Consider the following 69,311-nt stretch of genomic DNA (forward strand, 5'->3'; position numbering starts at 1 on the left):
CTCATCGTTGATGTTTCTATCTCTCTCCCTCTCCCTTCCTCTCTGAAATTAATAAAAATATATTAAAGAAAAACAACACCAGAAGAATCTCTCTCCCTCTCCTCTCCTCTCCTCTCCTCTCCTCTCCTCTCCTCTCCTCTCCTCTCCTCTCCTCTCCTCTCCTCTCCTCTCCTCTCCTCTTTCTCCAGCAATGGAGCCTGAGTCAGCTTCCCCTTCCTGCTCTGTACCTGCATAGTTCTGCCCCAGAGACAATTCTGTTCCTGAATCCTACACAAAGCTGCCTCCTCTTCCTCCTCCAGACCCCTACTGCCCTATACTTGCCCGTCATTGTCTTGTCATTGCCAAGGTGTTTCTACCACCAGTCTGCAGGTTTCTGAAAGGCAGGTGTTGACTGTCAGTCATCCCAACCCGGGCAAAGGGTACTGAGCTGTGATGGCATCGGTGAGGCAACGCTGGCCATGACCAGCAGATGGCAGCAGTTATCAATATCTGGGATCCAGTGGGCAAGGGGTTGTTGCCTCACCCGCCCAGCCTGTGCAATAGAAACAGAGGGGACTTGGGAGCTTTAAATGCCCAGCCATTCTCACAGTGCCCCTCTATGGGAACACTGCTCATTGCAGCGTGCAGGTGTTTACCATTCATTCCACAATACACTGTCTGTGCCAGCCTTGGAAGCAATGAGAACAAGACCCGGCTCCTTTCCTTCATCTAATGAGGGACAGGCACCCAGGACAGTAAGTGCTATGATAGCACTAAGTGCTGTTCTCCCCCTGGCCACCAATTCAAACGCCCTGCCTCTGTGAAGTGGTCCCTCACCCCAGGAAGCTGGCTTGCTCTGGGGACCCAAGGCATCTTGTGTAGCAGTGCCTATTTCAGCCCCTGCCATGTTCTGGCTCCTCTGTCTCTGCCCATCCCTCATGTGTGAGGGAGTATTCCACTTCCACCTTTAGCCCTTGTTTCTTCTTACACACACACACACACACACACACACACACACACACCCTGGACTGTGGCTCACAACTTCCATCTCTACACAAAACAGACCATTCCTGCCTCCCACGGCTCCAGCCGGTGTTCCGCACCAATCCTCATCTATCTACATGTCTTCCTGGATGTCGGGCTACACATCCTGGCCTGAAGTCTTCCCCTTCCCTGGATCTGTTCCTCTTCCAAGCACCAGTTCTGCTCTCGTCTGCACAGAGTCACCAGGGCCTGTTGCCTCTAGTTCATAATATCTGTCATGGTTTCCATGCTTTACAACAGACATACTCTTTTAATTATTGAAATAAACTATAGTAATATTAGATAAATTCTTGAGTGCCTTTGACACTTTTCTGCAGTCCAACAGGCCCTGCTTTTATTCAGATCACGGTCTCTGGTCTCCCTCCTGGATAGCACAGCAGCCTGCTACAGCCAGCTGTCTGTCCTCCATGCTGCTACAAAGGGGCCTCTTCCCTGCCTTTGAGAAACTTCCACGCTAGCCACTGCCAGCCTGGACCTCTCCCATGAATTCTAGACTCTCATAGGCAATGGCCTACTTGCCCTCCCCATTGGGAAGTCTAATGTCAAATTTTAATAGGTCCAAACCCCAAATCCTGATTTACCTCCATCTTCAACCTGCTCCTCCTCGAGTTCTTTCTCCACCTTTGCAAATGCAACACCATCTTTCCAGGTGTTCAGGTCAAAACCCTTGACTCTGCCAAAACCAGTTTGGCTCAGTGGATAGAGCGTCGGCCTGCGGACTCAAGGGTCCCAGGTTCAATTCCGGTCAAGGGCATGTACCTTGGTTGAGGGCACATCCCCGGTGGGGGGTGTGCAGGAGGCAGCTGATTGATGTTTCTCTCTCATCAATGTTTCTAACTCTCTATCCCTCTCTCTTCCTCTCTGTAAAAATTCAATAAAATATATATATTAAAAAAAAACCTTGACTCCAAGCCCGGCTGGCATGGCTCAGTGGTTGAGCATCGACCTATGAACCAGGAGGTCACAGTTCAATTCCAGGTCACATGTCCAGGTTGCAGGCTCAATCCCCAGTAGGGGGTGTGCAGGAGGCAGTTGATCAATGATTCTCTTTCATCATTGATGTTTCTCTCTCTCTCCCTCTCCCTTCCTCTCTGAAATCAATAAAAATATATTTAAAAAACAACAACCCTTGACTCCAGTCATCCTTGAGTCCTCTCTTCCTCTGTGGCTCTACCTTTAAAATGTATCCAGAACATGACCACGTCTCACCATTACCACTGTCATCACCTTTGTCCTAACCACCTGAGATATTGCAACCACTTCCTAAATGATGTCTCTACGTCCTTCGTGTCTCCTTCAGTCTATTGTCCACTCAGCAGTCAGAGTAATCCTGTTAAAGCCAAGATGGATCATGTCCTTCCTCTGCTCAAAACCCTCCTGTGGCTCCCATTCCAGTGAGAGACTAAAAGCCAAAGGACACTATCACTTACAAGGCCCCTCCCTCAATTCTCTGACGTGAGCTCAGAGGAGCGTGTCCTCACCACAATGCTCCAACCATCCTTGCCTTCTTGCTTTTTCTCCAGCATGCTCCCCTCTCATGGTCATTGCACGTAATGTTCCTTCTGCCCAGAATGCTTTCTCCCAGAGATATGCATGGCTCCCTCCCTCACCTCTTTCAGATATTTATTTACTCAAATACCACCCTCTCAGGCCTCCTGGACCATCTCATTTAAATTGGAATTCCCACCTTGCCCTGGCCAGGTAGCTCAGTTGGTTAGAGCATAGTCCCCATACGTATGACAATATTGCAGGGTCTGATCCCTGGTCAGGTCACATACAAAAAACAACCAATGGATGCATAAATAAGTGGAACACCTGCCTGAGGCTAAAGCAAACAGTATTAGCATAAAAGTGCAAAAGAGACATTGGAAGACCAATGGACTTTGATATTCAGCAGTGCTGAATATCAGCATAAGTTTGCTCCTGCTGTGATTGCGATGGCTCCAGGCGATTTCCTGACCTGATCTTCTCCATAGTATATTACCATTGTTATATATGTTACTTAGTCATTTATTTTCGTTTATCATCTCTTTCCTCTACTAGATTGTGGACTCTATGAGGACAAGGACTGTTGTCTGTCTTGTTTTCTGCCACATCTCCAACATCTAGAACAATCGGCACATAGTAAATGCTCACTTAGTACCTTTTTATTAAAGGAATGAATGTCTGACTCTTGATTGCCTTCTCCTTGTCTGCAGGATACAATTTAACATTCAAGGCCTCCCTCACTCACCTCTTACCCACACTGACTCTTATACCTACCCCAGTGTCTGGGCACACTCCTTCCTCTACCCAGGAAGCCTGTGCCCCACTCCCCAGCCCACCTTCACCCCCGCTGCAATCCCACTCCTCCCACACCAGCTCAGACATCACCACCTCTGGAAAACCACCCTGGATCTCTCACATATTGAAGCCATGTCAGTCTCTCCCACCACACTAGGGGCACCTTACCTGCAGAAGAGTGGCCCCAGAGCATGGTTTCCAAGGTAACATTTGATGAATGAATAAATGATTGCATGAGAATAAGACATATCAGAAAGGCAGAGTTTAAGTTGAAGGGCACATGTTCATTCTTTATTCATTTTCCATGTTATCATTGAATACATTTCAGTGAGTGATGCTTGGCTTGACACCTGGGCTCTCCGAGGGCAGGAGCTGTCTCCCCTTCTTGCCCTCTCCCCACATGGCCAGACATGACTCTGGGGTGCACCTGTAATTATGCTGCAAATAGGAAAGCGCTCTGAAGCCAGGAAGCACCTGCCCTGCCATTTGTTCCCTGTAATCCTGATCACATCCCTCTAGCAGCTGAGTCCTGGTTTTGCCTCTGTCTCATGGGTACCGCCAAAAAAAGGGTGGGGCACCACCAATGCTTGTTCTGTGGGACGTTCAAGGTCTGGACAACTGGAAGGGGTGTGGCCGTCTCTCACGCCAGGCCACATCTGAGCTACTTTTGGGCCAGATTTTCCAGAGATGGCTGGAACCGTGTCTTTAGCCTGTCTGCCAGCTAGCTAACCTGTACCCACAGTCTGGGACAAGTGCCAGATCCTGACACGTTGGGCCGCAGGGGGCTGGCCCGGCTCCAGAGCAACACCTTGGCAGCCCTGGGAAAGGGAAGGGGGTATGCTTGGCTTGAGGTCAAGAGGGTATGGGCCAGGGCACAGAGGGGACAGCTGGTGTGTGTGTGTGTGTGTGTGTGTGTGTGTGTGTGTGTGTGTGTGTGTGTGTGACTGCAGTCTCAACAAGATGCTGGCAGAGACCAGAAAAGGAGCATCTGCTCTGACTAGCGCCCCCCAACCCCCCACCATACACACACAGTATTGTTGAGATCTTCCCATTAGTGCCACAGGGACCTGGGTCCCAGCTTCTATATAGGAAAGAGGATCTCAGGCTTGGGGCTGGGGCTCAAGGTTGGGGATACAGGGGTGGGGGAAAGTGAGGGAGTATAACTTAGATCTCCCTTCCCCAAAGATAGAAGGGTTCCTGTATCCTGCTGGGAGTGGAAACTAAAGGAAAGGGGATGGTCATCCAGCATCAGACCCGTGCACTGAGAAATTCTGGGGAAAGAGGGGGTCAGAGCCTGAGTCTATGTGAGAGGATGAGGAAAAAAGTGAAGGGCAGGGGCTCGGAGGCTGGAACTCTGGAGGAGGTTTTTTGGAGGGGTTGCTGGAGGGTCCGAGCAATGAAATCAAGGGAGTGGGGGGTTCCAAGCTCCAGCAAATCCCAAGGGATGGGAGGGACTGTGGAGGTAAAGATCTATGAGGGTCCAGAACGAGGCTGAGAGGCTGAGTCAAAAGAGGGTTGGGACGAGGGAGGGTTGGGACAAGGGAGGGAGCAGCGGCTGTGGGGCCTGATCCGGGCAGGAATTGCGCATCATGAACGCTGGAAGACGAGGTCCCAGGGCCAGGACCCAACAAAGGACCCAGTCAGGGGTGTGGACAAGGAGCTGCGCTTCTAGATCCTGAGCTGGGCTGAGACCTGGCGGGGCGGGGCGCACGCTGGGCGGGGCCGGGCTGGGGGCTGGGCCGGGGTCCCGGGGGCCGGGGCGGGGCCGGGCTGGTGCTGCGCAGCCGCAGGGCGGCCGCCGCGCATGCGGGGCTCTCTAGGCTGCAGCCGGCGCCGCAGCCACTCCCGGGAGCATGAAGGACCGAACCCAGGAGCTCCGCACGGTGAGTCCGGCCCCCGCGCGCCGCCGCTCGCCGCTCGTCTGCGCGGGGCCGCTCCTCGCCCGGCTCCGGTGGTCACCGGGCAGCAGCCCCTGCGCCCTCGACCTGGACCGGAGAGAGCGTGGTGGAGCCGGGAACCCCGGCCCCCCAACGGATCCCACCCCTCCGACCCACTCGGGGTCACGGCCGGCGTGAGCTCGGTCCCGCTGGCCCGCGGGCTGGAGGCTGGAGTCCAGGGTCCTAGATAAACTTTTGGGCGCCTCCTGGTTTGGGGTGGTGGTCGGAGGGGTAGTCATCGGATGTGGAAGGCAGGACAGAAGCCTGACCTCTCGCCCGGCCCGCGGGCAAGTCCGGGCTCTGCCCCCGCACGGTGCCTGGCTGCCGGCCCCCCGGTCCCCGCTCCGGTGTAGACACACGCCTGCACCGCGGCGGGAAGGGGCGCGGAGTGGCCCACCGCCTCGGGCCCCGCTCCGGGCTGTGCTGTGGGACCGGCGGTCGGGTGGGGCCGGGCTCGGTGACGGACTCTACTCGCGGGCCTCCTCGCCTCCCCCATCACCTCCCAGCACCTCCCAGCACCTCCCTTCACCTCCCTTCACCTGTAGCTCCCATCACTTGTGGCTCCCCACCCGTTCGTGATTGGGATCAGACCCGCCCCCGGTCCACCTTCATGGCTTCGGGGCAGCCCGCCACAACATTTCCAGACCCTTCCGGGGTTCTCTGGTCAGATTCAGACCTGAACCTGTTTTCCACCTGTGTCTCAGAAACCCTCGGGGTGTGTCTCCCGGGGCGGGGTTTAGGGGGAGTCGTGGGGTGCGCCAAGGTTCTGAGTTAGAGCCCACCCTCTCCCAGACCTAATAGCGACCCCTGCCGCCTGCTCCTCTACAACCCCGCTCCCTCCCCAGGCTTCTGCCTTTCAGCTAGAGGTTTGCGCCTCTGCCCTTAGGGATGGCAAGACCGCAGGACTGGGGGGGGGGGGGGGGGGGGGGAGAGGGGGGAGCGGGGGGGGGGGAAGTGAAGGAAAATGAAGCCTGCCTGTAGCCCTAGACCAAGTTGAGTTGTGTCTGGTCCCCTGTCTGACAGCCCTGCTGCTAGGCCCTGTCCACTGTCCTCTGGGGGAGCCTTAGTTCAGTGGCTCTCCAGAACCCCACTCCTGCTGCCCACCTTGAAACCAGAGACCTAGGTGCCCTCATATGGAAAGTTTCAAGTGTCCTTTGGGTTTGTCCTCACTGCCCAGAGGTTCCCTGTGTGTGTTTGTGCCTGGGTCTCCCCTCTATACTAGTCCCCCAGGCAGCCTGGGACTGGGACCTGTACATTCCTGCCTTCATTTCCCCCTTGCTCTGGCTGCCAGCCCCCTGCCCTACCAATTCCTGGCTGAGTGCCCAGCCCCCAGGGTAAACCCCAGGAGGTTTCAAAGGAAGAAGATGGTCCCTCATGTCCTGTGTGTTGTCTAAACACTTCCCTGCCAGCCCATGCGGTTGCCCTTACGTTTCCTGTGCTGCGTAGAGTCAGGAAGAGTGATCTTTGCATTGAATGGTCTTATGATGCTTCTGCTGATGTTTGGGCGCCTGGTGGGTCAGATAAGAGTACACGTGGCCACCAATGGTCAGAGGGAACACGGTCCTCCACATTTGATAGGACCTCTGGTTCATCAGCCTTTATCCCCTCTGCTGAAGGGGAAACTGAGGCACAGGAGATCAGGTGGCTTACCTCATAGGTCAAGAGGGATGGTAGGAAGGGGCTTTGCCTAGTCTTGAAGACAGGCAGACTTAGGCCTGGTTGGGACTGGGTGACCCCCAGGAGAGCTTGAGTTGTAGAGAGCTCAAGCCCAGGTCTGTGTCTCTGTGACCCCTCTCCTTCCCCACCCCACAGTAGCCCAGGTGGGCCCTTCAATGGTAAGACCTGGTTTCTCTGTGAATCAACTGAGGCTTCCTCTACCAACCCCAGCCCTCCGGTATTCTGAGCCCGCGGATGCTGCCATGCTTATGCTGGGAGGCGTGCCCATTAGGGGTTTCTAGCAGCCTTGATGGGGTGCTGGCAGGAAGCCACAATGGTGGAGTGGAACAGTTGGGGGCTGCCATTCCCACAAGTTTCCCTTTGAGCCTCAAGGTCCCATCTATGAAGTGGAGATAGGAAAACCTAGAACCCAGATTCTTAGGGCAAGAGGAGTGGCTCCTCAAGTCCCCTGAGCCTGACTCCATATTTGGGGGAGACTTGCAGGGGTCAGAATTGTCAGATCAGAATCCCCAGGAACCACGAGGCCAGTGCTTCCCATCCAGGCGTTCCCCAGCTGCTCCAGTGCGTTGGACAGAGGTGGTACTTGGGATAACAACTTCCACCCCCTCAGCCCTTCTTCCTCCCACTCCCCCACTCAATGCCACCACATTTGGAAGGAAGGCCTGCAAAGGGAGCTTGTTTATAAACGTCACACTTCATAAAGGAGCTGGCACGTTTCCTTGGCACTCTGCAGGCCAGGTTCGGCCCTCCAGCCTTCTCCGGTCTCCTCCTCTCATACGGAAAGTGAAGGGATCTTCAGGGTCAGTGTGAGGGCTCAACACCGTAGGCAGCCCTCAGAGAGCAGAAGGGCAACCGGAGGCTTAAAAGGGGCAAACACAAGCCCAGAGTCCTACAGCCTGGGGGACTTTTGAGGCAAAGGTGTCTCAGGCAGCCCTGCCTGGCATGCAGCTGCCTCCTTTCCCCAATTCGGAAGTCTCCCTGGTTTCCTTTCTGAGAACTTCTTGGAGCCGATCCATCCCTCCCTGGACCCAAACACTGTTTATCTACATGCTGGGCTGTGTGGGACACAAGGGACCTGCTGTAGGAGCCGGAGAACAGAGGGAGGAGGGAGAGTTGGGCTGGCAGACCTGGGAAGAAACCTTCATGGAAGAAGAGGACTTGGGATGACTCAGGAGGAGGAGTTTGGTTTGAATGGGGGGAGAAAGGTGGCCCCAAAGGAGGGACCAGACAGTGAGGAAACGCAGAGGTGGGAATGCCCATCCAAGAGAGAATGGTGGGTCGTCATGACACCTGGTCTGGAGTGGGCCCAGCCCACTGGAGCAGCTGGGAAGCCCTGGATGGGAAGCCCAGTGTCCCCCTTTGCCCACCAGTTTCCCTTTTCTCTCTCACTGGTGGGAAGAGACTGGGGGTCCTAGAGCAACAACAGGCAGGTTTGTACAGGCCCAGGGGAACGTCTCCCTCCCTCTCTCCAATTACCTCCTTGGGGTTTCCCAAAAGAAGCAATGTATTTGAGCACATTTTCATCTGGGATGCAGCTGAGATGTTCTTTTTTTAAAAAAATATATTTTATTGATTTTTTACAGAGGAAGAGAGAGGGATAGAGAGTTAGAAACATCGATGAGAGAGAAACATCAAATCAGCTGCCTCTTGCACACCCCCCACTGGGGATGTGCCCGCAACCAAGGTACATGCCCTTGACCAGAATCGAACCTGGGACCCTTGAGTCCGCAGGCCGACACTCTATCCACTGAGCCAAACCGGTCTCAGCTGAGATGTTCTTTAGGGACTATCTAGTCCATCCTCATATCTTACAAATGGGAAAACAGTTCCAGAAAGGGCCAGGGGTTTACCCAAGGTCACACAGTATCTAAGGGCAGAGCCCAGCCCCTGTCCATTGCCTGAAACTGCCTGAGCTCCTCTAAGGCCCCGTTAAGAGAAGGGATCTGATAGAGGAGGGATTACACAGGATGGGGAGAGGGCCCAGGGATCAGACTGGAGAGCCCTCTTTCCTGGAGACTCAGCTTGGCCTCTCACACAGGGGACTGGGCTCTGGACCTCTCTCCTGTAGTGATCCTGACTTTGATTAGTCATTAAAAGGAAGAAGGGGAAAAAATAGCCGTGAGGCAGACAACAGCAACTCCTACTCAGTAGGAATGAATCAACCCTGCCGGCTGGCCTGCCGCCATCCCTGGGGACTGGCCTGCAGGCGCCTCTTGGAGGAATCAAAGGCTTGTTTCCTGGAATCCTGGAGCCTCTGCCAGGTGAGACCACCGGGGCTGCCTGGCCTCCACTAGGGGAAGCTTAGGGCGTCCTGCCAGTGGTTCCAGCGGTGTCTTCTCATGCTGTGATGGGGGCAGTGCCCGCTCCCACCCCGCCCGGTATTTATTCCTGGTTGCTCAGGCTGGAGGTGGTGAGGCTGGAGCTGAGACAGCCACCTGTCAGAAAGGAGTGAGACCAGACCGACAGTTCTCAATCCTGAGTGGCCTCCCCAGCCCCAGCCCCACCCCCATAAATTCTGACCTGAACTCTCTGGGGTAGGACCCTGAAAGTTGTTGTTTTTTCAAATCCCGCCGAGGGATGCTGGTGCTGGACCAGGGTTCAGAACCACTGAAAGATGAACAGAAAGCACCAGGACAAATCGGATGTTAGTTGGATGTGAGAGGAGGAGGAAGTGTAGATGTTTCCCAGTTTCTGACTTGAGGAGCCTTTGGGAACAGGAGTTCTAAGCCGCGAGTTTCAGAGGAGGAAGTTTGGGAGAAAGGCGGAGCCTAGTGTTGGGCAGGTGGCAGGCTGGATGCCCACATGATGTCTGGGTGGGTTGATCCCGAGGACGTTTGAACCTTCAGGCTTGTAATTGCCCCATGGCTCTAGCTGCCAGTTCCATGCAGAAACCTCCCAAGTCCCCCGTCCCAACCCAGCCCTCTTTGCAGAGCTGTGGCTGCCACTCAGAGAGGGTTGGTGGATTCCCAAGGGAGTTGAGGCCCTGATCATCCAACAAATATCTAGATACCCACTTTATGTATGTGTATGGTATTCACTCTGGTCAGCCCGGGACACTAGGAAGATGGCGTGCCAGCCTAGTTCCTAGTTCCTTTTGGTCACGAGTATGTGTCTGTATTGGGGGCAGGGAGGTAGGGGTGCTGGCATCCTACATCCTTGTCATTTATTCAATGTCCAGTGAGACCTGATGAAGGGTCTGCGTTAATCTGGAGGACATTTCTAAGAAAGGTGCTACAGGGCTCTGGCCCAGATGTGGATGAGGTTGCAGGGGGCAACAGACTCACAAACCACATGGATCAGAACAAATGGAGAAATGAAATAAAAAAGTTCCTTTACTTGAGGCCTTTCTTGGCAGGAAGTGCTATAGGATCACTTATGTGATCTATGGCTGCATTAACAGAGGTAGAATATGTAGAAAGAGGGAGGGGATGGGCTAGTACTTGGACACTGCTCAGACCACAATCAGCATAGGTTCAGTTTGCATCCTGTACTACAGGGGAAGACAGAGGTCAGACTGAACAAGTCAGGGGCAGGAGCTACAATTTAGGGCCCCTGAGAAAGACCTGAAGGGGAGAGAGTGGTGAACTTGAGGGGAAAAACCCAAGTAGAATATGGATGCTGCCTTCAGATTTCTGGCAGGGTCAGCTGAGGGAGAGGGCACCAAAAAGTTCTTTATGGCCTGGGTCCAAAACACAGGAAAGGGAAGGACTTCCTAACAATTGGGGCTGCCCAAGATGGGCAGAGCTGCCTGGGGCAGCTTATGCGCTCACCATCACAGGAAGTGTGCAAGCTGAGGCTGGAAGCTGGGGCTACAGGGACTTTTCAGATCCCTTAAGGCCTGATAGTCTGTGGCTCTGGCTCCAGTAGGAATGTGAATAGGGTATGGGGAACCAGAGGAGCAAGATACTCACCGAAGGGAGCTGGGAAGGCTTCTGGAAGGAGGTGGCATCTAAGGATGAGGAGAATGTCAGGGTCATGGAATCAGCATCCCAGGCAGAGGGAACTGCATGGGAAAGCAGGGAGGACACAGGGTGGATTGTAGAGGTAGGGAGCTTGTTATAGGTGGCGTGTGCTGGGGTCAGATTTCAGTGAGGTGAAGAGGAGGGTGAGGGTGAGGGTGAAAAGTCCTAAGGAAGTAGGACTTAGTAAGGAAGGGTCCCCTTGGAGCCCCGTTTGGTTTGACCAAAGCTGCAAGGTCAGGCTTTAAACCTTCCAGTTTGTCTTTGGGTTCAATCTGAATGCCCCAACCTGGATGCCCCAGTCAGACCCTAGCCCAGGGTGTGCCATTCCCCAGCCCTACCCTCACAGACGGAGAGCCTAGAGGAGGGCTCTCCTGCCAGCCTCCTTTTGTTGGGGGAACTACCCAAGTCCAGCCTTCAGTCTCCTGGGGAGGCTGTGGAGGTAGCAGGTCAGACTGGCTGGACATCTGAAGAAGATATGAGACCCGGAGAGGGGCACGAGACCAATTCCTAGGGGTCTCGGGCAATGACTCCCATCTCTAGTGACTCAGGTGCCCTTGTCTTTAGCTCTAGCTGGTCACTGCTCTTCCTGGGAAGGGAGCTGGAAAATTCTCCTTCTGCCTCTTTGAGTCCATCCCTGTCCTTCTTTGGGCACCAGAAGAACAGAGAGGGCAGGGCGCTGAATGGCTGGACTCCTAGGGTCACTTGCCAACCTGGCAAGCTGCCCAGGAAGGGGAACTGGGCTCTTCCAGGCTGCACTCTGCCTCAGTTTTCCTAGGGACTGCTCCTCTGGCTCAACTCCTGGGGGTGGGGTGGGGTGGGGGGGCCTGAAAGTGTGGAAATGGCTCCTAGGTTCCCTGTGTCTATGGGTGGGCTTGGTGGGGGAAGGGGGGCCACCTGGTAGCAGCTGCAGGCACTTGTGTGAGCCAGGATTTATTTTAGCTGCTGGGGGAGGAGGTGTGATCTCTTGATGAGAGGGGCCCCTCCAAGCTGTCTCCATAAATCGCCTCGCCAAGCCCCATTTTGGTGGGTAGTGGGACCCCGAGAGCTCCAAGGGCACAGCCCTTCACAACATGCTGCACTTCCCCATCCTTCCTCAGCCCGCCCGCCCTGCAGGCAGGTGTCTCTGTCCCCATTTTGTAGAGAAGAGATAGACCCACAGGGTAAGTCCCTCTGTTTCCCTATCCCTTGACCTCTGCCTGCCTCTATCCTGGGCCCTGATGTAAGAGTGTGGAGGTGAGGGCCAGTGCCTAGCCAGCTAGTGCCTCCTCCCCTTGGGGCACTGAGAAATGAAGAGGCGTGACAGAGCCTGAGAACCCCAGTCCCATGGGTGACAGTCCTGCCCTGGGTATCCTGGCCTTGGCTGTGGAGAGTGGGCTGACCATGGCCGAGTCAAGGTATGGGGTGGACAGTAATGAGTGTGGCCAGAATGCTGGGAAGTCACAGGTATAATTATCCCCACCCCGTGATGAGGGTGGCTTTTGTACATCTGCTCCTAAGGCTAGCCCCAGCCAAGTAACATGACTGGCCTCTTGTACCTGTTGGACCCAGCTCTGGTCAAGGTCCCATGTCAAGACTGATCAGGAGAGAAAGGATCCTGAGAGGACCGAGTGGGTAAAGCAGCATGGCAGAGCCCCGTACAAAGGAGTCTCTCTCAGGCTTGTCTGGGGTGCTGTGGGGGTGGCCTCGTGTGGGTCTGAACCATCCAGCCTTTTGGGAGGGAGGCGATGACATGCCCAGGCCTGGAACAGCCCAGGCCTCCCCTTCCAGAGCCCTTGGGGGAAAGAGAGCTTGGAACCTTCTAGCCAGAAGAGTAGACAGCGCTGGCTTCCAGGTGGTCTGTCTCAGGCAAGGATTTATTTTAGCTGCTGGGGGAAGAGGTGTGATCTCTTGATGAGAGGGGCCCCTCCACGCTGTCTCCATAAATCTCCTAGCCAAGCCCCACTTGGGGCCAGTTGGGGCTCCGTGGCCTGGAGACCAATCCCTGAGGTTTTCTTGCCCAGCTGATGGCAGGGCCTCCTGAGCAGCACCCTAGAGTGAGGGAGGTTCTGGGAGGACCCCAGTCCTGTGGGGAAGGGGAGGCAGCTGGGCAGGAGGAGTCCCTGGCCTGGAGGTGGAGACTTGGCCCTGTTTCCAACGTGACAGGCAAGGCCCCTCTCCTCATGCTGGGTCACCAGGGATCTGTCAGGTCTCCCCGGGCTGGAGCTGAGGGCACAGCCAGGGCTTATCCTTGCCAAGAGGGCAGAGGGGCATGGTTGGGCCCTGGACCTACAACCTGCAAGCCTGCTATACATGGATGTCAGGCAGTTTGGGTCCCAGGTCCAGTGGTCTCACTACAGGTATGCTCCTGTGTACCCACCCCCGTGCAGGCCAAGGACAGCGATGATGACGATGATGTCACTGTCACTGTGGACCGAGACCGCTTCATGGATGAGTTCTTCGAACAGGTGGGAGCCAGCACACCAGTCTCTCCCCATACACTGGCAGGCCTTGGGTGACCACATCTCAACTCGGAGCCAGGCCTTGCACTTACACACCTGATCCTGGCTCAGCAGCCCTTGGCACCAATTAATGAACCTATTTTGAGAGTGAATAGACTGAAGCTCAGAGGGGAGCAAAGTTTAGGATTGGACCACTCCTCCTCACCCCAATCTAGAAGGAACTTGGAGCAGCCAGCCCCTAAGGTGCCTGGCCCTAAGCCTGACTTCTGGCCCCGCTCTGGACAAGCCCTAGGCCCAAGAGGCCCCGTCTGTGGATTTTCTCCTGACCACCTGGCTTTGATCTACAGGTAGAGGAGATCCGAGGCTTCATTGACAAGATCTCCGAGAATGTGGAGGAGGTGAAGCGGAAGCACAGTGCCATCCTGGCCTCCCCCAACCCTGATGAGAGTGAGTGTATAGGTGTGAGGGGTGGGTTTCAGGCCCCGTAGGCCTCTCCAGGAAGGTGCTGCTGCCTGGCCAGGTTTGGGAGGGCTCTGTGAGAACCTCAGGAAACAGCTGTCCCAGGCCCAGGATGGAGGGAGGCAGGGGTCAGTGCCTAGTTTTCTACGCTGGACCCAGGTCTCCCACAAAGACTTGTGTGGTGGGAGGGGTGGCCCTCCTGAGACCTGGGTGGGTCAGGCAGCCAGCCTGCCCTCCCTGGGTAAACTGGCTTTTTTTCTAAGGCCCTGGGCTGGCTGCAGTCCTGGGTCCGGGAGGAAGGCAAGGAGGGGGAGCTTACCCTCATGAATAGGAGGCCTCTCAGCCTCGCCCCTCCCTTTTCCTTGCCTCCCTGGGGAGCAGATGGCAGCTCTGAAGCAGCAACGCTGTAGGAGGGCAAGCTGGCCAAGCAGGCAGAGCTTCCGGAAAGAGCTGGCAGCCTTGACATCTGGCCATTGGTACCCTGGAGCCAGGCATTCTCAGGACTCCAGGAAGTCACTTCTGTCCCTCTGCACAGGGAGCCTGTGTGTGTGTGCATTCTGCTCTGTCCCCAGACAGGTCCCCCTGACCCAGCTGTCACTATCTGTTGAGGTGTTGATTACTGCACTATATGTGCCAGGCTGACAACATGCAGGCCGGAGAGGCCCTTCCCCGGAGGGAGCGCTCCCTCGGCCCCCGGGGCAGTGACAGGGGCCAGGCACACAGCCTGCCACCAGGCACTTGGGCTTGCTTTCAGTTTCATCCCCAGCACCGCCTCCCTGTTCAGGTCCCCTCACCACAGACACCCTGTTACCCAGAAAAAAATCTCTTCGTAGCCCCCAAGTGTGCTTGAACCCAAGGCCAATGCCACATCAACCAAACACAGTGCCAAGCCCTTGGAAAGAAAAATAAGTGAACTGGGAGCCTGGTGACTGTCCCAGAAAGGGGTACCAAGGAGAGGGGAACCACCCAAAACAGGGCATATCTCCAGTGCAGTCCCCTCTCCCCAGAGGCTGGTCTGGGACAGCAGCATGTGACATGGTTTGTCTATGTCCCCGTGTGTATGTGGGTCAGTATGTGTCAGTGGTGGGTCACTGCTGGTGAGAAGGGGGCTGATTATGGGGCAGGAACTATAAATAGCTGGAGATTTGGCCTCTCACCTGCTGGAAGGTGGGGTGCCCAGGTGGGGTGATGAGCTGCCTAGCTCCTTCCCGGCCTCCCTTGTGCTCTTCAGCATTTCTCCCCATGTCGGTCGGCAGCAACCAGTTCAGAATTGTCACCTGTGAGCTGAGCAGTCAGGAGGTCGCTGACGTGGGCTGAGTAAAGTGAAGGGTTCTAAGGCAAAGGCGAGGAGAGTGGAGGAGGAGTCACGAGAAAAGATAGGGGTGAGTGGGGGGGCGCTTTCCTGGGCTGAGGCTGGCTCTGCCTCCTCTGGGAGCTGCTATCTGGACTGGGCTATTTTGGGTCTGAGCTAAAAAGGCTGAGACGTTAGAGCAGCTGGTAACCAAGTTTTCCTTTGTTCAAGGGAGAGACTCCCTCCTCCGCTCCTTAAAGCCCCCCACTCCACCTCACTCCTATTCCACTTGGGAGTGGCCTCACCTGACCCTCCACTGTAAACGCCCCTCCCTAACCCCCTATAGAAGAAGCCCCAGCCCTGGAGGCAAGCAGAGGGTAGATGGAAAAGTTGCAGCCAGGAGCTCAGTTATGGTTTCTCTGGGACTAGAGGCTGCCCTGAGGCTGGGGTGCTGTCAGGACCCATTGTTCCACCCAGCAGCCATCTTGTCCCCCTTTTGCCACCAACACCTCGCAGGGAATGAGAGGCAAGTTGGGCACCCTCCTGGCTTCCACCAGTTTTAGGGGGATGATTCCATTTGGAACAAGGGCCAGAAACACCAGCTACCGACCTTCTTCAACTTCACCCTCTCATAGGCCCTGCTGCCTGCTACCTCCGGAGCCAACTATGCTCCAGGGGGCCCACCTCTTTGAAGCTCTACCCCACCCAGGCCAGGTGCCTCCTGCCCCTATCCACCCCCTGGCACTCAGCAGTTGGCCTCCACTGAGCTCAGCACCTGGGGAGGGGCGCTTTGTGAATAGAACAAGGTTTGTCCCGCTCAGGATGCTTGATGTAGGGGCTGGCTTCTGCCTCCCTGGTCCCTGGCCCGTCAGCCCTCTGGCTGGATGCTTGCCCCCTAGCCACCAGGTAATGCCAGGTGAGTTCACACCCCCCACTTCGACTCAGGCAAGTATCAAGTAAGTGCTCCCCAGTGCCAACTCCAGCATCACCAGCTGCTCCACGATTATTTCTGCCTTAAATTTAGACCCATCTGTTATCTGCAGGGGGTGGGGGAGCCAGTGAAAGAAGAAGGGAGGCTCCTTGGAAAGCAGCATGAGAGGGGGTGAGGCTGCAGCTGGTGTGGTCCTGGCCCATGATTGGAGGGGCAGGCAGAACCTTAGTCAAGGAAGAAGGAAGACCCAGGTCTGTCCAGAGCCCCCTCCACGGGCCCCTTGAGTAGGAGGCTGGGCCTGAACATTGGCATGGGGGAACCCAGGGTGTCTACCCCCACCCTTCTACCTCCCCAGAGACGAAGGAGGAGCTGGAGGAACTCATGTCCGACATAAAGAAGACAGCAAACAAAGTGCGCTCCAAGTTGAAGAGTGAGTCTGGGCTCCAGCCTTGTCTAAGGTGGGGGGCATTCCAAGCCTGCTTCCTCCACGCAGCCCATGGGGTTTCATCAACTGTGAGGGGGTACATTGGGTCTTGCTTTCCTTTATGAGGCTACTATCATGTGCCACTCACTCAACAGCTATCTTGTTGGCCTGATTGTGCCAGGCTCTGGGCTGGCCCTTGGCTTCGTCCAGGAAGTGCTCCACTCTGGGCCTTGTCCCCCACTTCACCTAAAGAGGATTAGAGGAGTAGCTAGCACTGCCTAGTTCCACACAGAGCCTCCATGTGGTTGTATGAGCATAGAAGTGCATGCCTGGAATGCACAGGCCCAGGGACTGTGTACCCTGCAGGGGGCGACCACCTGACCCTTTCCACTCGGGACATGGCCCCATGTTGGGTGTACAGCCTTCCTGAGCAGGAGAGAGACAGCATGGGCCTGCGCACTGGGCCTAACATATAGTAGGTGCTCACACTGAGAGGAGTGTGAGTGCATATGTGCACACACCTACACATGCATCATGCCTAGAAGGGTCCTGGCTGGCTCCTCCTCCATTGATGCCTGGCCCTCCTTTTTCCTCTGGTTCCCATGTGATCCCATTTACGGGCCACACAAGTCCGCCCAGGGGAGTTCCTAAGCCAGATCCTCAGTGTGTGGGTTGGGGGGTCAGTGGTGAATGGGGCAGATTATGGCTCAGCAGCCATCTGTTCCTCCAGGCATCGAGCAGAGCATCGAGCAGGAGGAAGGCCTGAACCGCTCATCTGCTGACCTGAGGATCCGGAAGACACAGGTGGGGGCTGGACCTCTTGAGTGGGCAGCTGGCCTCTGAGACTCTTGGGCCATGTGGGGCTGGGCCTGACACCTGTACCCCTATCTCGGACCCCTAGCACTCCACGTTGTCCCGGAAGTTTGTGGAAGTCATGTCTGAGTACAATGCGACACAGTGTGACTACAGGGAGCGGTGCAAAGGCCGGATACAGAGGCAGCTGGAGATCAGTAAGCGGAGGGGGTGGGGCTAGGGCTGAGAGGTGGGGCCAAGACTGAGGTGCAGAGCAAGGCTGCTCCTGAACTCCCTGGGTTGGGCTGCACTCATTGTGACCCCTGCTTGCAGCTGGCCGTACCACGACCAGTGACGAACTAGAGGACATGCTGGAGAGTGGGAATCCGGCCATCTTTGCCTCTGGGGTAAGTGTGGACCCCACCCTTCCCACAGGGACTCCTCCTTACCAGGACCCTGGAGTGCTTGGTATGGGCAGTATTTGGACATAGCCACTTTGTGAGACAGTTTTTAGAGAAAGACAAGCCCCAGGGAGGGGCAGAGACAGGTCGAGGTCATATAAATGTTGGTGGCAAAGGTCTGGTTCCTCTCAGTTGGATCCACTTCCGTGCTCCCCTGACCATTTCACACCAGCTTGGGCCTCCTTCCACCATCCTCGGGACCTTTTTTCCCTCTCGGAGGACACGGTGCCTGTAGCCATCTCTAAGTTCAGGTGAAGCTCGGTTCTCTGCTGAGCAGAGGACTTCCTGAAGGAATTAGTTACAAGTGAGGAGTTTCGGAGTTTGGGTTTTAGGAGAAAGTGGGGGACAGCTACATTCAGTGCAGGAGGAACAGGAGGAAAGGGAACAGGAGAAAGGCAGTTTAAGGTCTAGGTCTATGGGGCAGTCATCTTGGGCTCTATACAACACTGGTGATAAGAACTATCACTTAGCAGTTACTATGCACAAGCACAGGTAGGGAGTGTTAATAGCCCCATGGTACAGGTCGGAAATAGGGTCTCATAACAGCTAGTAAGAGCTGAGTAGAAAGTGGGGAGAGGGCTAAAGCCTCAGACACTCCTTCCAGAACATTCTGCACAGGCCACTGCCCATCCTAGCTGCCTTTGTAGTTGGCTTCCTGCTGTTCTGGTCCCCATTCCCACCCCCTTTTGCAAGTGCCTGGGTTCCAGCTCACTGCTCCCATCCCTAGATCATCATGGACTCCAGCATCTCGAAGCAGGCCCTGAGTGAGATTGAGACACGGCACAGTGAGATCATTAAATTGGAGAACAGCATCCGTGAGCTGCACGACATGTTCATGGACATGGCCATGCTTGTGGAGAGCCAGGTGAGGGCCTGGGGCCCCACTGCCCTGCCCCCCAGCCCATGGCAGCACCCAGGTCTGCCCTAACCCCCACCCTTTCTGCCCAACACGCTGCCCTGCCTGGGAGGGACCGAATCTTCAGGTAACTAGCCACCTGCTATTGAAAATGCCTACAGGGCCTCCCTCACCTAAAGGCCCCTCTCTGCATGGCTCTGCTTGGCCCTCCAGGATCCCAAGCCCTGCATGGCACTACCCACCTTTCCCTGTCTTATCCACCAGCTGTGTGTCACGTAGGCACTGTGTATGAGCTGGAGATACAGCCGTGACCAGGACGCTGAGGCCTGCTTCCTGGAGCTGATGTTTGTGGGATGGAGGGAGCATAAGTAAATGACAACCGGAATATTCTCCATTGTGCCAAGTACTCAGATGTTAGAAGGCAGCGTGGTGATAGAGCAGTGGTTCTCAAACTTTTAAAGTGCCCACGAATCACTTGGAGGGCTTGTTTTCTTGTTTCTGTGTCAATCTCCATTCCCAGAGATTAGTAGGTCTGGGTAAGAGCCTGTCAATTTGCATTTCTAACAAGCTCAAGGGTGATGCTGATGCTGCTAGTCTAAAGGTCACACTTGGAATACCATTTTGATAGGGAAGCCACTTTGGATGGGCTGCCTAGAGAAGGCCTCTCTGAGGAGGTGGTGTTTGAGCTCTGGAGCATCCCAGAGGAAGAAGAGCTGGCCCAGGCAGAGGGACCGGCAACACCATGGTCCTGCCATATTTGAGGAGCGAAAGGAGGTCCATGCAGCTGGAGGACAGGGGCAGCTGGAGATGAACTAGACAGGGGGGCCTTGGCAGGTGAAGTCTCTTCTAGATTGGCAGGTCGTATGTATGGGAGTGTGTGACCTGAGTCAGGAAGCAGGGAGGTCATGAGGATGCTGCTGCTGCCATCCCAGTGAGAAATTATGGTGACATGGATGCCTGTGGAAGCGATGGACTTGGAGAGCTTTCAGTTGTCAGCATGCTGTTGCTGGGAATTTGGAGCAGTGTCATGGTTGGAGTGGCCTCTGCCTACTGCATGGGACCAGATTGCAGTGCCCAAGAGAGCTATGGGGCTGGGTGGGGGCGAGGGAGTGCCTTAAAGGTTGAAGACCAAATACAGAGCTGGACGAAACCGTCAGGGAGGGAATGGGGGGCCTCACTGGTCACCTGTGATCTGTGGCCACAGTCAGGCCCACCTGCACCAGGCACTAGGGTTAGGGCCCCAGTTGAGTGTTCTTTGCATGTCCCCATGCCCTTGGCTGAGACTGCATGGCCAGTTCCCTCCCTAGGATGGCTACTCTGCAGGGAGAGGCCAGAGCTACCAGGGGTGCCTGGGCTGCAGGACACAGGTGAGAAGCTGTACCCCATCCTCCTCACACTCCTTTTCTCTCTCTAATCTCAGGGCACTTTCCTAAAGTCCTGCCTCAAGCCCCCTTCTGACCCTGAGGGCGGCTCTCTGGAGCTTGGGTGCCCCTGGCCCTGCAGGGGGAGATGATTGACAGGATCGAGTACAACGTGGAGCAGTCGGTGGACTACGTGGAGAGGGCCGTGTCTGACACCAAAAAGGCTGTCAAGTACCAGAGCAAGGCGCGCCGGGTCAGTAGCCCCAGCTCTACCCAACCACGTTTCCCGCACACCCATTAGTGATCACAGATCCCTCCTCACTCTGCCTGTCCCACCTCTCAGCTCTTTCAGTGCCTGATTTTAACCATCCTCAGGCCCATTCCAGGTCATCACCTTCCCTCCATATCAGCCCCCCAGATTCTCCAACCCTCAGTCCTCTCTCCCAATAGCCCCGACCCCCTAAAAGCTCTGCCCACTTCCAGCCTCTCCCATGCCCTGAGGCCTTTCCTTCCTGCTTCTCTGGTGCAGAAGAAGATCATGATCATCATCTGCTGTGTGGTCCTGGGCATCGTCATTGCCTCTATCTTTGGAGGTATCTTTGGATAGAAACTCACCCCACCTGCCTCTCCACTCTGGATGGTCCACACTAAGGAAGCTCCTTGGCTGCTGACTCCCTTTGGCTCGGAGCCCCCTCCTTTCTTTGCCATGGGGCCCCTCCATACCCACCCTGCCCTGAGCCGTCATGTGCATGATCTTTGTAACAGTGTGTCTATACAAGAGGCAGAGGGGAGCCAGGCTGGGAAACAACCAGCGGAGTGGGGATCGGGTCAGCAAGGGACAGACTCAGGCCCTGGCCTGGCTGCCTCACCCTTCCAGGCAGAGCTGCCCAGGTAGCCATGTTCCCCCTTCCTCTGCCTTCAATAATTCCACTCTTAACCTGGGGTCTGCCCTCTCCCTGCATCAAGGCTCTCTGTACCCCAACCTTGCCTCCTGCTGCCAACCATCTATCCTGTCCTCTCCAGCTGTCCCCCCTAAGCCCAGCCCCCTGAGGGGTGGGGATCAGCTGGCCACATGGTGCTGCTTTTCAGGTTAGGGGAGGGATGGCCCTGAGAGACAGCCCAGCTCTAAGCCTCTAACAGCCAGTCACTGCCAGGGAGGCCAGGGTGTTGTGGCCAGGTAGCTTCTGGCTGTGTCAAGACCAGGCTCTCTTCCCCTACCTAGGGGCAGAGTCCAACAGGTCTTCGGCTGCCTCAACCTCCCCACATTCCTAGAGCCCCAGGAGCAACCCCCTGGGCTATGCCTGACCCCAGATAACATTCTGGAAGAGGCTGGCTGGTGCCTGGTCTCTAGCCACCCTTAGAGCCAGGGAGACAGCAGCCTGTCAGGCCAAGCCCACAGCCTGGGCCACCCATTCTCCCCAGCAGGCCTTAGCCGGGTCCTCAAGCCATTGTGTGTTGCATGTTTGGGACAGTAGTCCCCACTCTTGTGCTCTGGGAAGTCAGACGTTACTTCAGGCCTGCAGTCATGTCCTGCCCTTGCTGTTCCCCCACTGATGTGCCACATGAGTGTCAGGTGTCTTGGATGCAGTATTTAGCAGCCAGCCAGGGAGGGGTACCTCCCTCCCCACCATCTCGGGGCTTCTCAAGTCAGAAACATGCCCTCACTTCAAGACCCCTCTCTTCCTTGTTGACAGGCAAGGAGTGTGCATGCGAGTGCATGCAATAGGGGATGGGGCCATGTCCAAGCCCCACCTTTCCTCAGCTTTGCTCCTGTCCAGTGACTGTGACCACTGTCCGCGTGTTGCCTTCTTTAACGACTTCCCTCCCCTCCTTTACCCCTTCACCAAAGGTCTTGGTACAACCAGCTGCCTGTTTTGTGAAATTTTTATGTAGAATAAACATTTGTATCTGTACCGTGCCTCTGCTCTAGATTTCTTACTCTTACAATGTCATGGCCTTAGGACTTAAAGGTGAACATGTATGACAATATGGGGAAGGGGCTCAGAGGGCAAATGATCCCAGCCTCCTCCCTCAGGCCAATAGGTACTTTGAATACATTTCACCCTGTCCATCCTTCCTAAGTTTGCCTAAATTAAAGAAATCTACCTAGTCCTTTAAGTGTATAAAAGCACTCTAAAGTTCTGTTTGGACCCGTGGAATCGAGTGGTAGCTACCACCAACAAAGGAACTTAAATTTGTTTAGGACCATAGAACTGGAAAATGCCAGAATTCCATAGAAAGTGGTTTATTACTTTTACAACAAAATAAGATGCCATTAGAACTTTAAAGAAGAAAATAGCATTAGAACTTTTTTGCAGTTGTTAATCCTCACCTGAGGATATTTTTTCCATTGCTTCTTCAGAGAGAATAGAAGGAAGGGAGAAACATCGATGTGAGAGAGACACATCAATTGGCTTCCTCCTGCACACACCCCGACCAGGGATGGGGAGCGAACCCATGACCCTTTGGTGCACAGGCCGACGCTCTAACCACTGAGCCACATTGGACAGGGCTATTAGAACTTATCTAGACCCTATTTTGTCAGCTGATGAAGTAGATACTTCAATATATAAAACTTTCCAGAAGCAAGTGCCTGAGCTGGATGGCACAGCTCACAATTGTGTGGACCCCGAGCTGTCCCACCATTCAATGCAGCGAACTGCTTAGAAGTAGGGCTTGCGCTTGCGGCCGGTGTACTGAGTATCAGGTCTGACTTCCCTGTGAAGAAATAATGGGCAGGAAGAATAGAAGAGTTTCAGAAGAAAGAACAAAGTACTTTTGGGACCCCTCAAGTGTAGGTGAGCCTTTACTGGTCAAGACCTCCCTTTATCCACAGCACCCTACCCCTGATCCAGGTACTCACTTGCCCTGGCGTCTACGGCGCTCTTTCTTCTCCAGCACCCACTCCCGGGTCTTCCTCACCACCCCTCTCCGTGCAATCCTGTACGGGACCCTGTGCCGGAGACACAGCTGTGAACTGATGGATGGAACAGCCTGAATGGCACCCAAGTTAATCCAGGCAGGAAAAAACGGTGAACTTCCTTTGAGTTAGGGGCCTTAGATGCCCATCCTATATAATAAAAGCCTAATATGCAAATTGACCGAATGGCAGAAGACCGGTCGGCAGAGGGCAGCACCAGGCCAGCCAAGGCAGGTGCCACTCACTGGTGGGCGCCATTCCCCCGATTGCCCTGCTGGTCACCTCCCGCAGAGGGAGGCCAGGGAGCGGGCCTAAGCCATCAGTCGGACATCCCCCAAGGGCTCCTAGTCTGCAAGAGGGCACAGGCCAGGTTTAGGCCCCACCACTCCCAGTGCACAAATTTTTGTGCACCAGGCCTCTAGTTCTACAATAAAAGTTGCATCTTTGAACCCCCCCCTCCACCACCACCTCCATCATGGTAACATCCACTGGGGTCAAAAGCAATTTATATAGGAGGGCAGGAGGTGCAAGGCCCCACTCACTTGCAGGCATATTTGCAGTAGGTAACCAATTACTGGGTCTGCACACATCCTGCTTATGGAGCAGGCAGGCAGGGGACAAGGCTACTTTTTGGGCAACCTAGGCCAGGATTGGTTCACAAGAGTCTAGCAATGTCCACAGAAAGTCAGAGACCCAATGCCCACTGCTGCCACTTAAGGCCCAAGTCTGGTGGTGAGGTCAGCATACCCCATCAAGTAGGGGCTCCCAGCAATAAATGTTTGAAGTAGGAAAACAAGGCTGCCCAGCTGGTGACAGCCCTGACAATCACCCTCAAGGGTTGATCTTGGCCTCTTGCCCTGGCTGAGGAGAAAAGAAACCCCCTGCAGCCCCATGGAAAAGAGGCCCTGAGAACAAGGAAAAAGCCTGGGCTCCCAAACCACTTTCCCACCTGGCAGTTGGGATCACACTGTGTCCAGCATAACTCAAACCAAGCAAGGATGCTTGCCATTAAGTGACCACCATTTCCTGGTAGGGTGGAGGCCAGATAGCAAGAATTAAGGAATGCACAAGTGGAACAATATTGATGCAAAAGAAATGTATAAATTAGGTAAAGTTTCTGTTTTGTTAATCCTCACCCAAGGATATTCTTTCCATTGATTTTTTAGAGAGTGGAAGTGGGTGGGAGGGAGAGAAGCATTGATGTGAGAGCCACACACATTGGCGGCCTTCCACATGCACCCCAACCAGGGCTGGGGATTGAGCCTGCAACCAAGGTACATGCCCTTGACTGGGAATAGAACCTGTGACCCTTTGGTGAGCAGGTCAATACTCTGACCACTGAGCAACACCGGCCAGGGCTAAGATTTTTTTTTTTAATATATTTTATTGATTTTTTACAGAGAGGAAGGGAGAGTGATAGAGAGCTAGAAACATCAATGAGAGAAAAACATCGATCAGCTGCCTCCTGCACACCCCCTACTGGGGACGTGCCAGCAACCAAGGTACATGCCCCTGACCGGAATCGAACCTGGGACCTTTCAGTCCGCAGGCCGACGCTCTATACACTGAGCCAAACCGGTTTCGGCATAGGGCTAAGATTTTTAAAACTTTTAAACTCACATATTTATAAGTGGCCAGAATGTGATTAGAGAGAAGTGATAGTAATGGGAGAAGCCCAAAAATACTTCTAATAGGCAAGAGCCTCTTCTCCTTCCCTTCCCAAATCTGAGGACTTGGAAGGGAAAAGTAAGAGCCTGCAGAATTAGGGGAGACAAGGTCTGTGCCAGGCACTGTGCTGAGTCCTAAACAAACATGCTCTCTACACAAGACACTGCCCAAGTGGGTGGCAATATCCCCCATTTTAAAATAGAAAAATGGATATTCAGGTCACAAAACTTATCCAAATTTACAGTTAGGACATATAGTCTGTAAACACCAGTGTGAGGACAAGAGGGATCCTAAGATGGATGGAAGGAGTTAAACAACTTGTACTTCCTCTGTGAAGCAGGAAAGGGGATCACTCACTGGGGGCAAGTGGGGAATGGGCAGAGAAAGGAAGGTAAGAGAGATAACTACTGAGGGACAAGCAATCAGACAGCATAAATCTGTGACAGACACAAAGAGCACAAATCATGATTTTCACTACCGGTGGGCCTTCTAAACTCATTCAATTCTCTGCTCATTTTTCCTCTTAAATGTCTTCAAAGTCTTAACACCTTCCACCCATACCAACCAGAACTATCTTGTAATTATGTGTTCAACAAATATTGAATATCTTTAATTAACAAGATACTCTTCTGATGGCAGGCACATAATACCAGTCTCCACCAAGTTTTCATTCTAGTTGGGGATACAAATAGCCAAGATCTAGAGCAGTTAAAGGTGTTAAGGAAAATAAAGAAAGGTAAGAACTGAACTAAAGATAACGAACAGAAAAATGGCAAGATTTTTTTTTTAACAAAGAAAAGGGAAAGAATCAGTCTTGCTGCTGAGAAAATAAATGGAAAGAAACAAATACTAAAAGCAAGGAGACACATGGAGCTGCTTTCAGTAATCCAGGCAAGACTGGTGGTGACTTAAAACCAGGTGGGAGTGGGGAAAAGGGTTCAAATTGGGATAGTCATTGAGAAGAGGGGTGCAGGACTTGCAGATGGATTGATTGGCTATGAGATGTAAGGAAGATAAGAATAAGTGAGAATGGTAAAGAATGGAGAAAGGAAGTTGGGGGGTGAAAACCAAGAGCTCTGTTTTGTTCGAGACATCTGGGGCAAGTTCAGGTATGGATAGGGTGGGAAGTTTAGGTATGGGCGGTTGGAAATCAGAGGTGGAATTGAGGCCAAGGATATAAATCTGGGAGTTATAAACCTGTAGTTGGTGTTTAAGGCGGTGGAGAGAGAGAAGGGGTCCAGGTTGGGCCCCAGTGTGCTCTAGAAAAGCAGTTGCCAACCTTTCGGACCTCACGGACCACCAGTGGTCCACAGACCACCGGTTGGCGACCGCTGCTCTAGAAGAGGGGCCAGCAGAGTAGACTGAGAAGGAACAACCAGTAAGGTTAAGTGAGTGGGAGGCCAAGTAAGGAAGGTGTTAAGACAGTCATGGGCTGTCTTATTGAGTCAGGTCCTATTGAGCAGGCAAGATAAGGATAAAGGCCCTGGCCAGTGTTCTCAGTGATTAGTGTCGACCCACACACCAAAGCATTTAGGGTTCCATTTCCAGTCAAGGGCACATACCTGGGATGCATGTTCTATCCCCAGCTCTGGGCAGGGCTTATGTGGAAGAGGCAACCAATCAATGTGACTCACATCAATGTTTCTCTCTCTCCCTCCCTCTCTTTCTCCCCTCTCCCTCCCTTCCACTCTCTCTAAAAATCAATGGAAAATATCCTCGGGTGAGGATTAATGAAAAAAAAGATAAAGTAGGGAAAAAACAGAAGTGACCATACATTTGGCAAGACAGGTTGGTGGTGGCCTTGACAAGAGCAATTTGTGATGAGGTAGAAGCATAAGCCAGAGAAGAGGACTGAGAGAATGGTAGGGGAGAAAGCAAGAAGAGGCAGATATGAGGAGTTTTGTGATATAAAGGGAAACAAATAAATAGGGTGGTAGCTTAGAGTTGTTAAGAAGTAAAGGGATAATCTCTTAGTAGACATGAGAAATTGTGTAGCATGTCTGTGAGCTGATGAAAATAGCCCAGGAGAGTAAAGATGAGGATGCAGGAGAAGGGATAGTCACAGGGGCCAAGAGGGGATGACGGAGGCAGCCTAGGGAAGGAGGGGACAGCCTGTCAGGCACAGCAAGAGGAAAGGCAGAGTAAGGCTGCAAGGCTGCTTACAGACACCCCAGCCTAAAACAGTAGCAGGCACTGGAACAAGGGGTTCCGGGTTCTATTACCATGTTGGTGTCACTGCCACATCTGAACCCGGAACTTGGTGAAAGCAGAGGAAAAATGGAGTGGTCTTGCCACCTCCAGCTCCCTCTGCCGTGTCTAATAAACCTAGCGGCAGTAACTCCCTGAACCTTAGGCAGGTTCACCTACAGTTCGCTTTACCTCTTGTTAGTGAATGTGGATTCCTTTGCCTCCTCTTCTTCCTTAATTTCATGTAGGCCCTGTAGGAACCAAAGTGCTTTTAGAACATCCTAGAGATCTCTAAACCCATCTGCCCTACCCCAAAAGGCCTGGGCACCCACCAAGCCTAAGCCCTTTCAACAGGTACTAGGCCCAGCCTCACAAGAAGGGAACCCAAAAGACACACACCTGAAAACTCAGAGTCCCTCACCTTTGGCAGAAAGGTTGATGGCCCAGAAAACAAACAGAGGTAGAACCTAAAACAAGAAAAGTTCGAGGAGTCATAAAGCCTTGTAGTGTAAGTCAAGTCCTCACCTTCCCTTCCAGTAGTGCCTCCTGCACTACTACTCTGATCCACACCACCAACCTCTATCCAGCAGTGCAAGCAGCACACTGGCCCGCAGCACTCACTTCTTTGCTTTGGCACTGTTGGGGTAGTCCACCACCACACCACCAGTGAAACCAGCCCTGATGGCCTGGGTCGTAATTAGCTCCAACTGAGGAGAGAACATTGGTGAATCATAGAGAAGCTGGGGGAGCACACTGCTTTCCCTCACTCCTCTTAAGTCAGTCTGGTTCCAGGATGAACTGTGCCTGGGAGAACTAAAGGTCTTCTTTATTAGACTGTTCCCAATTCTGAGTCCCCAAAAGCCACATAGAGGAAAGTGCAGGTTAGACCCAGCCATGGCATACAGCCCCCTCAAGGGAATTACAGAACAAGCAATTCTCACTTTCTAGCCCAAGGATCCATCTACCCACTCAAATCTCAGGAAATGAATGGCCAATACTGGGGGCAGACTCATTCATGGTATTAGTCAGGGACAGCTCACAACTTGTCTTTCAAGTCCGTAACTCCATCCTTCTCATTCCTCCTTCATATTGAATTACACTCCATAGAACAGTCAACTGCTGATGTTCTCTCAGCCCCCCACCCCTATTTATATATTTGGTTATGGAAATCAGTTAATATATCACATTAACCCTACTCCACACCCACCACTCCTCCTTGGGATATCAGATCATAAAATATGTCATCAGGAGCCACAGGAACCACTCTCAGATACTCCTTCTCTCCTTTTCCCACCAACCAGCATGAAGACCCTATTCTGTCACTTCCCCATAGTAGGAGGGCAGGTGAGTGAGGAGCAGGATAAGAACAGTTTACCTGTTCTAGGCCCCTCCCCCTTCCCTGCACCTCTAGTAGCCAAGAGGCTCACCTGCTCCGAGTTCTCAGGGTATATCTGCAGAACAGCTCGGGCTCCACGGACCTGCAAGAAACAGAAACATTCACTGTCTTACAAGTATCCATGGGGTCTGGACCCAGACACTCCTTTCCTTATTCACTGATATTTGAGTTCCCATTATATGCAAGGCATGTTCTTAGGGCTGAGGTTACAGCTATGAACAAAAGAGAGAGCCTCTCCTCTGACTTTTGGAGCTCACATTTTAGTAGAGGAAGCAAGCTAATCTATAGTAGTGATTAAGAGCCCAAAGAAAAATAACTTAGGAAGACAAAGGGATTATGAGTGACAAGAGACTAATGAGTTTACTTTTGGTTCAAGGAAGGCCTCTCTTAGAGAGACACTTGAGCAGAGACCTGAATATATGGGGGAGCTGGTCATTCAAACATACGAGGGAAGAGCATCTTAGCAGAGAGGCAAACACCACCCTGTTCCCCATCTGAGCATCAGCAGTGGGAGGAGCAAGGGGTGGGAGTTGAAGGATGTGGGCACTCTGGAAGGTATGCTTTGTGTGTCCTGGACACGATGTCCCTGTCCTCATTCTGTGAAGTCTATGTCCCCAAACCAACTTCTGATTAAAATTCAGCACAGTGGACACAGGAATTTTAATTTGTCTCATATTTTGACATCAGCACCTTTTGCATTTCATTAGGGAGTGTTAGCCCACTGAATTTTCTGTTCAGGCTGAGGATCACAATAAGGTTCTGCCCTCCCATGCAGTCCCACCTCAACAGGCCGGCCATGGGGCTCCTCTACTTCATCACTCTACCTGCAGGGCAAGGGAGGACAGGCGGCCAGCCCAGATGGGGAGATCTTATACTCACCAGCACAGAATAAAGAGAAGAAAAAAAGCAGTACAGGCGCTTGGCAGGAATGTCTGACTTCTTGTTAGCATTACAGAGCCACTGCACAGCAGAAATGCTAAAACAGAAAGGGACCTCATCAGGAAAGTGACCAGCACACCCCTGCCTCTTCAGGACTCATACACCACACATCCTTGATGTCCAGGTAAAACCCTCCTGCCCACTCCCTTTCTTGGCACGTGCAGGTCCACTCCAGGTCACTATTCTACAACACTGGACCAAACAGGGTATCCAGAAGGTCGGCATTAACTTCCTTGCAGTCAGTCCAAAGAAACAGTTTCTCAACCTTTTTCTACATGTATCTCAAGTTCAAAATTACTCATCATATCAAGGCTCTCTCTGCCACCTACCCTTTCACACTCCCTTGCTCCAAAATCAAGGGAAACATGTTTTACAGCACTCACAAAGCCTTTCTTTCTTTCACTCTCTTCCAAAATCAGTTCCTTCTACTTAAATTTTCAAGCAGCTACTATGTCCTTCATTCTGGCAGTCCCTTCCTCGGTGCTGTGAACACCCAACCCATTCACAGAACCCCAAACAAACCCTGCTGATTTGTCCCACTGCCTCTCCAAGCTTTTACTTTCCTCCACCGCTCTCCTAGGTCAGCACTTATGACCATCTCAATTGTTTCAACAACCCATCTCTCCTTTCTTCGTCTCCTAAATAATCTTCCTAAAACAAAGAACTACTGAATAAAGCCCAAACTTCTTAGGATGGACTTTAAAAAAAATCCACCTTCTAGGCCCTAGCCAATGTGACTCAGTGATTAGAGTGCCAGCCCATGCACCAACCGATGTATCTCTCACATAGATGTTTCTCTCTCTCTCTCTCCCTCTCCCCCACTCTCTCTAAAAATCAATGGAAAAATGTATCGAGGATTAACAAAAATAACAAAAAATCTTCTAGGACCCAAGTCTATACAATCTCAACTTCCATGAAATCTCTCGTTCATGCCCATTATCTCTCAAGACTCCTTTCCCCACCCACTTCCATGCCTCTGCTCACACTATTCCTTCACTCAGAAACCCTCCTTGATTTTCCAAATTTCTCCCACCCTTCAAGACCTACCCCCAATCCTTTCTCAAAGCTTTCCTGTGCTCTTTTTAAAGCTTTTCTTTTTTTCTTTTTATTTGATTCTAGAAAGAGGAAAGGGGAGAGAGAGGAACAACTTCAATAGATTGCCACCTGACCGAATCACAACTGGGGATCAAACCTGCCACTTTTTGGTGTTCGGGACATTCCCATCAACTGAGCCACCGGCCAGGGCTTTTCTGTGCTTTTCTCTTCACAATCCAGGTGATCCCATGACTCCCCAGTGCACAGCCCACACTCAGCCTTGTGTTTAACCAGTCCATGTCTTTTAGCAGCTAATTAACCATGACAGGGACTATTTTATTTCCAAACTCCACAGCAGCCTGTACAACAAGCATGTCAAACTCGCCGCCCACAACGAATATTTTTGCAGCCCAGCCAATATAACAGTATGTAAGATACGTTTTAGTAAAAATTTCATAACTTAACTTTCACAATATACTATTATACATAATCCTACATATTAAAAGGCCAATATGCAAATCGACCGAACGGCGAAACGGCTGGTCACTATGACATGCACAGACCACCAGGAGGCAGATGTTCAACACAGGAGCTGCCCCCTGGTGGTCAGTGCGCTCCCACAGAGGGAGCACCGCTCAGCCAGAAGCCTGGCTCACAGCTGGCAAGTGCAGCAGCGGTGGCAGGAGCCTCTCTCACCTCCGTGGCAGCACTAAGGATGTGCTAAGGATGTCCGACTGACAGCTTAGGCCCACTCCCCGGGGGAGCAGGCCTAAGCCATCAGTCGGACATCCCCCGAGGGCTCCCAGAATGGGAGAGGACGGAGGCCGGGCTGAGGGACGCCTCACCCCGCCAGTGCACGAATTGCACGCACCAGGCCTCTAGTTATTAATAATGAACTACAATGTTAGCTAATGACTGATTACTATAATCATGTTGGATTCATTTCCCTTACGCTCCTTACACACAGGAGCACCATTTCTCTCCACTAATACTAGCAGTGAATATTTTAGCAGCCAAATGCCACATCATTAGTCTTGGACTGACTTGTTTGATGGTGCACAACAGGAAATATTTCGCTTTCAGAGAACAAGAAAAATAGGTTTAGCCCTCACCGGTTTGGCTCAGTGAATAAAGCGTCGGCCTGTGGACTCGAGGGTCCCGGGTTCAATTACGGTCAGGGGCATGTACCTTGGTTGCGGGCACATCCCCAGTGGGGAGTGTGCAGGGGGCAGCTGATTGATGTTTCTCTCTCATCAATGTTTCTGGCTCTCTCCCCCTCTCCGTTCCTCTCTGTAAAAAATCAATAAAATATTTTTTTAAAAAAATTTTTTAAAGAAAAATAGGTTTATTTGCGTTATGCTTATTATTTGTGCAGTTATTCAATTTCTGGTAAGTTAATGTTCAAGAAAAAACATTAATTTTTATTAAAGTGTTCTATTATTTTATGTTAACGATTACTCATTTATTTCAGCCCTTTGTATTCAGCATGTCTCTATTGAAATAAACCTACGTTTCTATGAAAATTGAAGCTTTTTTTTTTTTTGCAGCCCACATAAACTTAAACCTTGTTCATTTGGCCCGTGTTGGCCTCTGAGTTTGACATGCTAGCTGTACAATATCTTACATATAACGAACGTTAAAGGAAAGCTCACCATACCATCTCACCTCTTAAAAACAAACTAAAAATGGCTATTTACTACTAAAACATACATATCATATCTCTGGCCTTTGGTTTTCTACAACTTAGAACATCTCACCCAATCATTACTAAAAACCAATTGCTATCCTTGAAATGTCTTTTTCCCTCAATCTTGTTCCCAGATGTAAGCTAATTCCTTAGCCTAGAAGAAAATCTTCCAGTACAAATTTTTATTCACCCAGATCCTTACTGCTCAACATACATCACAGGTCTCTCCCACTTAATGGTTAAACTATGACTTCCACTCCTATTCCCTACCTCCACTCCACCAACAAAACACTCACCAAATACTAAACAGAACTCACCACATAAGACAAAGAACTTTATGTCTTTTAACAGTAACATCAATGGTCTAAGATCCGTTATTGAAGTTCCATGTACACATTCAAAACTTGACTGGTACCCAGAAAGGAGCCCTAAAATGCTGACGAGACTGGAGCAATCTAGGAAACTCTCCACCAGAGTCCTTCAAAAAAGCAACGAGATGGCCACCAGGCCCCCCAACATGGCTGCCAAGCCTCCAAGATGGCCGTCAAGCCCCCCAAGATGGCCACTAGGCCTCCCAAGATGGTTCCTAGTGGCCTAGAAGACTACCCCTCTCCTACCACACACACTCAAAGCAGACAGAGAAACTATACCAGAGGTGCCTGAACCTTTGGCAGTGCAAGAGAATCACAGTAGATAGTTTTGAAATACAAAAAATACCTATTTGGGGGCCTTGCTCTGACCTTATTAACCTAAAAATCCCATAGGATATATAATTTTCAGTTTCCCATGTGACTCTGCTGCACAGCCAGGTATGGGAAGCAGTGGTCTGCAAACGAAGAGCAAAGCATGAAGACTCTTACCTGATACAACCATCAAAGGAGCCCGGTTTGAAGGGAATGCCCTGGCCCATGTCCCCCAGAAGTAGGTCTCCTTGTGCTTCTCGGTCCAAAGCTGCATCTGCATCGCAGAGAGTAAGTGAGGGAAACAGACAATATCATAGCTGCTCCATACTCATGAGGGTAGTCCACTCCAGTGCTAAATAGAACATACTTACCCAGCATGGCAAGGCTGATGTCGATGCCCACCCAATAGTGCCCCTCATCAGAGAGATAATCTCCACTCAGCCCAGTACCACAGCTGGAAGATACAATCAAACAGGGACTCAACAGTGTGAGAAGCAAAGATGCCCCACAACCTGGGGAATCTGACTGGGCCCAGGATCTCACCCAATATCCAACAGGAAACAGGGCTTCTCATCAGGCAGATCAAGGAGCTCCAATGCTCGCCCAGTCATTTTGGTCTGCACATCAATCATTCTAGAGCTAGAAAGGCAGAAACACCAACAAGTGGTAAGGTTCTGAGCTAAAACTGTACCCAGACCAAAAGAAAACACCAAGAACTTCTAGGAAAAAAGAACAAGGTGCTCTTTCCTGGTCAATCAACTCAACTACAACTATTTAATATACTTTTTTTACTGATTTCAGAGAGGAAGGGAGAAGGGGAGAGAGATAGAAATATCAATGATGAGAGAGAATCATCGATTGGCTGCCTCCTGCACACCCCATGGGGATTGAGCCCGCAACCCAGGCATGTGCCCTGACTGGGAATCGAACCTGGGACCCTGCAGTCTGTAGGCCAACGCTCCATCCACTGAGCCAAACTGGCCAGGGCTCAATTACAGTTATTTAAAAGTAACCCCAATAACAGTGACATGTTATTTTGTTGTGACACAAATTATAACTGCACCTGATGCAAAGCTAAAGGGAACAAATCACTTAACTAATGGCCAACCATTGGGTATTTTCCAATCTATCAGGCTTTGATGTAGTATTACTTAAGAACAAGTTTTCTGGCTCGGCTGGCATGACTCAGTGGTTGAGCATCAACCTATGAATCAGGAGGTCATGGGTTCAATTCCCATCAGGGCACATGCCTGGGTTGCAGGCTTGATCCCCAGTGGTGGGCATGCAGGAGGTGGCCGATCAATGATTCTCTCTCATCATTGATGTTCTATCTTTCTCCCTTCCTCTCTAAAATCAATTAAAAAAAATTAAATAAAACAAAAAAAGAGAACAAGTTTTCTGGAAGAATTACCCACCATATATGACTCTCAGATATAAGGATCAAGAATGCACAACAAGCCCTAACCAGTTTGGCTCAGTGGATAGAGCGTCGGCCTGCGGGCTGAAGGGTCCCAGTTCCATTCCGATCAAGGGCATGTAACTTGGTTGCAGGCATATACCCAGTAGGGGGTGTGCAGGAGGCAGCTGATCGATGTTTCTCTCTCAATGACGTTTCTAGCTCTCTAGTCCTCTCCCTCCCGCTCCGTAAAAAAATCATTAAAATATATTTAAATCCGAAACCGGTTTGGCTCAGTGGATAGAGCGTCGGCCTGCGGACTGGAAGGTCCCAGGTTTGATTCCGGTCAAGGGCATATACCTTGGTTGCGGGCACATCCCCAGTAGGGGGTGTGCAGGAGGCAGCTGGTCGATGTTTCTCTCTCACTGATGTTTCTAGCTCTCTATCCCTCTCCCTTCCTCCCTGTAAAAATCAATAAAATATATATTTTTTAAAAATAAATAATAAAATAAAATATATTTTTTTAAAAAAAAGAAAGAATGCACAACAAAAATCTACAGCAGTGCTGTCCAGGAGAAACATAATGCAAGCCACATGACTTTCCAGTGGCCACAGTTAAAATGAAATTAAATATGTAAAATTAACTAATAGTTAACCAAATCCAATGTACCTAATAATTTTTAACCCAATATGCTCAAATTATTTCAACATGTAATCAGCATAAAAATGATCAATAAAGTATGTTACATTTTCTTCATGCTAAGTAATTCAGACACTGATGGCTACTGGTTACCGTAGCACAAAATAGGTCTATAATATATCTGGCTTTCCCAAGATCAAGTATCTGTAGAATTTTCTACAGAGTGGTTGATCAAAAAGTCTGCAAGTCTGTTCTAGCCTTCACCTAGTTACAGAAATAACTACCCTCTATGAAATTCAGAAGCTACACCAACAGTTGTCAAGAGGGTCTAGTGAGATTATACAAATAGGGGCACACAGTAAACATTTATGAACATTTTCTTCCCCCCAAGAGCATTAACCACTTATACATATCCACTGCCTCCTGCCTATTTTACCACATGTTTAAAACAAGCGGTCACAATAAACTGAAAGCCCAGATAAAAATATGATCACTCCATATTAATGCTGATGTAACTGAGGCCCAGGTGGTTCAGAGATTTAACTAAAGTTGCCTTTGCCAGTGTAAAAAAAAAATGGAATCAACCCAGGTGCCTTCCTCCCAACCCAACCGCCCCAAATTCTTCATGCTTTCCAAGCAATGCCCCAAATGTGGGCAACTTGCGGGTTCCCACCCCCGACGCCGCGCAACATCCAGGCTCCCTTACTTGCGCATGTATTTCTGGGCTTCATTCTTGTCGTAAAACTGCGGGAAAAGAGAAAGAGAAAAGGGTAGTTGAGGAAGAAATCAAGACGCTGAGGTTCTTTCAGACAGAAGGGTGCCCGAGGGCCACAGGACTCACCAGCTCTGGGGGTCCACCGTGCTCCGGCCGGCGCCCGCGACACGCCATATCCACGCCTCGACCACACGACCGCTGCCGGGGGCTCCCGAGTCCGGCTTTTATAGCATCAGCGCCGCGCCTGCCTCGTAATACGCATGCTCCACTCCTCTCCCCGCCTTCTTTTCTACTCGATTGGCCACAAGGCTGACGCTCTGCGAACAACGCCCGCCTCCCATTGGCCAGTTAACCTTTGCCCCGCCCTCCAGACCCATGTAAGATGGCAGCAAGACAGGATCTGAGGTGGCCGCGGTTGTTTCTGTGGAGCTTGTGGCAGGGTCGGGGGCCTCCGCAAAGTCGGGTGTCATGCCTGGGCGTAGAAGCGAGGACTTACTCCCGGGGCGACGGCCCGTACTCGCGCACGGCGCTGTACGAGCTGCTCGGCGTCCCCCCCACGGCCACGCAGGCGCAAATCAAGGCCGCCTACTACCGGCAAAGCTTCCTCTACCACCCGGACCGCAACTCCGGGAGCGCCGAGGCTGCCGAGCGCTTCACGCGTATCTCCCAGGCTTACGTGGTGCTGGGCAGTGCCACTCTGCGCCGCAAGTATGACCGCGGCCTGCTCAGCGACATGGACCTGCGCGGACCTGGCGTCCGTCCCTCCACGACGCCCTCAGCGGACTCCGGCTCGGCCCGCACCCCTTCGCCCGCCTCTCGTACCTCCAGTTCTGGTCAGGCCGCGCCGGGCGCCAACCGCACTATGTTCAACTTTGACGCCTTCTACCAGGCGCACTACGGGGAACAGCTGGAGCGTGAGCGCCGCCTCAGGGCCCGGCGAGAGGCCCTTCGCAAGCAGCAGGAGGATCGGGCTAAGAAGGGCTTCCGCTGGGACGAGATCCGAGACACAACGTTAGTCGTCCTTCTCCTCACAATCTTCATCGTCATAGGCATTCGTTCTTAGTCGAGAGAGAAGGGAAGGGGAGCAGCCCCCCCCCCCAGCCACACCCCCAGAAAATGGCCTTTCCTGTCCTGAACCCTTCGCTTTCCACAGTCTACCTCTGCTGGGGTCCGAAGGAACCGCTCTCCCCTTTCGCTTCCCCACTCGCCCAGCTTAGCCTTTGACCTGCATGCACATGCTCGCCCTGCGGTCCAGAAAAAGGAGGCTTGTCGATGCCCAAGAAGGAGATCCCAACACGAACAGCCCTGAAAGCCTGAGTGAAGAGTTTTCTGTTAGTCCCTCGGGTGCCTGCTTCCAGAGGTTGCCTTCCTGATGTCAGCTTCTGGAACACTGGGCTCTGGCTTTATTGTCAAGCTCTGAGCAAAGAAATGTCTGCTCCTGCCCCCATGTTTGTGCTGTGGAGCTCTGTAACCTTGAAACGTGCAATGTGACCCATTGTTAGCTGCCAAAAGAAAATTTCTGAGGTGTGCAACCTTGTCTTTCTGTGAGTTCCCCAAGCCACAGGTGAGACCTGATATAGGCTAAAAATGCGATATATAGAAACCTTGCTGTGGTCAGCCCCAGACCCCTCTCCCCTTTCTGCTGTTGGCATGGGGGAGTCCGGAAAAGCAAGGTCATCGAGCGTAAAGAATGAGCGTTCCTGTGCCCATACTTATATGACCTTGAAGAAGTTACTCTGTGGACGTGACGGCAGAGAGCAAACCATTTGCTCTCTTGAGGTTTGTCACACTTTTATTGTCCATAGTTCTAATGGGCTCCATGGTTAAAACATGCTAGTAGAGTCAGGTTTATCCTTGGGATAGTGTACCTGTCACCTGGTTATCCCTTTACCAGCTAGCCCCACCCCTAACAATGCAGCCAGTCCTCTCCCAGAAATTGAGCTCCTCTGAGTGTGGCCCATCCTGTTTATCTTGAGGGTTTATTGCAGGTGGTACAAGCCAACTGGAAACATGGTTGCTTGAGGCTGTGGGGAATTTTTGGAGTTCGGAGGTGGTGGGACTACTGAGGATCAGGAGGCCTGTGGTGGAAACCCCTTGTTTAGAACTGCTTGAGGCTTTTTTCTGTTTCTAATTTGTGCTCAGCCATTGGTCAGTCATCACTTGACTAGAGAAGTAGTAGTCAGGCTCTCTTACCCCTGAGTCCCTGCACATGGGGAGTGCGTGGCTGTGAGATTGTCAGTGCTCAAAGATTTGTGCAGTGGGGCTGAGTGTAAAGCTGTGGGATAGGAAAACCTTTGCAAGAGATCTTCCACAAGGGTACAGGCCTAAGTCTAGAGTCTAAACAAAGCCAGAGGTGCTTTAGTATAGTAATACCAATTCCTGCATTCACATTCTTGTGTGAAATCCTTGTATAAATTGGGATAAAACCATAGCTAGTTCAACTTGGTCTCTTCGATTCTCTCTAGCCTTAGATGTCAGGGACAAGCCCTTAATCATGGCTTTGCAGTGACCACACGGTTCAATAGTAAAGATTTGAGCCCACCCTGATTCAGGCCCACTGTGCTCAGTGAGCTTTGATTTGGGGGTGGGGCATATGTACTTCGAAAAAGAACATTTAATGTTATTATGTTTCATACTTGAAAAACAAGAGGGAGAGTGTTCTTTTCTCTTTTTTTGGTAAAGAATTATGAATTTATTAGGTCATCTGGAAAACCAGGTGGGCTGAGCCCCAAAATGGTGCCAGCTGAGTATTCTTTTTGAAATATAAACTACAATAAGTGAAGCTTAGTAAAATATGCAGAAACTAGTGATTCTCGACCAAGGAGTTGGTGCATAACAGTGTCCTTTGGGCAAGATTCTATCAGAAGGAGTTGGAGTTCTTTTGGGTCTTGTGTGTAAAAGCACTAGTGGTCTGTAATAGCTGGGACCTTTTGCATGGGCTCCTTGACATAGACCTTTCAAGTTTGTTTTCTTTCTGTGAAGATCACAATCAAGAACATTTCCTGGGGCCCCTGAACATGGAAATAGATAAAAAGCTCAAGGAGGTTTCAGGTATGTGTGTGGGGATGGTGTCCAGGCAATGTGAAACTTCTGGAACATTCCAGAATATATATTTCACGCAGGGTAGTCAATAACATTTATTAACCATCTAACTCAGTTTCTCCTTAGGCCTAGAACTGGTGAAGTACTGGAGTGCCATTCTGCTTGCCTCAGGGTTTTTTAGGCCAGGTTTGAACTCTGTAAGACCCCACTCCCTACCCTCCCTAAACGGAGTCTGGGCTTTTCATGGAAAGAGAGATGTGTGGGAGGCTTTTTGAGGGCCCCCTCCAATGTTACCTTGTCCCCATTGTAACATTTCTCCCTTCCTATCCTGGGGAGAAGAGGCTGAACCAGGCTGAGGACATTAGCTGCCTTCTAGGCACTGTTCCCCAATTCCTGATAGTAGAGGAAGGCTCAGACATGCTCAACTTTAGTCCATTTTTGACTGGAAATGGACAAGAGGGGCCCAGCTTGTCCCAGGCTACGCTTATTGGGGTGGGGATGAGGTTGCAAGTGTAGTGCAAAGTTGATTGAGCAGCACACACAGTTCCTAAATGGGGAGACTCAGACAAGACAGGATCAAAGGTGTACATGTCTAGGCAATTGTCTTTGGACTTGATCAGGACTTTATTTCCCCTAAGCCTGTGGTTGGCAAACTGCGGCTCGCGAGCCATATGCGGCTCTTTGGCCCCTTGAGTGTGGCTCTTCCACAAAATACCACGGCCTGGGCGAGTCTATTTTGAAGAAGTGGCGTTAGAAGAAGTTTAAGTTTAAAAAATTTGGCTCTCAAAAGAAATTTCAGTCGTACTGTTGATATTTGGCTCTGTTGACTAATGAGTTTGCCGACCACTGCCCTAAGCCAAACTGCTTTTCCCTCTGTTGCCCTTTATTTATTGTTGGGTGAAATCCCAGTGCTGAGAGAGTAGGGTTTCTTCCTTCTGAGGTTCTAAGCATTTGGTTCACAGGATATACCTTGTCTACTATAATGGTTCTAGCATGAGCCAAAATATATAAGAATAGCCCAGCTAAAGCCAATGAGTTGTCCATTTGGTCATTATTGACTCCACATATATATAAAATCATATGTATCGGTTGTGTGTGTGTGTGTGTGTGTAATAGCCTGAGGCTGAGGCACCAAAGGTGGAGCCCAAATGAGTGGCCATCACAATCCCTTTTTGGAAAATAGTGAGGGTAGGAGGCTATGTCTTAGACCTTTGGGCTTCCTGGAAGGTCACCAGATCTCAAGAGAGGCTGAGAGAAGGGACAACTGGTAAGTGGTGGTGCTACTTCAATTCACTCTCTCTTGAATTCAGCGCATTAGAAAAGTGGGCTCTCTCCTGGCCTTTGCCTCCTCTCAGTTCCTCTGCCCTTTGATGAGGTCACACACTGCCACCCGACTATGGTCAAGATCATAGGAGAAGGCTTGCCTTGCCTGCCCTCAGGCCCTGCTTGTAGCTCTGGCAGCCATAGGGTTGAGCAGAGCAACTGAGGGTCCCTCTGTGTTAAGGACCTGAGTTTGGACTTCATGAACTTGCATATGCTAGAACACTCAGTGCACTCATCCCCAAGAAGCCAGTGCAGAGTTCACCATGTGTTGTGAAGTCATAGTGTCACTATGCATCAGCCCTCATGTCACTCTCTTAAGGCTGTCTGAACCTGAGGTCCTGACACTCACTAGTCTTGAGGTAAGTTGGCCCTCCCATCCTGCCTTTGCTTCATCAGCGTTCATATTTTCAGTTCTGGAGGGGACTGCCACTAGACAAAAGAAGGCCTGTTTCAGAATGACCAAGAACAGACCAAGATTCATGGTTCACACAGTGTTTGGCTGTGGCTGGTACAGTGTCTTAAAATAACTTTAGCCAACATTCATAACTGAGGGGACTTTGCATGAAAATCTAGATTTTTGACTTCTCTCAAAAAAATGAGAAATTATGCCACAATTGAGCTCAGATACCCACTTTAGTGCCGGGAGAAGCTGACATCTGCCTTTTAGATAAGATATTTCTCTACATTTCACTGCACTCCCACCATCAGAGGGAAAGTATACAAGACCTTGATACTTGCACCATTTTGCCCACAGTAGAGAAATATCTCTCTATCCCATATCAAGAGGAGAAATTTTTTAAAAGGACTACATTTCCAGAAAAAATGGGTGAGGGTGTATTTCTTTGTGGGAATGAACTGCTTTGCACCTCTGTGATTTTCCTGGCCCCTACAGGCATTTGAGTTTACATCATATGTAAGAGCTTACACTTTATGCGGGGAGGCAGAGTGTAAATCTTATTTTCATGTGGGACAGGAAGAATCTTTGAAGAGGTCTACAGCAGTGGTAAGGTCCTAAACAAAGCCAGAGTTCCTCCCTCTGCAGAGTACTATAACCCCAATTCCTACACTCAGTCTTTTGTGTACAATCTTTATATAAATTGAGATAAACCCACAGCTAATCCACCTTGGTCTCTTGGAAACCATTGGATTCTCTAACCTTGGAGGTGAGGGGCAAGTTCCTAGCTGTGGTTTTGCAGTGATCACATGATTCAGTGGTAAAGAGTTGAGTCTACTCTGGTTCAGGCCTGCTTAGGTCAGTAATCCTTGATTGGCAACAAACAAAACACATTTAATGTTATGTTTTGTATTTGGAAATCAAGGGGAGAAGCTTAAGGAAACATGCAGAACCTAGTGATAACTAAACAAGGAGGTGCAAATAACAGACTTTCTTGAGTGGTAGGAACTCTGTTTTTATCAAAAAGGGATGGGAGTTTTGTTATTTGGACCACTTTTTGCTTTTGGTTTGTAAAAGCTCTGGTGGTCTATAATAGGTGGTTCCTTACTCATGGGTTCCTTGATGTAGACCCTTGTTTGTTCTCTCTCACACAGAGGATTATAGTCAGGAATATTCCCTGGAGCCCCAGAACCTGGGAACAAAGTTCCAGAGGGTTTCAAACAGAAAGAGAGCCCTGCCTGCAACATTCCAGAACATTCCATGTATTTTCCAGCAAGGGAATTAATGCAGTTTATTAACCATCCAATTCTAACCCTTTCCCATGGCCCAAAACCAGGCCCACTCCACTCTGGTGATATCTGTACCCATCTACCTTGGTCTTTTTCAGGCTGGAGCTGAACACTAAGGGACCTCAGTCTCTACCCCCTCCAAAACAGTCTGAGCTCCGATGTAGGTGAGGACTTTTGAAGGACCCACACAGTTCCATGGAAACACTTCTTTCTCCCCTTCCTGTCCCTCCGTTGCTTGGGTCGTTCCTTTCTCTTCTTTCTTGCCCTGGGGAGGGGAGGCTGAACTCTGCTTTTATGAGGCTGCTCCTCAATTCATGATAGTGGAGGAAGGCTCAGACATGCCTACCTTAGCCGCCTTTCTCCTTTTACTTACAAACTGCCTATAAGCATGAATCCAGAATGGGAGATGAGGGCAAGAAGGGCCCAGCCTGCCCCAAGTTGTGCTTAGCATTTAGGTTTTCCAGAGCTGTTCTGTCTATTGTCCTCTCAGGCAGAGATGTTTTGGTGTCCCTCAGCCTCCAGCAGCTCAAGTGCTAACAGGAGAGTAGAACCAAGGCCAATATGGACGAAGGGTCTCAAGTGGGCACTAGTAGTGCTTCCTTTGACCCTGCCCCTATGTCAGTGATGGGCAACCTTCTGAGCTTGGTGTGTCAGACTTCGCCAAAAAACTGAGCATAACTCGGGTAGTGTGTCACTTTGAGGAAAAAACATTATTTCGCAAATGTTTCATCCTCAGGAGCAGCAAATGTTTCAGAAATGGCTACGCGTGTCATAGGTTCGCCATCACTGCCCTATGTGATAAGTCTGTCTGGGCCTGAAGGACTCTCAAAAGTTCAATGGGCCAGTCCCTCCCAACTATTGCCTTCATCTCTAAAGATTAAGCAGTCACTCAGGTGCTGTTCACAAAATTTGAGAGAAGGGGACCACCTACCTCCAATAGTAGCCCTAACCTAAGAGCCTCATAATGAACCAAAATCTGGCTCCTTGTGGTTTCCGCCCATTGGTCTAGGCCAGTGGCCGGCAAACTGCGGCTCGCAAGCCACATGCGGCTCTTTGGGCCCTTCAGTGTGGCTCTTCCACAAAATACCACGGCCTAGGCGAGTCTATTTTGAAGAAGTGGCGTTAGAAGAAGTTTAAAAAATTTGGCTCTCAAATTTCAATCATTGTACTGTTGTTATTTGGCTCTGTTGACTAATGAGTTTGCTGACCACTGGTCTAGGTTCTGACCTCTGGCCCTACATGGATCCCTCAATTGTTTCACATAGGACTTAGTCTCAATCCTCTTTCTTATTGTTATTACTCCAAATGTGCTGTTTTGGAGATCCCTCTTAGAGTGTAAGATTTCAGTGAAAAGTTGAGCCAACCCAACCCTTCCCTCTTTCTAGATGGTTTATTCCCATTAACATGTACCAAGATTACATTGGCTTCTACAGCACTGACTGTCCCCTCTTATTTGTAAGGCCATCCATGCCTCCCTGCCCAACTTCATCTCATCAGACTTGACCTAAGCTGATTCGGGGCATGTTTCTGCTTTCCCATCTTCTTTATTTATTTTTTAATCCTCACCTGAGGATATTTTTCCATTGATTTTAGAGAGAGTAGAAGAGAGGGAAAGAGAGAAACACATCGATTTGTTACCTCCAGCATGTGCCCTGACCAGGGCCTGGGCCAGGGAGGAGCCTGCAACTGAGACATGTGCCCTTGACCGGAATCAAACTGGGACCCTTCCGTTCTCAGGCCAACACTCTATCCACTAAGCCAAACTGGCTAGGGCTGCTTTCCCATCTTCTTGTCTCACACACATCAGACAAGCCAGCCACCTAGTATTCACCTTAGCTGAAGACAGATAACCTTCAGCACTATATAGCCCCCTCCATCACTCTGGCGGTGACCATTTGGCAGGCCAGAGAAGAAGCAGGTACTATCTTGATTGGGCTTACAGATGACCCAAAAGAAATTGGGAGGTGAGGCAATTGGAGAACAGTGAAGAAGTAGAATGTGCTTCTGGCCAAAAGTGCCGGGAAGTTAAGAGTTAGGAAAGTCTCCCACAGAGTGATAACCAGAGAAGGCTTCATGGAAGAGGCAGGAGCAGTGCTGGACCTGAAGGACAGGCGGGCTTTGGATGGGCAGAGAGGAAGGAAGGGCATCTCAAGAATAGCAAGCGCAGGAGCTGACATGTAGAGGCTGCAACAGCAGAGTGGCTGGTTGAGGGAGCAGAGAGGAGTCGGGCAGCATCGTCATCCTCATCATCACATTTATTGACGGCCCCTGGGAAGCGGGGCTGGGGACAGAACATACAAAGACAAGGACCTGCCCTCAAAAAGGTTCCATTCTAAGGAGACGGGACAGAAAAATACAGAATGGTCTTTCCTGGGGATGGCCCACTCTCACCTGTGCAGGTCAGAAGCCCCTGGCCTACCTTGCCCCAGTGTCTGGAGCATGAGTGGGGCCCCAGGGCCATGGTTTCCTTGACCCTGCATCTGGGACCTGACCACCTGGCTCCTAGGTGGTGGGCCCCAGGACTGGGAGAAAGGTAGGCTCAGTACATGATGGAAAACACTCCTATCAGCCTTGGCATTGATTGTGCCAGCCCAGTGGAGTGGCAGGGTGTGATAGGCCCCCAAGGCAGGGCCTTGGGGAGAGCGGGCACCTTCCTAGGTTGCCATGAGTCAAGTTCTTTCACTGGGTCTTGCCCATCACCTGGGAGGTCTCAGCCAGGGACAAAAAAAAGGCAGTTTCCTCAATGCCAGAGGCTTAACACCCTGCCCACCCACCCCCAGCCCTCTCTCTGGGCATCTTCCAGGTGACCCTCCTCCCCAGCTTAGCCTCCAGGGCCAGGGCCTGCCTGAGGCCAAGGGGAGGGGCCTGCCCCTCCCCCCACCCAGGCAGTGGGGGAGGAGGAGGAGCCACGCATCAACTTTGTCTGGGCCCCCCATTGGGGAGCCATACCCTGGATCCTACCGGTGAGGGGGCTCTGGCTGCGAGGGCCGAGGGCTCAGCAGAGGTGCTGGGCCAAGGGGGCACCCGGGGGAGCCCTTCAGCGGGGGCACTGGGCGGGAGTCCAAGGGGGGCAGGCTTCGGGGCACTGCTGGTGGCCCCCGGCCAGCCCCGGTGGGCAGGACAGCTGCAGCGGGGAAAGGTTTGGGGGGATCCGCAGCAGCAGTGGGTGCTGGCTGGGCAGACCGCTCCCGGCGCCGCAGCAGCTCCTGCAGCTTCTCAGCCTGGGTCCGCCTCAGGTGGGCCAGGGCACGGCCTCGCTGGAAAGCGGGCAAGAAAGCCTCCAGGCTCTGCTCCCCCAGCAGCAGCTGCTCCATGTGCTCCTGGGACGGGAGGAAGGCACAGTTTGGGAGGAGCATGACCAAGACTGTGGACTGCCTCTATCCCTTCCCCCCCCCCCCCCCAATCCCTTCTAATGGTGACCACAGCTGGGGGACAGAGCCACCTGAGTTCCAGCCTGGTGTGCCTCTGACTGTAGACAAATGTCCTCTACTCTCAAGCCTCTATTTCCTTACTATCACCAGATCCGCTGGGTCAGAGATGAGGCAGGATCAGAGATGGGGACCCACTTAGGTAGACTTAGGTGCTGCCCATCAAAGCCAGGGCCAGGCCCCCTCCTAACCCGCCTCCATTAACTCACTGAGCACTGTATTCCCAGCCCAGCACGGAGAAGTCTGTGCCAGCTCCTCTTTAGACCCAGCCTACTCTGCCCTGAGACATTCACAGGGGGCTCTACTGGGGGCCTGGCACTTAGGACAGACTTCCTGGAGAAGGGGCTCTCAAGCCTACAATGTAAGAATGAAGTGGGGGGGAATGATAGAATGGGTCTCTCTCCTGTCCCCAGGCCCAGCCTCCCCCCCCTCACCTCAGCCTCCTGCTCAGCCTCTTCCAGCTCAGCCTGCAGCCAGCCCAGTGCACAGTGGGGGCTCCAGCGATGCATGCTCTCCTCTGAGGGCCACAGAGGGACAGAGTGAATGGCCCCTGCCCTTAGGGCCTGTCACCCAGGACAGATAGGCCAATCCCAGGGCCCAGTCCTGACTCTCACTGACCCTGTGTGTGATTCTGTGTTTACGTTTCTCCGTTTCCTCATCTGTACAATGTCCTTGGGATCAGTTTGTGCACCTTCCCCCAAGGTTCTGCCCCCAGTTTTAGTGCAAAAGAGGGAGCAGGGGCTTTGTCTCCTAGGGTACCCCAGGCCCTTGGATATTGGGCCCCCTTTTCTCCCACAGCCAGGGCCCCCATCTGGCCTCTACAACCCAGCTCTGCTCACCAACTGTTCACTTCCCCAACTTAGTTTTCCAGGAGTAGCACCCCTCAAACTTGCCTGGGGAATAGGTCTGCCCAAGTCCCACCTTTCAGAGCCTAGCACTTCCCAAGGCCAACCAGCCAGATAGCCAACTGCCACCCTCCCGGGCAGTTCTCCCAACTGTCCCCTCACCCAGTCGCTGCAGCTTGTCCGCACAGCTCTCAGCCACCTCTCGAAGTTCCTGGTACTTGATGGCCAGGGCTGCCCGGCCCATCTCGAGGCGGGGCCGCAACGCCAGGTTCTCCTTGGCTAGCGCGTAGTTGGAGGCCAGGCATGCCTCGCGCTCCAGCTGCAGGCCCTGGAACTGTCGCCAGAGAAGAGCCAAGAGGTGCACTCAGGGAGTCTGCCACCTTCTGCCACCCTGAGCAGCAGTGCCCAGGGTCAAGCTGAAAGCACCCCAATCTCAGGATGGGGAGCCAACAGGTGGAGGGACTGCAAGAGGCCCAGACGGAGCTTTGCCTTGAGCTTCCTCTCTGGGCCTCAGTTTCCTCCTCTACAAAGTAAGCTAAAAACCACTACCTTATAGGGCTGTGGTGAGACCGAAGAGAGGAAAACTATGAAGGCCTCTACAAATGTTAGTTAATTTTTAATTTTTCAATTAATATGTCTGCCCAGGTCCCTGAGGAGTCCCCCTCCCTCCTCTGTCCCATTTTCCATGCATGGGCAGCTTCCCTCTCATTCCAGGCCTTTGTCTGCCTCCTCCTCAGGTGTTTGTGCTAAAAACACTCCCACCCCGGCTCGGACTCTCCAGAGTGGTCTTCACCCTGGCCCTGCATAGTACCCCCTCAAGCCACCCGGTCTTCCCCTCACACCTGTCCTTCTGCCCTCCAGTGGAATCCCACACCCCCAAGGAATACACACCCCCTTTCCCTCCCAGATTCTCTAGCACCTCCCAGCTTTCCTTCTCTTACAGAAAGCAGAGCCCCTTTCTTTCCTGGCTCTGGAGAATGCTTTTTCCTTGTTTCCAGGAGTGCCCAGCCTCCCCTCCCTGCCCCTAGAGAACACACTACCCTCCATCTGTCCCCTATAGGATGCATATGCCCCTCCTGCCTGCCTCCCTCCAACACACTTTCCCTTTCTGCCCCCCACAGCCAACCAGCCCCGGCCTATCGCCTGTGAATATACAACTTTCTCTTATGGTGGCCTATGGAATATACACCTCAGCTTTCAGTACCCCTACCCAAAGAAAGACACAAAGCCTCCTCCTGCACCCTCAAGATGCGGGCGCTCCCTCATCGGTCCTCCCAGGTGTTAAACAGGCCCCTAGTTCTCCCGATGGAAGGCGCCTCCCCTTTCTGGCCCTACAGAACGTGGGTGTGCGAGCCAAGGCCCCCCACAACACAACCACCCCTGCCCCCCAGAACACACCTCCCTGGAGCATCCGCTGTAGGACACGCCTCGCGGCCATCCCGGGGGTGCATAGGCGCCTCCCCGGGTCTCTGGCGCCCCACCCGCCCCAGGCCGGCTCTGGGCGCCCCCTCCCCCGGGGGCGGCTCCGCGGAGCCCACTCGTACGTGCCAGGCTCCCGCGCCCACCGGCGGCCCCGCGGCCCGGCCCGTGCGGCCCTTTGGTTGCTCGGCAGGTCCGGCAGGCCGCGGCCCATTCCCCGCGCCCCCCACCCGCGACCCCCGCGCTACCTTCCTGCTGAGCCGCACGATCCGGTCCAGCTTGGGTTCATCCTGAAGCAGGTCCCGGAGCTGCCCGGTGCTGAGGATCCCAAAGCGCCCCGGGCTGCCGGGCTCCGGCCCCGCCCGCGCCGCCCGGGCCCGGTACATGCCGCCCGCCCGCGCCCCCAGCTCGGCTGCTGGCTCGGCCCGTTCGGCCCGCTCCGCCCCGGCTCCGCTCCGCTCCGCTCCGGCTCCGGGATCCGGCTCCGGCTCCGGCCGTGAGCGCGCCGCTCCGCCGCCAGAGGGCGCCCTGTCCGCCCTTAAAGGGGCCGCGATGTTGGGGCTGGGGGTGGGGCGGAAAGGGGGCGAGCCGCACCCCAGCCCACCGGGCAATGCAGCGCCTCGCTGGGCCTCCCGCACCCGCTGATCGGCCCGCAAAACCATCCTACCGCCGCCATCCGGATGTCTGAAGCGGCTTCTCTCCGCACCCCTCCTCCTGGCCATCCATCATTCACCACGCCCCCCAGGCACGGACTCTCCCACCCCAGGCGTTTACAATTTGAGGGACTATTTCACATTTCCCCTCTGGATTCGCACAACAATTTTCTGAGTTTGGCTGGGCGCCAGGTGCTCCTGCTCTGCGGCTAACTTGAACAAGTCGATCACCTCCCCAAGCCTCAGTTTTCTCTTCTGTAAAATGGGTTGATGATGCACAGAGTGAGGATTAGAGATCGTGTGTGTTGAGAGCTTTACCTGTAGTAAAGAGTCCCTAATATGTTGTCATTTTACAGATGAGGAAACAGATTCACAGAGATTATGTCACCTTCCCAAAGTCACATTACAGGTAAATGATAGGCAATTTCCATTCTTCCCTCTGCTCTGGGCCCACAGAGCACATGATTCCTGGTCACTGGGCTAGACCCTCTCTGCAGAACTCATGGATTTAGACCGACCGAGTCACATTCTCACACAGCTTACTCTAGGACAAGTCAGAATGTCAAGTTTCACCACCCAATGGCTTCCTAAGTGATTCCCATGTGATGCCAGAGGATTATCATTTGCCTTATCTTCACAGCTAGACTTGGCTAGTGCCATTGTCAGGAAACAGACACTCAGAGACTAAGCCACTTGTCTAAAATCAAACAGTAATGAGTGAGCTTGTTCCACTTTATCACACTGCTGAGGAAGCACGGAGGCAGGACCAGGGCAATCATAAAGGCTCACCAGAGGAGGTGACATTTGCTCTGGGTTTTGAAGGGTGAATAGGAGTTCTGAAGTTAAAGGAGAAAATAATTAACCTAAAGAGAAGTCCATAAGCCAATGTATAAGGGCTGAAAGAACCCAACAAGGACTCTTCCAATCCATCCAGAGCACAATGGGCAGATATCCAAGAGAGACGAAACGGATAAGTGGGATAGGACAGGCTTATTAGTAGACTATAACGCCAATACTTCTTCCAAATTTTTATGAGAACTGAAATTTGGTTTTCCCTTTCAAGACTCAGCTGAAACATCACCACCTCCTGGAAGCCCTCCACTTACCCAGGCTGGGTTATGTGCCCCTCTCCTCTGGGCTCCCACAGTCCCTGCTCTCCTTCCACCATGGTCCTGGGCATTATCAAAAGTCCCTCCACACATCCCAGTTCCCTGGCTGTGATCTCCCTGGTTCTGCTCTGCCACCTCAGGACCCACCATTTCCACTAAGCATCCAGACAATCCTACATGGCCCTCCTTTGGCCCCTTTCCCTCTGGACTCTAGGCCTTCTTCACCCTAAGAGTGCTGGTAAGACCTCAGCTTGTCCCCTCTTTCTCACCAATCCCCCTTTGTTCAGCCCAGTAGGCACCGTGTTGAATGCTCCACAACCATGTTCTCTGTAAACCTTCCCCACACTCCTCAGACCCCTAAACCCACTCCTGCTGCCCATCACAGCTAGAAGCTTGTGCCATTTTCCGCCTCGCCTCTTTGGATTTTCTCTGTATATGCCTCAGTGCCCTTCCCACCCGCCCACCTCCAGAAACAGCAGCCTCTCTTCCTTCCAAAGCCAATCCAGGTACCCTTTCCATAGGCCTCACCTTTACCTGCCTCCTCCAAGATGCCTGGCCCTGTTCCAAGTGTTATGTCTTTCTTTCTCCCTCCCATTAGACTGATAACCTCCCTTTCATTCATCCTCCAATATTTTGAAAGTATCCTGTTATGGGCTGAATGTTTGTGTCCCCCAAAATGCATATGTGGAAGGCCTAACCCCTCAATACGCTATTTGAAAGTGGGGCCTTTGGGAAGTTATTAGATTTAGATGAGGTCGTGAGATTGGGTCCCCCATGGTGGCATCAGTGTCCTTATAAGAAGGGAAAGAGAGCAGAGTTCTTTCTCTCTCTCCATGTGAGGACACAGCTGTCTGCAAGCCAGGAAGCAGGCTCTCACCAAAAACTAAATCTGCTGGCACCTTGAACTTGGACGTCCCAGCCTCCAGAATTGTAAGAAGTTAATATCTGTTGTTTAAGCCCTCAAGTCTGTGGTATTTCTCTGTGGCAGCCCAAGTGAAGACATACCCTCTGCACTCTGCACTGCCCGTGTCCTTTCCTGGACCTCCTTGTTTCTTAACTTGGTCTGACTTTACTCCCTCTCCCCACTTCGGAGGGAGCTGCTGTAGCCACGGTCATTGACCACATTCTTACGGCCAGGACTCCTTTTTGTTCACATTCAACACCACTGATCACTGTCTCTTTCTTGACCACATAGCAGTAGAGCCCAGACATTTCACAGCCACCAGGTTGACAAAAATTAAAAGGTCAGGTAATAGCAAGTGCTGGTGAAAATGGGAGTGGCAGGAATGCTGATGCAGTCTCGTCACTCCCATTTCACTGTGGAGAACCAATTCACTGTGGAGAGCAGTTTGACAAACTCCTAATTCAAAGATGCTCACATCACATTGCCTGGTTGTTCCAAAGATGTCCACATCCTAAACCCGGAGCCTGTGGCTATGTTACCTTCCATGGCAAAAATGAATTTGCAAATGTGATTACGTCAAGGACCTTGAGATGGAGAACTTGTCCACCCAATGTAATCACAAGGGTCCTTATAAGAGGAAGGCAGGAGAGTCAGAATCAGAGAAGATGTGACAACGGAAGCAGAGGGTCAGAGTCAGAGAAATTTGGAGATACTGTGTTGCTGGCTTTGAAGAAGTAGTAAGGAGCCACAAGCCAAGGAATGCAGGTGGCTTCTAGAAGCCAAAAAATTCAAGGAAATGGATTCTCCCCTGCAGAGGGTCGGTGACCTTGCCAAAACCTTCACTTCAGCCCAGTGAAACCCATTGGGACTGCTGACATCCAGAGTTGTAAGATAATATATTTGTGTTGTTTTAACCCACTAGTATTGTGGTAACTTGTTACAGCAGCCATAGGAAACTAGTACAAACTCCTAGGAATGTTCACTCTCTTGAACTAGGAGACATGAACAAGAATGTTCACAGCAGCTCGATTTGTCATAACAAAAAACTGGCAGCAACCCAAATGTCCAACCCCAGGCTAGTGACAAGAACTAGTATACCTTTATATAATGGAATGCTTCATACTCTACAGCAATGGAAATGAGTAGAGTATGGATACACATGTCAATTTGGACAAATCTCACAAACAATGCTGAGGGAAAAGGCAGCCTCAGAAGAGTATATTCAGTATAATATGATGTTTATATAAAGTTTAGAAACTTGTAAAACTATACTTCACATTGCTTGGAGTTACATACGAAGTGAAGTATGGGAACAATAAATACCAAATCCAGAAGCATGGTTGTATGGCAGAAGAGGGATGGAATCAGAGAGGAGACAGAGGGGACTGCAATGGTGTTGCGAGATAATTCAATTTCTTTTTAAAATATATATATTTTTTTATTGATTTCAGAGAGGAAGGAAGAGGGAGAGAGAGAAACATCAATGATGAGAGAGAATCATTAATGGGCTGCCTCCTGCATGCCCCCGGCTGGGGATCAAGCCCGCAGCCCAGGCGTGTGCCCTGACCACAGTCGAACCTGGGACCTCTTAGTCCACAGGCCGATGCTCTATCCACTAAGCCAAACCGGCTTGGGCAAGAATTCAATTTCTTAAGCTGAGTGGGGGTACACAGGTGTACCCTGTATTATTCTTTACACTTTTGGTGTAAACTTTTATATAAAATTAACAATTTTTTAGGGTCTATTTTTAGAACTTAGCTTTGGAGTTAGATAGACTTGGGTCTCATTCTGAGCTCTGAGCTTCCTATGTGACCCAGAGCCAATCACTTAGTTATATCATATGTAAAATGAGAAGTTGAAGGATTAGGTGACTTTATATAAGTGTCTAGCATGATGACTGGCACTAGTCAGTGCTCCAAAAACAGCAGCTGCAATGGGCTTATCTTTCTGGAAGTGCTCTCTTGGTTTGTAACTAATGGAACAACCATCTTCCAGGAAATTCCAGGAGTTGACTGTGCAAAGGGACGCTTCGCCTCTGTGGTTCTCCTCCCTTCTGCAGTCTTTAAATTTATTGTTCTCCAGCCCTAGCCAGTTTGGTTCAGTGGATAGAGCGTTGGCCTGTGGACTGAAAGGTCCCGGGTTCAATTCTGGTCAAGGGCACATGCCTGGGTTGTGGCCTCAATCCCCAGTAGGAGGCAGTTGATCAATGATTCTCTCTCATCATTGATGTTTCTCTCTTTCTCTCCCTCTTCCTTCCTCTCTGAAACCAATAAAAATATATTTAAAAAATTAATTGTTCTCCAAGGACCTGATCCCCACTCTCTTTTTAAAAATCAACTTGCCCTAACTGGTTTGGCTCAGTGGATAGAGCATCGGCCTTCGGACTGAAGGGTCGCAGGTTCGATTCCAGTCAAGGGCATGTACCTTGGCTGTGGGCACATCCCCAGGAGGGGGTGTGCAGGAGGCAGCTAATCAATGTTTCTCTCTCATCGATGTTTCTGACTCTCTGTCCCTCTCCCTTCCTCTCTGTAAAAAAATCAATAAAATATATTTTAAAAAATCAACTTAATTATATATGCATAACTCATGGACACAGACAGTGGGGTGGTGAGGGCCTGGGGTAGGGAGCAGGGATGGCCTGGAAGGGGTTGACGGGGGAAAAGGAGGACACATGTAATACTTTCAACAATAAAGATTATTATTTTTTAAATCAGCTTTATTGATATACACTGAGTGGCCAGATTATTATGATCTCTGAACACATAATAATCTGGCCACTCAGTGTGTGTGTGTGTGTGTGTGTGTGTGTGTGTGTGTATGAGGCCCGGTCCGGCCAGCCTGGCCAGGGGGAGGGGACATGGGTGGTTGGCTGGCCTGCCTGCTGGTCAAACTCCTGGTTGAGGGGACAATTTGCATATTAGCCTTTTATTATATAGGATATACACTGAGTGGCCAGATTATTATGCGTTCAGAGATCATAATAATCTGGCCACTCAGTGTATAGTTCACATGCCATACAATTCAAATTTAAATTGTACGATTCAATGTTTTTGGTATATTCAGAGTTGTGCAACCATCGGCACAATCAATTTTAGAACATTTTCCATCACCCCAAAAAGAAACTCTGTACCCATTAGCAGTCACTCCCATTCCCTCCAATCCTACCACCACCACGCCCTCAGTCCTAAGCAATCACTAACATACTTTCTGTCTCTATTGATTTGCCTATTCTGGACATTTGATACCAATGGAATCTTATCATATGCGGTCTTTTTTGACTGGCTTCTATCATTTAACAATGTTTTCAAGATTCATTGATATTGTAGTGTTTATTAGTACAAGGTATCTTTTTATTTCTTGCAATAAAATATACATAACATAAAATTTACCATTTTAATCACTTGCAAGGGTACAGTTCTGTGACATCAAGTACTTTTACACTGTGCAACCATCACCATCATCCATCTCCAGAACTCCGTTCATCTTCCCAAACTGAAACTCTGCACCCATTAAAATAATAACTCCCCATTCTCCCCTCCCCCAAGCCCCTTCTGCTTTCTGTCTCTATGAATTTGACTACTGTAGGTAGCTCGTATAAGTGGAATCTTACAGTAACCTGTCCTTTTGTGACTGGCTTCTTTCTCTTAGCATAATGTCCTCTAGCTTCATCCATATTGTAGCATGTGTCAGAATTTCCCTCCCGAATAATATTCCATCATATGTGTAGACCACAATTTGTCTACTCATTAATGGGTTGATGAACATTGGGATTGTTTTTTTTTTACTGTTATAATAATGTCACTATGAACATTCATATACAACTTTTGTATAACGTGTTGTTTTTTCTCTTGGTTATATACCAAATGGTGAATTTAAAAATTTTTTTTTATTTTATATTTTTATTGATTTCAGAGAGGGAAAGAGAGATAGAAACATCAATGATGAGAGAGAATCATTAATTGGCTGCCTCCTGCACACCCCCGACTGGGGATCGAGCCCGCAACCCAGGCATGTGCCCTGACAGGGAATCGAACTGTGACCTCCTGGTTTGTAGGTTGATGCTCAACCACTGAACCACACTGGCTGGGCAAGAGAGGATATTTGATCACTCATGTTTAACCTTTTTTGAGGAAAGGCCCCACTATTTTCCAAAGTAGCTGCACCATCGTACAATATATGAGAATGCCAATATTTTCACCACCACTAGTTATTGTCTATCTTTTTTATTATAGCTATCCTAGTGAGTGTGAAGCAGAATCTCGTAATTTTTATTTATACTTCTCTAATGACTAATGTTGAGCCTTTTAAAGAATAGCTTTATATAACCAATGGACACAGACAATGGGGTGGTGGGAGCTTGCCCATGGTGGGAATGGCTGGGGGGGGGGGGAGGGTCAATTGAGGAAAAAGGAGACATATGTAAAACTTTAGACAATAAAAAATAAAAATTAATTAATTAATTAATTAAAAATGCTTTAAATATTTTTAAAAAGAATAGCTTTATTGAGGTATAAATGATGCACAATAAACTGTACATATTTAAAGTACGCAATTTGATGAGCTTGTGCATAGGTATATGCTCCTGAAACCATAACCAAAATCAAGGCAATGAACATATCCATTCCCCCTCCTCCCAATTTCTTTATACTTTTTTGTAATCCCTCCCTCCAGTCTCTCCCACGCCCCTTAACTCCATCCCCAGATAAACCCAGATCTGCTTTCTGTCACTACAGGTTAGATGCTCCGACCAGTAGGTTAGCTTGCTACTGGGGTCTGGCCAATCAGGACTGGCCAATCAGGACTGAGTGAGATGGGCCGAACACGCCCTGGAGCCCTCCCGCGGTCCCTCCCCAGCTGGCCAACCTCCCACATCCCTCCCCGGCCCGGATCGTGCACCAGTGGGGTCCCTAGGCCTGGCCTGCACCCTCTCGCAATCCGGGACCCCTCGTGGGATGTCGAAGAGCCAGTTTTGGCCCAATCCCACAGGCCAGGCCGAGGGACCCCACTGGTGCGCAAATTCGTGCACCTGGCCTCTAGTTTTATATAAGTGGAATCATACAGTATATACTATTTTTTAGTATACTATTCACTTAGAATAATTATTTTGATATTCATCCATTTATCAGCAGGTTGTTCCTTTTCTTTGCAGAGTAGTGTTCCATTGTATGGCATTCCATTGTAGTATTTGCATTGTATGAATATACTACAATTTGTTTATCCATGCACCTGTTGATAGACAACTTAGTTGTTTCCAGTTCCAGGCTTTCACAAATAAAATTGCTAGGAAGATTTGTGTACAAGTCTTTGCACAGACATACCCTTTCATTTCTCTTGACTAAATACCTAGGAGTGAAATGGCTTGGTCAGACAACAGTTGTATTTTTTAAAATATATTTTTATTGATTTCAGAGAGGCAGGGAGAGAGAGAGAGAGAGAGAGAGAGAGAGAGAGAGAGAGAGGGAGGGAGAGAGAAACATCAATGATGAGAGAGAATCATTGATTGGCTGTCTCCTGCACACCCCCTACTGGTGACCAAGCCTGCAACCTGGGCATGTACCCTTGACTGGAATTGAACCCAGGACCTTTCAGTCCGCAGGCCAACACTCTATCCACTGAGCCAAACCGGCTAGGGCCGTGGTCGGCAAACTGCGGCTCGCGAGCCACATGCGGCTCTTTGGCCCCTTGAGTGTGGCTCTTCCACAAAATACCACGGCCTGGGAGAGTCTATTTTGAAGTAGTGGCGTTAGAAGAAGTTTAAATTTTAAAAATTTGGCTCTCAAAAGAAATTTCAATCGTTGTACTGTTGATATTTGGCTTTGTTGACTAATGAATTTGCCGACCACTGGGCTAGGGCAATAGTTGCATGTTTAACATTTTAAAAAAGCTACCACAGTTTTCCAAACTGTTTTAACATCCCCACTGCAGTGTATCAGTTGCAGTTGCTCCACATCCTTACCAACATTTTATATGATCAATCTTTTTTCATTTTAGCCATTCTAACAGGTGTCTAATTCCTTTGTTTTGTTAAAATAGCTTTATTATGTAGATACGTGCATCTAAACAATGTATTAGTTGTAGCTGTTTTTGAACCTCATAGAGAGTGAAGGCTCTGACTTTACCTCTTGTCTTTCTGCTGCGGGGACAGCCTGCTACCACATTATAGTCGTGTTCACACCCGCACAGGGCTAGGCACACAGGAGGCATTAATCCAGGCTGAAGAAACAAGCAGCCTAACGCTATCAGCTGCCTCACAGCTCGGCCATTTGCCTTGTCACAGGCTCAGACCCCACCTGCCAACCTGAGGACCAAAGCCTGCTGGATGTCACCCAGTGGGTACCCGTCAGTGCAGTACCTCCCACCTCTGCCCACATTCAGTCTCCCCTCCGGCCCTTTACTTGGTTTAGGGCATCAATGTCCTTCCAGGTGCTGAGGCTCAAACCAGGAAAGCCTCCTGAATCCTTCGCCTTTCTCACCCCTAAACCTTCCATCTGTCTCCAAATCCTCTCCATGCAATTCTGCTGACATTTACAAGCACGTTATCTTGTTTCAGGTCCTGTTCTGGGGCTGGATCCAGAGTTGAATGAGACCCAAGCCCTTTGGAGAAGCACACGCAGAAACCACAGCAACAATCTGTCCCTTCACTCCACAGTCCTCCATCCACCTCCCCAGTGGGTCTCGCGGTAGCCCGGCCACTCCTGGGCTGACGCACCCACCCCGTGTGGACCCAGGTTCTCCCTCAGTGCTTCTTCCCGGCTGCAGCCCCAGCACACTCCGCTGGTCCTGCCTTGGCCTGACACTCTTCCGGGCTCCCTCTTCTCCCCTGGATGGAATCTACATGTCTCTGTTTGACTCCTTTGCTCTTACCTGAATCTCTCCCTTTTTTCTTTTCCCTGATCTGATGCTCAACCTATAGACATCTCCCCTCCAGTCAAGCCAGACTCCTGACTATTACCCAACTTTCTACTGCATTTCCACACCTCCCCTGCTTTTGCCCAAGATATTCCTCTACCTAGAAAGCCCTTCCTCCCAATCCCTGTCCTGAAGCTCTTAAAGAACTGACCCATCCCTTCCTGGACTCGCACAGACAGAATCAGTCCTCCCTCCTGGCAGACTCTGTCGCAGCACTGATCCGAGCCTGACCTGTATTAGAATCATTAAAGACTCACCTGTTTCCTGCGGTTAGACTAGAGGTCCCCTGAGAGCAGGGACAGCATTTATGTCATCTTTCCAGTCCCAGCCTCCAGCACAGGATCTACTACACAGCAGGTGCAGGGCCGGGACACCTGGGCTCAAATTCCAGCTCTGCCACCTACCACCTGTATAAACCTCAGAAAAATTACCCAACCTCACTGTGTCTCTGTTTCCTCGTCTGTAAAATGGGAGAAGATACCCATCCATCTGGTCATCAGAGGGATTTGATGAATGAACCCACATAAAGTATAGGAGGTGTAGGTGGAGCCCTGGCAAGTAGCCAACGCCTGGCAGGTGTTAGCTAGAAGGGATCGTGATTTGTTAAGTTAATATGAGACCCCGCCCTCACTCCAGAGAATCTTCATGTGAAGGGGCAGATACTTTCAATTAATCTTCAAGGGACTTCCTTAAATGAAGGAATCCCCATGCCTCCCCAACTTCCCTTGAGAAAGGGGGAGCTTTCTGCCAGGGGCCATCTAACCCTTCTTTCTCAGCATCAAAGTAACCATGAAATCTTCCTCCTGAGGAAGCCTTCCAGCATTGGATTGCTTCAAAGAACTCCTTCCCTTGGCCCTTCTCTGATGTGAAAGCCCTATGACCACAGCTATTCCCCCCACCCTGCTCCCCATCTTCGCCTTGCTCTCCCCTTATTCTACAAGGGATGCAAACCCTTCCAGGGGTCCAGACCACTTGCAGGTCAGCTCGAGGTTTTTCACAGGCTGCAGCTGCAGCTGAGAGAGGCCCTGGAGAGAGAACATCTTGTCCAAACCTCCCCGCCGCCCCTGTTCTACACAGGATAAACCCAGGGTGCTCAATACATTAGAAACTTAGACGATGTTATGAATAATCCTTTAGTATAAGTATGCCCCAAATATTACATGAGGTTTAATTATACTTAAAAAATATTTATTGTTTTTCAAATTTAACTGAAAATTCTGGATTTTTATTTGTGAAATCTGGCAACCTTATGTAGGGTGCAGGGTGAGGGTGGGGGTTCAAGGATAGGGAGGGGGCTTAGGAGGAGAGAGGGACTCAGGGTAGAGAAAGGAGGTCAGAAAGAGGGGTTCCAGGAGAGTATGGGAGCTCAGGGAGGGTAGAGGCTCTGTGGGCCAGGAAGTGGGCGCTCCGACCGGGGTAGGGGTGTGAGAAGGAGGACACTGCTCAGGGAATGGGAAATGAGGAAGAGACTTAGAGGCCGGAGAGGGCTCAGAAGGGATCATGGAGCTGGTGCTCAGGGAATGAATGGGGTTCAGTGAGCTGGCTAGGAGCTCAAGAGAGAGGGGTTTGGGGACTAGAATGAAGTTTGAAGAAAGGCTGGGGCTCAGTAGGCTGTCACTGGCTCTGGCTCTGCCCACTTGAGCCTAGCCCCACACCTGTGGCTCCTCCCTTCTCAAACCCAGCTCACAGTTTGGGAGCAGGGGAGAGAAGGGGTAAAAGGTGAGCAGGCATGAGCAAGTCCCAAACAGGGATTGGCAGGCACCTAGGCCCATGGTCTGGGCCATGACTGTTCCACAGGCTGCCAGCAGCGTGAGCAGCTGCCACCCACGTGCTAAGGAGAGAAGGAGGCACCAGATCTAGGGGGCAAAGGACACCCCGAGCAGGCATCAGGCAGGTGGGGCGGGCAGTGCCCACATCCACACCCACTGCTAAAAGCAGGTCAGGGCAGCCCAGCATACAGAGCCCTCTGCCGCCGGCGCAGAGAAGACAGCTAGAGCAGCTGCCATCCCAGCATCTCACGGAACCCAGGGGACGCCGCGGTCCCGGGTGGGACCCATGCTGCTTGCAGATTGCACGGAATCCAGGTGAGACACGGAGGGTATCAGGTGGGCGCAGGTGCCTAGCCCCAGGGGAGTCAGAGCCTCCCACCTTTCAAGTGGGGCGGGGCAGTTCTATGGCTCTGCTGGGGGGAAGGAGTTCATACTCCTGTGGACCTGCCCCCTTACTCAGGCCCAGCTGCCAGGTGGACAGAGGCAAGCTCTCCCCCAGAGAGGGCTCAGGATCAAGAATTCACGAGTTCATCCCGCCTGCCCTTCCCGGAGCAGAGGGTGAAGTGCGCACAGGTTCCTGCTGCCTCTGGATCCCGCTGGCCGGGCTGGGGTTGGGTCGTGGTCTAAGAAGCTCAGCGTGGGCCCAGGAAGGCAGGAGGGAGGGCCCTGCGGGTGTAGAGAAGAACCAGGAGAGAAGCTGGTTCCAGGTGGGCCCTTGGATCAGGGGCAAGGACCAAGAGCGCTCCCTGACTGGACACGGAGAAGTCAGATGTCACAGTGGGGCAGGGAAGCCAAGTAGATTCATAGATTCACAACCACCAGGCTTCTAGCCAACAGGCAGAGGCTGGAGAAGTGGTGAAGGGCACTTCCACTGGTCTGGCAGGGAAGGCCAGGACTTCCTTCCAGCTCCCAGGCACCCTGCCCCCACCCGTGTTTCCTGAGGCCACCCTGGTGGTCGAGTAGGCCATGGTCAGACCTGGGCTGGTTTGAGCAGATTTGGGTTCTTGTCTGTGTGTGACTGTGTGACTTTGGACACATTACTTCCTATCTCTGGGCCTGACTCTCCCTCTGTGACATGGGGAGGCTTGTTCCTGGGCCACTAGTGTGGAGATAGGGACAGAATAAAATGGGACACCACACCTGGCCAGTGTGGTCCAGTGGTTGAGCATTGACCCATGAACCAGGAGGTCACGGTTCAATTCCCAGTCAGGGCACATGCGTGGGTTGTGAGCTCAATCCCTAGTAGGGGCGTGCAGGAGGCAGCCAATGGATGATTCTCTCTCATCATTGATGTTTCTATCTCTCTCTCTCCCTCTCTCTTCCTCCCTCTGAAATCAATAAAAACACCTCTTTTTTTTTTTTTTTAAATGGGGCACCAAGATGCTCTGGAAGACAGGGCGGCCTGCTCCAAGCAAGGTCGCTCTGGTTCTTTACAAGGAGGATGATGTTACAGGGTCAGCTTAGTCAGGTTGTAGGTGGGGCCTGGGTCTAGCCCAGGCTTCCCTCTTGCCCAAGTTCTCTTATTCTCAGCATCTGGCCTGCCCTGTCTCCTGCCCAGGCCCCAGACCCAGGGCAAGGCTCAGAATAGGGCCCTGGTGAGCACATCGGGGTGCTGGGAGGGTGACCTGGGGAGGGCATGAAGGCCCCATGCACCCCCGTCGCCCCATACCTTGCCCTATGCTTTATTTCCCTTCCGCTTTTCTGAGTTGTGTCCTTTATGATAAACTGATAAACGTAAGTAAGGTTCTTGCCTGAGTTCCTGAGCCTTTCTAGCAAATTATCAAACCTGAGGAAGAGGTTGTGGGATCCCTGATTTACATAGCCTGTTGGTCAGAAGTACAGATGACAACTTGAACTTGTGATTGGTGTCTGAAGTGGGGGCAGTGTTGTGGGACTGAGCCATGAACTTGTGGGATCTGACACCAACTCCAGGTAGAGAGTGTCGGAACTGAACTGAGTTGGAGGACACCCAGTTGGTGTTGGAGAACTGGAGAATGGTTTGGCAAATACTGGTAAACAGTGGCCATGGACATGCTTGCAGACTGACAGACTCTTGGCATGACAGCTCTTCTTGGTGAAACACTAACTCCAGATTGACCCCCACCCCCTGCCCTGTGTGAGACTGATGGCTCATTCTCCTCCCAGGCTGTTCACAACATACTGAGAGGCTGGGCTGTTCTGCCTGTTACAGGGAGGCCAGCTGAGGCCCAGAGAGGCTGACTGGCTTGCCTGACCCATGGGACCCTGATGAACCAGCCCCTTGCCTTCCTTGGGCCATAAAGAGAAGCCTCGCCCCTCCCATCTTCACAGAATGAGAATGAGTGTCAGGCATGCTGGGGTGGGAAGCTGCACCCTCACCTTCCCCAGGGTCAGGCTAGCCAAATAGAAAGCCTTTCCTATTGCTTAGACAGCTCTGGTCTCTGGACTTTGGGGTCCTCAGAAAGAGAAGAGGGGGTTCCCATGCCATCATCTACTCCACTACCTTCTCTTATTTTCTTTACTTTTTTGGAGGTTTTTGGTTTTGTTTTTTTTCTGGTTTCAAAACCAATACACTGGTATTATGCAACTTTAAAATTTATAGAAATTTGCAAAGTGAATGTTTCTGTTACCCACCCCACAAAAGACCATCAGTATCATAGTTTGGTGCCTATATGTCCAGACTTGTCTTCTCTTTTTATATTGAATGTTTTCTATTATTTATTTTCACTCAAATGGGATCACACTTCGCATATTGTAATTTATCTTTTAATCAGCATTGCATCCTTTTTAAAAAATATATTTTTTATTTATTTCAGAGTGAATAGGAGAGGGGGAGAGAGAGTGAGAGAAACATCAATGATGAGAGAGAATCATTGATCTGCTGCCTCTTGCACACCCCACACTGGGGATCGAGCCCGCAACATAGGCATGTGCCCTGACCGGGAATCGAACTGTGACCTCCTGGTTCATAGGGTGGCGCTCAACCACTGAGCCTCACTGGCCGGGCAATCAGCATTGCAGCTAAACTACCTTTCCCTAGTTCTACACCTATATGATAATGATAGCGAGCATTTACTAAGCACTTTGCAGGTATTAATTCACTTAATTCTCATAAAAACTGTAAGAGGTAAATACTGTTATTATCCCCATTTTACAGATGAGGTTGTTAACAGCTATATAATATTCCACTGTGGGGATTTACCAAAATTTATTCAACCACCCTCCTTTTCCTCAGTATTATAAACAGTGCTGCAAGGAACATCCTTGCACATCTTTGCACACATATGGAAATATTTTTATAGGACAAATTCCTGCAAAGAGTCCCAACATTTTTGGAGTAATAGATTTTGCCAAATGGTCCTCCAAAAATATAAGCCCATGTTCCTTGTCTACTAACAGAATAGGGGTAAGGACTGTTGTCAGATCTGCCTCTTCCTGACCTGGGATGGAATTTATTTTAATATTATTTTTAATTTATCAATTTGAGAGAGAGAGAAAGAGAGAGAGAGAGAGAAAGATTTTTTCCCACTCATTCATGCACTCGGTTGATTCCTAATATGTGCCCTGACCAAGGATCGAGTCCTCAACCTTGGTGCATCAGGACAATGTTCTAACCAGCCAAGCTACCTGGTCAGGTCCTGAGATGTTTTTGTGTTGTTGTTTTTTTAATCCTCACCCCAGGATATTTTTTCTATTTATTTTTAGAGAGAATGGAAGGGAGGGAGGTGGAGGGGAGAGAGAGAAAGAGAGAGAAACATTGATGGGAGAAAGACACATTGATTGGCTACCTCCCACACGCATCCCTGACCAGGGCTGGGGATCAAACCTGCAACCGAGGTACGTGCTCTTGTCCAGGAATCGAACCCATGATCCTTCTTGGGTCTGCTGACCAACGCTCTAACCACTGAGCCAAACCATCCAGGGCTGGGATGGGGTGTTAAGGAAGCAGCCAAAGTGCTGGAGAAGGGGATGTTCCTGGACGGATAACCCTGCTACCAACCCACCACACTCCCACCCCACTATGGGCTGTACCCCAGGGCCCTATAAGAAGGGCTTTCATCTCCTCTTACTATCCTATATAATAAAAGCCTAATATGCTAAGTGTCTGACCATTCGACCCTTCGAACAGTCACTATGATGTGCACTGACCACCAGGGGGCAGATTCTCCAACCAGTTGGTTAGCTTGCTGCTGGGGTCCAGCCAATTAGGGACCGGGCAAGAGGGGCTGAACATGCCCTGGAGCCCTCCCGTGGTCCCTCCCCAGCCCCAATCGTGCACCAGTGGGGTCGCTCTGCCTGGCCTGCACCCTCTCGCAATCTGAGACCCCTCAAGGGATGTCAGAGAGCTGGTTTTGGCCCGATCCCCGCAGGCCAAATCCATGCACCAGGCCTCTAGTTTAACTATACTTATCAAAAAGTACAGGGTCAGGATTTAGAGCTTTAGATTACTTGTCCTGTGACCTCAAGTGACTCAACTTCTCTGAGCCTGTTCCCTTATCAATGACATGGAGTGATCATAATCCTGGTTCATTAGTCTCCCTGAGGGACAGAGGGGAGAGTGCCTGAAAGTGCTGTGCTTCCTGACAAGGGTAGGAGACTGGTGGTTTTGTTGGCTGAACTTTGGGCGGGCTTTAGGAGCACAGATGGATGGACCAAGGCCCTGGCCTCAGGAATCTCACCAGCTAGCTGATGGAGGGAGGGGGAGAAGAGAAGGGATGAAGATGGAGAGGGATCTAAGTGGGCTGGGCCTGGATCTAGCCCCATCACTTGTTCCCAAACAGAGATCCGGGGCCTGGCCTGGCCTGGTTCTTCTAGGAACATCTGGGGAAGCCCAGGATGACCCTCAGGCCGCTCTCCTCAGGAAGTCTTTCTGTCCTCCCTCAGTGCCCTTAGCTCCCACAGACACTCTAGGACAAGCCCTGGACACTAGCTCCCACCCTGTTTGCTGTTCTTTCTCCAGTTGCTTCTTTATTCCTCTCCGAGGCCTTCCCACCCCACCCCCCAGCTCAGCCTACCCTAGGCAGGAGCTCATGGGAGGCTGCCTGATGTGGTGTCAGTCCGGGTTCAAATCTCAGCCCTGCCATCTACCATGTGTGAGAACCTGGCCAGTCATGCTACAAAATGGGGATGATGTTCCCTGCCGTTGTGGCTCAGTGGTTGAGTGTTGACCCATGAACTAAGAGGTCCCCAGTTCAATTCCTGGTCAGGGCACATGCTCAGGTTGTGGGCTCCATCCCCAGGAGGGGCCTGCAGGAGGCAGCCGATCCATGTTTCTCTCTCTCTCTTCCTTCCTCTCTTTCTTAAATATCAATAAAAACATATTTTTTAAAAAGTGAATTATTAGATGCCCTGACTGGTTTGGCTCAGAGGATAGAGCATTGGCCTTCGGACTGAAGGGTCCCAGGTTCGATTCTGGTCAAGGGCATGTACCTTGGTTGCGGGCACATCCCCAGTAGGGGGTGTTCAGGAGGCAGCTAATTGATGTTTCTCTCTCATCGATGTTTCTAACTCTCTATCCCTCTTCCTTCCTCTCTGTAAAAAATCAATAAAATAGATATTTTTTAAAAAGTGAATTACTAGAAAAATTAAACTGAAAAAGTAGGCAAACTAAAAGCTGAAAATTTTATTATATTATTTATTCAACAGATATCAGATTATTCTATTAAATTGATATAAATGTTTCTAAACACTCTCAATTAATGTCATCGATTGGTTAAGAGAATCCATAACCTGGCAGTAATCTATGGGCCACACTATGAGTGGGAATGGTGTAGATGCCTCAATGCCCTGGAAACAGGCTTAAGGGTGGGGCCTGGGCGTGGCTTCCAGGGAGCATGGCAGCTACATAGGTGGTTGGCACCCTGCTCTCACCTCAGCCAGTTGAATGACTTAGCACTCCTCAGTTCCCCAGCCCTGCCTTTGCCCCTGCAGTTCCCTCCCAGAATACCTTCTCCTCTCTCTGCACATCTAACTCCTGCTCTGTCTTTTTTTTTTTTTTTTAAGAATACTCATAATAGCTCCTATTTATTTTTTAAAATATATTTTCATTGATTTCAGAGAGTAAAGGACGGGGAGAGATAGAAACATCAATGATGAGAGAGAATCATTGACCGGCTGCCTCCTGCACACCCCCTACTGGGCATCCAGCCCACAACCCAGGCATGTACCCTTGGCCGGAATCAAACCGGAGACCCTTCAGTCCACAGACCGACACTCTATCCACTGAGCCAAACCAGCTAGGGCCTGCTCTGTCTTTTAAGGTCCACCTCAAGCATACCCTCTTCAAGCATACTCCCAGGCTGCACGTCAGTCCTCCTCCACTAAACGTCCACAGTCCTGGGTACTATTTCGGACAAGGGCATGAGACTGGTGGTTTTGTTGGCTAAACTTGGTGAGTGAGTCACTCTGAGAGTGAATCACTGGTGGCTCACTCTCCTCTGCTGAGTTGCTTGCAAGCAGGAATCATGGTATAAGTATCTGAGCATCCCCCTACACTCCCATCTCTGGCTTAACTGAGGACCTGATACCAGCAGGCAGTTAATACATGTGCTGAATGGGCAGATGAGTGGGGGGGGGGGGGATGGATGAAAAAATGGAAGGTTAGATGAATAGATGGAAGGATGAAGGGACAGATGGACACATCAGTAGGAAATGGATGGGTGACTGAATGGATGGAAGAAGAGATGGATGGATGGGTTAACAGATTATGAATGGATAGACAGGAGATGAATGGACAGATTGACTATTAGAGAATGGATGGATAGATAGGAAAATGAGTAAATGTACCGATAGGTGGAGAGATGAATGATGGGTAGACATATGGCTGGATACTCACGCGAGCTTCACTCTGTTGTGCTTCTTCCTCTGTCTCCCCTGCCCTTTCCCTCCCCCTCCAGTCTCACAATCTCAGAGCACAATGATCAATGGTTCTCAATTGGGATCCGAGATAGTGTACACAGGACTTTCTTTTTAATTTGGTGTTTTCATAATTTAAAAATGTATAAACTATCTGACTGCTACTTCTATAGTATCACTAAACATAAATGTAGAAGACAGTCTATAAATGTAAAGTGTGCTTTTGTTGTTGTTGTTAATCCTCACCCAAGCACCCAAGCATATTTTTTCTATTGATTTTCAGAGAGAGTGGAAGGGACGGGGAGACAGAAAGAGAAACATCTATTGTTTGCCTCCCGCACTTGCCCCAACTGGGCTGGGATGGAGCCTGCAACCAAGGTATGAGGTAGGTGCCCTTGAAAGGAATCAAACCCATGACTCTTCAAGTCCTTGGACTGGTGCTCTAACCACTGAGTGACAAGCCAGGACTGAGTGTTCTTACAAAGGAAAGTGTGTGTGTTTTTTAATTCCTAATATGTTTGGATCTATTTTTTCTTTTCTTTCTTTCTTTCTTTCTTTCTTTCTTTCTTTCTTTCTTTCTTTCTTTCTTCTTCTTCTTTTTTTTTTTTTTTTTTTTTTTTAGAGAGAGAGAAGGAGGAAAGGAAAGAGGAGAGAGAGGGAGAGAGAGAGATCAATGTGGGAGAGACACATCGATCAGTTGTCTCCTGCCTATGCCCCCAGCAGGGACTGAACCTGAAACCTAGCCATGTGCCCTGACCGAAATTGCACCCCAGACCTTCGGTGCACAGGACCACACTCCAACCAACTGAGCCACACCAGCCAGGGGAGACCTATATTTTTGATAGAACAACTGCTATGATATGAAAAGTAGTATCAATCCATCTACCTCACTTTAATGCGGTCATATTTATTCATTTTTCCTTCATGATTTGTTCACCCATTTCACCAAGGCAGAAACTGAGACACAGCTAAGAATCCTCTCTCACTCTCATCCACCTGCCCCATCTCTACTTTCTCACCTCACTCAAGGACCCCTCCTCCCCACCAAAGCAGGTTTTAGTGAGGCTTCCTGGTTGTGAATGTGTGTGCATGTGAAAACTGGTTTCTCTTTTAAAAGGTATTTGTCTAGCCGAAACCGGTTTGGCTCAGTGGATAGAGCGTCGGCCTGCGGACTCAAGGGTCCCAGGTTTGATTCTGGTCAAGGGCATGTACCTTGGTTGCTGGCACATCCCCAGTAGGAGGTGTGCAGGAGGCAGCTGATCGATGTTTCTAGCTCTCTATCCCTCTCCCTTCCTCTCTGTAAAAAAATCAATAAAATATATTTTTTAAAAATAAATAAATAAAAATAAAAGGTATTTGTCTAACATACATATTAAGAAGTACGCACATCATATGTATTCACAGGGAACACACTCGTGTAACCTGAATTCAGATAAAGAAACAAAATGTTAGCAGCACCCCAGAAACCCCTTTTTAATCCCTTCTAGTCACCCGGCCTGAACACACCTTGACTCCTAACACCATAGATTAGCCTGTTTTGGAGCTTTATATAAATGAAATCATACAGCATATACACTCCCATGTCAGGCTTCTTTTGCTCAACATGTTGTCAGTGAGATTCATCCATATGGTTGCATTTGGTTGTAGAGTGTTCACTCTCAATGCTGTATTAATATTCTGTAGTGTGATTTTTAAAATATATATTTTATTGATTTTTTTACAGAGAAGAAGGGAGAGGGCGTTAGAAACATCGATGAGAAACATCGATCAGCTGCCTCTTGCACACCCCCTACTGGGGATGTGCCCACAACCAAGGCACATGCCCTTGACCGGAATCGAACCTGGGACCCTTCAGTCCTCAGGCCTACACTCTACCCACTGAGCCAAACCGGTTAGGGCTCTATAGTGTGATTTTCTGGCAATGTATTTATCCACTCGCTTGTTAATAGACATTTGGGTTGTTTCAATATTGACTAATAAGAATAATGCTGCTCTGAATAGTCTTGCACCTGTCTTTTGGTGCACGTATATACACATTTCTGTGGAATTGCTGGGTCAGAAGATATGTAGACATTCAGCTCTAGCAGACACTGACAGATGCTTTTCCAAAGTGCTTGTGCCAAGTTACAGTGGCAGCGGCAGTGGTGCATGGGATGACGCTTGCTCATATCCCCACAAATGATCGCTAATCCCATTAATTTAAGAAGGTAGGTGCTTGTGGGGCAGGTTGGCATCAGGTTGCCTGTGTTTGAATGTCTATTCTCTTCTAACCTTGAAACTTTCAGCAAAGCCAGTTTCCTTGTCTACAAAATGGGTTGAAAACCATGGGGCTCTTATGAAGACAGCATAGACCAATTATGTTAAGCCCCATAAGTATTAGCTACTTAGAGTTAATTCTCACAACAACCTATTGTGTGAGCCTCAGTTTTTCCTTCTGTAAAATGATGATAAAAATACTAATACCCACATGCATACATACACAGTTGAGAAGATTACCAACAAATGGAATTGTGTATTAAAGTGCTATTTTTGCCCGGCTGGCGTGGCTCGGTGGTTGGGCGTCAACCTATGAACGAGGGGGTCACGGTTTGATTCCCAGTCAGGGTACGTGCCCGGGTTGTGGGCTCAGTCCCCAGTGTGGGGCATGCAGTAGGCAGCCGATCCATGATTCTCTCTCATCATTGATGTTTCTATCTCTCTCCCTCTTCCTTCCTCTCTGAAATCAATAAAAATATATTTAAAAAAATAAAATAAAGTACTATTTTTTTACTAAGATATAATACACATATAAAATTAATTCCTTTTCAGCCGCTCTTAGTATATCCACAAAGTTGTGCAACCATCGCCACTATCTAATCCCACAACATTTTCATCATCATAAAAGAAACTCTATACCCATTAGCAGTCAATCCCCATTTCTTCACACCCAACTACTCCCAACCCCTGGCAACTGCTAATCTACTACGTATCTCTATGGATTTTTAAAGTTCTGAACATTTTTTTTAAATATATATTTTATTGCCCTGACCGGTTTGGCTCAGTGGTTAGAGCGTCGGCCTGCGGACTGAAGGGTCCCAGGTTCGATTCCTGTCAAGGGCATGTACCTTGGTTGCAGGCACATTCCCGGTGGGGAGTGCGCAGGAGGCAGCTGATCAATGTTTCTCTCTCATCTATGTTTCTAACTCTCTGTCCCTTTCCCTTCCTCTCTGTAAAAATTCAATTATATATATATATATATATATATATATATATACACACACACACACATATACATATATATTATATATATTTTTTATTGAATTTTATTTATTATATATATATTATTGATTTATTATATATATATATTATTGATTTTTTTACAGAGAGGAAGGGAAAGGGATAGTTAGAAACATCGATCAGCTGCCTCCTGCATGCCCCCCACTGGGGACGTGCCCACAACCAAGGTACATGCCCCTGACCGGAATCGAACCTGGGACCCCTCAGTCCACAGGCCGACGCTCTATCCACTGAGCCAAACCGGTTAGGGCCTGAATATTTCTTAACTTTTGCAAAAGTGAAATACCTTGTACTGGGACAGGCACATAATATACACTTAATAAATGTTATCTGCGTGGGTGTGTGTATGGATAGATAGAGCAACTTAGTAGATAGATATAATATAAACTCATTCATCCACAAATATTCATTTGCACTTGAGAGGGAAAGGGTCTATAGAGAGAAATTGATGTGATTTTCACTTACAGGGAATTTGCCATCTAGTGGAAAGAGAGGCATGTGCACCACTCATGGTGAACGCAGAGCGGAATGAAATTAGAGTTGTATTTGAACAAGGGTTGTGATGCTTCTAGGATGGTTGAGATTTCCTGACATGGAGGGGCAGTCTGGGGGACAAATCCCTGCAACTAAGCCTGGGAGACAGCCCTGGCTGGGTGGCTCAGTTGGTTGGAGTGTTGTTCCATATACCAAAAGCTTGCAGGTTAGATTCCTGATCAAGGCACATACCTAGGTTGTGAGTTCGATCCCCATTCAGGGGTTGTATGGGAGGAAACCAATCCATGTTTCTCTCTCCCTTCCTCTCTCTCTCTAAAATCAATTTTTTAAAAAACCATCCTCAGGTGAGAATTAAAATAAAAAAGTCTTGGAGACAGGCAGGGTATGGTGTCAGGTGGGATCGCTGAAGCAAGCAGGTTTTCCACCCAGACAGGATTTTGTCCTGCACCCTCAAGGCCCTG

The 69,311-nt window shown here is 50.5% G+C and overlaps 4 protein-coding genes across 7 annotated transcripts; 2 read left to right on the plus strand and 2 right to left on the minus strand.

The window, feature by feature from the left end:
- The first annotated feature begins 5,112 nt into the window (after window positions 1–5,112).
- Window positions 5,113–22,034, plus strand: STX1A (syntaxin 1A). 3 transcript variants are annotated; one of them, XR_013813938.1, is made up of 10 exons: window positions 5,113–5,189; window positions 13,249–13,326; window positions 13,668–13,767; window positions 16,357–16,431; window positions 17,156–17,229; window positions 17,327–17,435; window positions 17,551–17,624; window positions 18,406–18,543; window positions 19,955–20,148; window positions 20,425–22,032. XR_013813938.1 is itself a non-coding variant. In XM_079780080.1 (10 exons), the coding sequence occupies exons 1-10, from the start codon at window positions 5,160–5,162 to the stop codon at window positions 20,500–20,502; spliced, it is 867 nt and encodes a 288-aa protein (XP_079636206.1). In that variant the 5' UTR covers window positions 5,113–5,159; the 3' UTR covers window positions 20,503–22,034. The 3 variants fall into 3 exon arrangements, 2 of the variants coding, with proteins under 2 accessions (XP_079636206.1, XP_079636205.1); XM_079780080.1 differs by having other exon boundaries at window positions 20,038–20,148; window positions 20,425–22,034; XM_079780079.1 differs by lacking the exon at window positions 20,425–22,032 and having other exon boundaries at window positions 19,955–20,245.
- A 96-nt stretch (window positions 22,035–22,130) lies between these two features.
- On the minus strand, window positions 22,131–35,406 carry BUD23 (BUD23 rRNA methyltransferase and ribosome maturation factor). The gene is made up of 12 exons (XM_079785067.1): window positions 35,288–35,406; window positions 35,153–35,190; window positions 32,954–33,049; window positions 32,782–32,864; window positions 32,588–32,684; window positions 28,946–29,042; window positions 28,098–28,148; window positions 27,292–27,377; window positions 27,092–27,137; window positions 26,863–26,921; window positions 22,759–22,848; window positions 22,131–22,613 (listed from the first exon to the last, which is right to left on the minus strand). The coding sequence occupies exons 1-12, from the start codon at window positions 35,333–35,335 to the stop codon at window positions 22,559–22,561; spliced, it is 846 nt and encodes a 281-aa protein (XP_079641193.1). The 5' UTR covers window positions 35,336–35,406; the 3' UTR covers window positions 22,131–22,558.
- Window positions 35,407–35,508: 102 nt separating this feature from the next.
- DNAJC30 (DnaJ heat shock protein family (Hsp40) member C30) lies at window positions 35,509–39,219 on the plus strand. Its single transcript, XM_079785043.1, has one exon. The coding sequence runs from the start codon at window positions 35,544–35,546 to the stop codon at window positions 36,222–36,224; it is 681 nt and encodes a 226-aa protein (XP_079641169.1). The 5' UTR covers window positions 35,509–35,543; the 3' UTR covers window positions 36,225–39,219.
- A 3,841-nt stretch (window positions 39,220–43,060) lies between these two features.
- On the minus strand, window positions 43,061–47,287 carry VPS37D (VPS37D subunit of ESCRT-I; the record flags this gene model as incomplete). Of its 2 annotated transcripts, none has more annotated exons than XM_079759728.1 (4): window positions 43,061–44,529; window positions 45,072–45,154; window positions 45,645–45,816; window positions 47,150–47,287. In XM_079759728.1, 4 exons carry the CDS (start codon window positions 47,285–47,287, stop codon window positions 44,167–44,169), a joined length of 756 nt encoding a protein of 251 aa, XP_079615854.1. In that variant the 3' UTR covers window positions 43,061–44,166. The 2 variants fall into 2 exon arrangements, with proteins under 2 accessions (XP_079615854.1, XP_079615855.1); XM_079759729.1 differs by having other exon boundaries at window positions 43,061–44,559.
- Window positions 47,288–69,311: the final 22,024 nt, after the last annotated feature.

This window comes from Cnephaeus nilssonii, assembly GCF_951640355.1.
Source record: "Cnephaeus nilssonii genome assembly, chromosome: 2".
Classification (NCBI taxonomy): domain Eukaryota; kingdom Metazoa; phylum Chordata; class Mammalia; order Chiroptera; family Vespertilionidae; genus Cnephaeus; species Cnephaeus nilssonii.

Coding starts and splice junctions, on each gene's coding strand:
- DNAJC30 (XM_079785043.1), top strand. CDS start 35,544: ATGGCAGCAAGACAGGATCTGAGGTGGCCGCGGTTGTTTCTGTGGAGC.
- BUD23 (XM_079785067.1), bottom strand. CDS start 35,335: ATGGCGTGTCGCGGGCGCCGGCCGGAGCACGGTGGACCCCCAGAGCTG. Junction 35,191..35,287: donor ACGGTGGACCCCCAGAGCTG/GTGAGTCCTGTG, acceptor CTTTTCCCGCAG/TTTTACGACAAGAATGAAGC. Junction 28,149..28,945: donor CTTCTCTTTATTCTGTGCTG/GTGAGTATAAGA, acceptor TGTTTCTTGCAG/GTCCGTGGAGCCCGAGCTGT.
- STX1A (XM_079780080.1), top strand. CDS start 5,160: ATGAAGGACCGAACCCAGGAGCTCCGCACG. Junction 13,327..13,667: donor TGGATGAGTTCTTCGAACAG/GTGGGAGCCAGC, acceptor TTTGATCTACAG/GTAGAGGAGATCCGAGGCTT. Junction 20,149..20,424: donor ACCAGAGCAAGGCGCGCCGG/GTCAGTAGCCCC, acceptor TCTCTGGTGCAG/AAGAAGATCATGATCATCAT.